This window comes from Symphodus melops (assembly GCF_947650265.1).
Source record: "Symphodus melops genome assembly, chromosome: 7".
Classification (NCBI taxonomy): Eukaryota; Metazoa; Chordata; class Actinopteri; order Labriformes; family Labridae; genus Symphodus; species Symphodus melops.
The window spans coordinates 8,812,354-8,884,442 of record NC_136697.1 but is presented as its reverse complement, the minus strand read 5'-3'; the positions used below and the strand labels follow the sequence as shown (position 1 = coordinate 8,884,442).

The window sequence follows — 72,089 nt, the reverse complement described above, 5'->3', positions numbered from 1 at the left end:
TCTGTTTCCTCAATCAATTAATCATCTTTTTTTATATATGCTAACTGCTATTGACAAGCAGAATAGTGGGGCAGAACCAGAATCACTGGTTCAATGAAGAATACTCTTCGTCATAGGTTTAAATATTTGTTGCACTTGTTGTTTGTACCGTTGTATTCTGCGATATTGGTTCTGCACTTAAGCTTTAATTCCCCCCATGGAGACATGCAAAACAGAACCTGAATCTACAGTAGTGATACGGACATCTCAAGGAAACAATTCATGCTAGAATATAAAATGCACTGACTGTAGATGGTGGAGTTTGGGTTGGTTGGAGGGAGAATTGCACAGCAGTGTGTGGCAGCACAGCGGATATGATGCAGGAGGTGTGAGAGGCAGAATGGTTTAAATACAGCCTTGTTGTCAGAGTGTGATAATGATTGGTTGGCATTAGGGCAGTTCTGAGATCAGCTGATGGCAGCTTGCGGGCAGGATACCTTATTCATAAGTAATATCAAGCCAAGAAGGGGAGCTCTTTTCTCAGTCTTCTGTTTCTTGTTGTCAAATTATTGAACAACTGTTAACAAGCATCTTGTATGTCTGCTCCTATTAGAGCCTCGTCCTCACCATGCCTGCCATAGTCAACCTCCTCTTCAACGTCGTTTCCACCAACACCACCATCTCCTTCAAAGTGATGCTGCCCATGTTCAGCCTGATCTCTCTCCTGGTGGGTGTCAGCGGTCACCTCTTGCTGTGGTTGGTGCTGGTGAGAAACCCTCGCAGTCGCACGAAGCCAAGTTCTGTCCTGCTTCTGAACCTCAGCCTGGCAGACCTCGGTGCCCTGCTCACCCTGCCCTGCGTCCTCCTCAGTGCGAGTTTTCAGGACTGGCAGCTGGGTGGAGGAACCTGCGTGCTCTTGGGGTTCATGACATCAGTGACAGTCGGGGTGGAGATCTTCAGCTTGGCGGCTTTATCGGTGGTCAGGTATCGCATAGTTGCACCACGGACGAGGCCACCTTTTAGCCTGGCACACGTGTAAGTAGAACCAGAAAGATAAGCAAGAATGAATCCTATTGACCACGTAGTAAGATAGTCCACAGATGCACAAAATGTGTATTAATCCACTACGTTACCTACACTGTACGTGTGGAGTCCATGCAGGCTGATAAGTCTTGCAAAGCTTTGTATATAACTCAACATGCAGCCCATTCAGGCCCCAGCTCCACATGTGCTTAAATAGTTTTTTGAATGTAAAAAAAAGCAACTCTTCACTCCATGCCAAGTCATGATGCCAACTTCATAAACTAACAATATGTAAATGTTGTGTTGAAGCTTATCATGCTGCCTTCAAGTGGCTCTAAAAATCATTGAATTCATATTGAAATGTTTAAATGTTTCATGCAAGCATTCTTTTTCCCCTCCCATCAAAAAAACGTCTTTCTCTGACAGTTGCTTTAGTGATTCTCTTATCTAACCAGACATCAGCATGCATGTAAAAAATGCCAAAGTCAATCTCAGCAGACAGACAACAGGAAATCCTGAGAAGCGTTCGCAGCCTACAAGGTCAATGCAGACATTACGCTAATCCTATCAAACCAAATTGTCAGTGTTCCTCCCATCAGACCAAGCTTTATGTGTTGTTGCAGTATATATTGACCTATACTTTAAGTACAGATGTGATCCTCGTGCATCACATATGACCCTCTCTGCCCCTCTCTTCTCGGTAGGCTTTGCTCTGTTGTGGTCATTTGGCTGGTCTCAGTAACCATGGCATTACCCAAGGTCACCTACATCCACTTCAACGTGGGCTGCACGTGGGCGGTGGGCAGAGACGAGTGGCTGTCCTTCCTGGTTCCTGCGTTCCTGGTTTACTACATGGCTCCCCTGCTCTGTATCGCCGTCAACTGCGGCCTCATCATCTCTCAGCTGCACGGCTGCAGGAGAACTCTAGCAGCCGACAGACGCAACAAGAAAGCCACCGCTTTGCTGATCGCTTCCACGCTTGTGTTTGCACTCAGCTGGTTGCCGTATTACGCGCTTGAGTTTGTTAATGTCATGTCACCTTATGTCAGCTCTGTTGCATCTCCTGTTAGTAGATTAGGGCGTAAGTTGTCTTCAACTTTGTCTCCGTCATATTTATCTGCCACCTCTCCTGAGCCGACTGAGGAGACGGAGACAAGTGTGTCATTGCTGTGGGAGTTAGCGTCCCTGTCGGCTATTCTGTTAGTATGTCTGGCTCCCTGTTGGAACCCTCCACTCTACTTCCTGTTGTCACGTCCGGCAGTTCGTCAGCTCCGAGCTCTCCTGCCATCTTTCTTTCAAAAGCACTTCAGAAAAAAACCTGTGCAGCGCTGGCGTATCGCTCCTGCTCCTCCCACCTGCTTGCCACACCCTCAGCCGTCTGCGCACTCACTCGCTCACCATCCTCTCACACACAGTCTGACTCAGTGAAGTTAGAACAACACGCAAATGTGCTCACTACACGAGTCACAAAACAAATCACTATCGCTTCAGCTCGAGAAAGTTGATGACAAACACAATATTTTTCACATTATTACAAGATCATTTTAATTATTATGGAATACTCATCTATGATTTTAGTTCCTTTTTATGACACTTTTGTATCTATTGCGAAAAATCATGTTGTCAAACATTTATATTTAATTAACATTTCACAAGAGTTTGACAATATGATAAATAATTGTATCATTAATATAACTCTTTTTGTGTAACAATATGAAAACATCTTGCTGTAACAAAGTATCTTGGACCATAAAACATTTAAATATTGAAATGTATTGTATTAAACATGAAGATATCTTGTTACATGAAATGATATATTACAATATTTAAACAATGGACGAATATGTGACCATAGCAACTCAAAATCCAAAGAAATGTAGACATATTATATTCTAAAGCTAACAGGTGTTGTTGTTACTAGAGAATGTGCTGTAATTAAATAAACACATTGTTGTTCTATGTCTAAATAGTGAAGCAGACAGGGAACATTTCTTGTTATTAATTGAAAATGTCTTGGCATGACATGAAGAGCTCTTGTTAAAATGTGTTAATATCCTGTTAGAATAGAATAGTTATGAAATGGAAATGATTTTGTATTAGGGAGAAAAGATCTGGCAGATCATGTAAATAGTTCAAGGATGTTAGCATTAACCAGTTGTTTTTTTATATGCGATTTAGCCCACCTTTGATAGACAACGTTGTCTTTTTGAGCTGTCTGACTTAAGTTTTTGATGCACAATGAGCAGGGCTGAAAGACACAATATCATCACAATACTTTGGTCACCATAAGTTATTACTTCGATTTTAAAAATGTTGCAATGTTACGTTGAGAATTGTGATACAATATATTGGAATTTAACTTTTGCATCTGCATATTATGTTGACAAATGTAAACTACTTACATTTATAACTTTATATAACTTTTTTTTTAAATCATAAAAAAAATCTGTTTATCTCACTTCTCACGTCTTTTTATTTCTATACAATGAAAGTCAAACCCATACTGACCAACACTGTGATCAAGTCAAACCCTGTGAAAGGCTGCATGCACCTCATCATCTGAACTGTTAGTGTTTCAGGCTGATCGAACTGAGCTACGGACAACTGAACAGCTACAGTCATTTTTAACAACACAATATCACCATGCAAAACATCACAATACTATGCTGTTTTGATTTTTCCCTCCACCTCTAGCAATGAGTTAATTTTTCCTTCGATCTATCAGAAGATCCTTACTTTATTTCAAAATGTTTTTTTTTTAAAGCAGTAGGTGAAGTTCTCTCAGTTAATGACAACAAAAATTCTAAATAAAAGTCAAACAATAGTTGTTTTAATTTGAAGATTATTCATGATGAAACAGTTCCATCATTGGACAGCCCTAGCTAAAACATGTAAATAATTTGTGATAAAATGAATATTTTTTGTTTTAAGATGAAAATATGTTATTGAACAAATAGCCATACACAGATGATATCTTACATGTCACGTGTTAAGGTGACAGTGGTCTGTGGGCTGTCATATGATATACACATGTTTGTTTAGATGCTTATCATGAGCACATCCTTTTTGCCCAGTCTAACCATGATATATAAAAAAAGGCTCCAGGCAACAGTGTATGAGCTCCTTACTGGTTGACATAGTGTATCATAAACAGAAAGCTTTATGTGCCATAAAAACTGAAGGATACCAGACTGAGAGAGTGAAATGCTCTGGCAGAGTGACGCAAGAAGAACATTCATTAAAAACTGTTAAAGAGGAAAAACAGCTAAACCAGGCAGTGTATTTAGTCTTTTATCTTCATATCAAAGTGCACATCGCCGTCTACAAATCCAGGTCACTGAACTTAAAGAGACGTGTTTACAGCTCTCACGTGGGACTGCACAAATCTTAACAGCGTTTTTTTTTTTTTCCTCTCAGCGAGTTAAGGACGTATGCTGAACTCACGCTGACTTACACGCACCATCCAAGCAAACATGAATCAGACTCCCTATGGAGCTTTTAAACATTCATGTTAGACTACAATAAGAAAGAGCATCTGATAATAATGACATACTGCAGCATGTGCACAGTAGCACAAGAGCTTTCCGCACAACCTTGTAACCATATTACTAAGCCGTGTGACGCTGGGGGGCACTGCCTGCCTCCCAGTAAAGCTCCTCAGTGTCAGTTTAATGACCTTGGGAAGAGGCCTCCTTGACGTGTGTGAAACGTTTATCAAAGCTGAATTGTTTTTATTCAGGCCTTGAATGAATTGATTATAAAAATCTGCATGGTTTAATGCCACAGTGTAAAGGTTGTGTCATGTAGTTGGAGTGGTCGGCCTGATGTTTGACAAATTGGCTCAGTATAGGTACTTGGACTTTTTGCAGGCTATTCATACTGAGAGAATTATTACAGTGATTTAAGTTTGTTAAGAAGAATTCATCAGCATGTAATATGTCAGTGGTTTGTTTGGAAGCTACAATGGACAATTATTATTTTATTCAAACCCCACAAAAGAACGTATGGTTCATTTGAGCGCCACTTCTTCATTTTATAATTTTATGTTGTTTCATTATATGTTGTGTCCATCCATTCATTATCTTCTTCATGCTGGAAGAAGGCCATGTAGATCAGCTCCAACTTCCCTCTTCAACGTTTCCTAGCTCCTCCTGGGGAAGGTGTTCCCATGCCAGATGAAATGTATAATCTCTGTACCTGGAAAACCTCCTCAGGGAGACGTCCAGGAGGCATCCCAATCAAAAACTCAAACAACCTCCACTGGCTCCTTTCAATGCAAGGAGTAGCAACTCTTGTATTCGCGATCTTAAATACTTTCGGTCATTACCCATAACTCATGACCATGAGGGTTGGAACGAAGATCATCTGGTAAATCGAGAGCTTCGCCTTCAGGCTCAGGTCTCTCTTCACCACAATGGTTCATTACAACGCCCACATACTCACATTACTGACGATGCTGAGCCAATCGGCCGGTCCTGCTCACGGACCATCCCTCGCTCACTCATGAACGAGTCCCTGAGGTACATAAAACTCCTACACTTGGGGTACATACTCACTCCCCACCCAGAGGGAGCAGTCCACCATTTATCTGGCTGTATATTTGATGTCTTTATATCTTATATAGCCTTTACCATTTTTTAAATCCAGTCATTCCGCCAAAGCATTTCCCATGATTGTACTTGTATAACCAAATTGAATAAACATCGATTTAAATCTTTTGTTTCAACATTTAGCTGAAGCCATCTGCTGGCTCTCGCTTATATTAGCATAAAGACAGACCCTGCATCTCAGTTCTCTTCAATGCTGTCTGCTTGATCCTTGATCCTCGGCCGAACCTGAAGTAGTAGATGTGTAGATGACATTTGCAATTAAAGGAATTGAGACCCAAGACGAGACAGAAAGAAATGCTTCACCAGGCTCTGTTCTGCTCATGTTGTCTGCCTAACAGCAGTGATTATTGAAAAAGTTTACATTTTAAACTGATGCCTCTACATGGTGCACAAGACCAAAAGGTGATCAAAAGTTAGTGTCTGACTATAAAAAGAACTGAAGATCATACAAAACTCACAAACTGAAGAGGACTGAGCTGTTGAACCACCTATGAAGCTGTGACAAACTGCAAGCTTGTAGGAAACACAAGTGAGCTGATGATCCTAATTGGGTCAGATGTGCTGCAGCTGTGCCAGCAGGGAGTCTCAGACCACGTCTCCAGCCTCCGCTCAAGAATGGAAAAAAAAAAAGCCCCAAACTAAACAAGGCAAAACTAAACTTTAAACAACAACTAAAGTAAAAAAAATAAAGGCAGAAAGTCCAAACCCTGACAAAAACAGAGTGTTAACCAGAAGACTGACTATATATCATCTATTGTTATTGTCTGACACAGCTGTTACTTGGTCAGAATTTGATGAAGCTGTTTACAGCATCTAGACAGGAAAGGCTTTTTTTCCGTAGTATGTGGAAAAGAGGAAAAAAGATGGGAAATCATGAGCAAAAAGGAGGTAATCTGTAAGCACATATCTAAGAGCAAAACCAGCAAAGACACAAGACATGAGCGGATGCTTCAACACACTATAGCTCATGAGTTTAATCCACAAAACTAGGTTATGATTGAGACCAAACACAAAGAAAGACAAGATGTATTTACATCGATGTCTGATTTTAAATGGGCTATGTACAAAGAAAATTTACAGTTGTTGTAAATTTTAAAGAGAATTGTTGCCACAGCTGTGTGATTTGTGACTGTATTGAAAAGATGAAAAGCAAACATTTCTATTTTTTGCGTTACCCTTTTTTCAGATCTATTAATCTGTGTGAAGGCGCTATATGTCACCCGAGAGCCTGATGTTCTTGTTTGAAATATGAATCAACATTCAGTTGTGGCTGTTCTTTCAAAAAACAAGTTGCTGATATATTATTTAAAATGCCCTTGTCTTCAGCAGTTCTCTGTGTGAGAAAGTATAAAGTGATGTGATTTTTGCATGGCGTCGTCTTTACTGAATAGACTGTGACTGTTATACATTACAGAGGGAAGATTAGAAAGGGGTTATACAAGTTCAGAACATGTTCCATTTATATACGGCAAAGAATAATTCACTTAGAGCTGTGTTATTATCATGATGTGTTCACGACAGGCACGTGGTCATCGCTGACCTTTTAGCTGTCATCTTACTGGCAGCCATAAATCCTACCTTTGTTACCTCTTGACCTCCTGACATCTCCCAGAATGCACTGCTGCACATTGTAATGACAGAGGGGAGTGTTTCCACAAGCGGGGGAGCTGGCAGTATTCTTCGACGCCGTCTTGGTGTCAAATGAGAGCACTTATCTCTGTCATCTGTCTGTGCTGTGATCCGCTCACACAGTTCGTGGCTCTCATGTCCTGATGAGACTTAATTAAGTCTGCAGATTAGTGAAAGCTCCAAATATAAGTCATGCTCTGCAGGCCCACTGAGAGGATCTTTCCCGCGTTCTTTTCAGTATGTTTATTGAGGACTGACGTGACTTGAAGGCCTGATGTAGTTTTTGAAAACACTGAGCGCTGCAAACAGAGGAGATTATCTTTCTGATCCATGAAGTGTTGTTGTTTTTGGGGTTTTTTTTAAAACTGAAGGGACTCCTCTGTGTCTGAATAGCAATTTTGGAGACGTATTGATTGCTTGAGTGTGACAGAGAGAATGAACACTTACCTCTTAATGGCCTTAAATGGATGCCAATTCATTCACTGCCATTGAACACTGTTTAAATCCCAAAGGGAGGATCTGTTTAACACAAAGAGCTCTTGATGGTTTGATGTGTTTGATGTGACTTACCCCTTCCTACCCACTTAATAAGGAGTTCAATTTAAGGGACTAGTGAGGTCACTGACAAACAGACTTGAAGGTCTGTTCATTTTCTCTGAGCCATTGATAACGTCATTGCTGTTGTTTTTAAAGATAGATAGATAGATAGATAGATAGATAGATAGATAGATAGATAGATAGATAGATAGATAGATAGATAGATAGATAGAAAGATAGAAAGATAGATAGATAGATAGATAGATAGATAGATAGATAGATAGATAGATAGATAGATAGATACTTTATTGATCCCGAGGGAAATTCAAGGCATCCAGTAGCAGTAGACAGACAGGCAGGACACAAGACATTAGTTACAATACACACCCGCTGTCCCCCCTCCCCTCTGTATACAATAATCCCCCAAACAACATTTAGGAGCCCCTATGTGACTAAGAGTAAACATAATTACAGGTTAAGCCTGTGCAGTTAGCATTAGCATTAGACTTAAACTTATATAGCATAATGTACATAACCTGTGAAGGAGAGAAAAACAGTATATTATATTATAACAGTATAAATCAGTATATTGCACAATGTCGTCAGTATCCGTCACTTGTACACATCTTGTATTTTTAATTCTTCACATTACGTCTACAGTACAGTAGTAGTTCTCAATAAATATTTGAACAGCCCAAATGCATATAATGTACCTGGTAGATAGTCTGTCAGCCTTCTTTCAACATTGTTTCCAAATCATACTGGTCATCTTTTTCCCTCAATGTGATGATGAATATGACAGCAAGCCTAAGACCAATTTCTTTTTTCGAATTGAGCCAGGTTGATGCAACTTGAGCAGGCGTTTTTTCAATATGATGAGTGTGTGCGGCAGTGTGTGTGTGTGTGTCTGTATGTGAGTGTATCTGTAACAGTTCATCAGGGGGCTTTAAGCCGGCCTCAGCTCCAGCTCTCAGTCGGTCGTTAGGTTGACCAAAAGTTCAGCTGAGACTGGATTTCCAACATGGTGGCGGCTGCCAATGATCCTCCGCAGCCCCCTACTGTAACTGACATCACACAGGCTTCGTCCATTAAAATTTACAATCTCGTGCGTTAACAGTGAGCCATTTTGATTGCAGCTTTAAACTGTTTTCAGTGTAACACTGAACTACGTGTCAGAGGTTACTGCAGGTTTATGTATGGTCAGTCGAACTTCATTCAGAGTACTTTTAAAACTGTTACAAAAAGTTTCACAAACACAGAAATGACAACACACACAAAGACTTCAATAACAGGAATGCCCACACAAAGAAGTCACAACATCAAACAGAGAACGACATGAAGGCTTGTCTGTACAGAAACATTTTTAGATGCTTCTTGAAACCGTCCAAAGATTCAGCAGCCTTGACAGATTGTTGGAGCTGATTCAAGAGGGTGGGTGCTGATACAGCGGAGTCACAATCACCTTTAGTTTTGCAGTTTGAGCGTGGGATAGCCGAGAAGCAGAGAGGAGACGATTAACTGAGTGGATGAGGGGTGTTGTATACTTTTTAATACTTTTTTATGCCTTTTTTCGATAGTAAAATTGATAGAGTGGGAAACTGTTGAGAGACAGAGAGTAGGGAATGACATGTGGGAAAGGAGCCACAGGCCGGACATGAACATGGGCTGCCAGTTTGGAGGTCCAAGGCCTCCGTAAATGGGGTGCAACCTAACCACTAGTCCATGTGCACCCCAACGGAAATGTAACTTGAAGTTAAAACCATGCAGTGCTTTGTTTGTCACTCTAATGAATTCAGAATTTGACAGTAACTAATAAAGGGTTGCAAGACAGAAGAGATGCCGGATGTACTGCTGGTCCTTTTAAATAATCTGGCTGCTACATTATGAATGAATTCTAGACGGTTACAAGACGATTGGCTACAGAGAATATAATAAAACAAACGTATGAATTAAAAGCGCATTATCTATAAAGGAGAGAAATGGTCAGAGTTTTACCAAAAACCTTTAACTGGTCTATACAAGTGTCGTGATATTTTTGTCAAAGGTCATATGATGGTCAAAAATTATTCTGAGACTCTCAGAGGTAAGTTTGATATACATTATTGCATATTGTTTAAAGGGCAAATAAGCTGATTCACCATGTGACCTTAAAAACAGCTTTTGTCAATACATTTTGATTTCCTAAGTAGAAAAGTAAAAGACGAGGTACAAAGGGCGACCATAAGTAGCTGTAAATAAATCACTTGATTGATTTAATTGAGTTGGTTACTTCATTGGCTTGATAATGACCTCATGTATGCACACTGTGACTCGTAAAGTAATCATGAATTAAATCGGCCTGGGGCGGAGAAATAGACCCAATAGCATTATTGGTTATTCACTTCTCCCTGCCTCTGGCGTGGAAAATTCGACTCACTGACAAATCTGTTTGTAACTGTCAGAAAGGGTATGAGGGAGTATACCTGTGAAATTCAATTGATATCACAGATTGAAAATATGAACATTCTAGTGCAAACGTCAATCAGGTCAGCTTCCAGGTGGAGCTCGTATTGCGCACCAATGTCGATCACATACTCATCTATGATCTGAAAGGTAATCTGTAATAACAAGTTTTGCAATGTCCATGCAAAGGACAGTACGTTTGGAGAAGTGTTATGCAATGAAACTAGCAATAAGACAAAAAGCACAAGAGCACTCAGTACAAATATGTGACTCTTAATAGCATTCCTGATGTGACCTTGTTTTAGAAAGTAACAGCATTTGCAATGTTCCCCCAACAACAAGGTCATACATTAATACTTAAAAGAAGGAGCTGTAATGTTTTGTGATAAAGGAAAGCTTTTATATGCCCAGGAAACTTCTGTATGTGTACAAATCCATCTACAACAAACAGTTAAACCTAAAAGGATAGAGCGAAAGATCATTTATTTCTAATTCAGGACAACATTCAGTGCCACCACGGGGAGCAGGGTTACCAAAGAAGGTCTAAAGTATGGGACAGAATGTGAGGGGAATATTTGCTGTGTTGTGGGAGGCAGATTTGATCTCCCACATTTTTGACAGATATGATCTGGAGCTGAGATGTTGTCAGTTTGAAACGGCGTGTCATAAATAAATTGGAGCAATGAATTTTCCACTCAGCATGCCAGTTAGCTAATGCACAGTCAAAGATGGGTGTTATTTGTGCTGCGCTAGAGATGGACTTGATAACAGAGCAGTACTAAAACATCAGCAGAAACATCACTCACTGCAAAAAAAACCCTTCATCATTCTGTTTCCACCCATTTTGCCATCAAAAAACGAGGCAAAGGAGACACTATGGCCATTCTCAAATGTGGTTCGCACTTTCTGTCCCCAATATGGAAGATGAAAATAAAAAAAACAAAGTGATTCACATTTAAGCTTCTACATTGTTTATCAACGCTTCTGAAGTAAAATCAAGAATTTCCAAGCTCTAGTTTCCTTTCATTTGAGTCGAACTAATTAGTGTGATTCTAAAGTAATTGATCCACTTCATTAAAGTACTCTTTATCCTTAATTGACCTTATTCAAGCTGATTTGTTATCTTGACACCTGCAAGTGTTATTGTGACTCAGAAGACAATGCAGGAAAGACATCATGTACATGTTTGCAGATTTATATTTCCAATGCAGATTTCTTATGGTTTTGATATTACTTCAAACCAAGTGGGTAATTCTTTAAAAATATGATCAATTGAACAATTATAGAGGCTCTCCAGTATTTGACACTGCCCTGTTTACGTTTTGGGAACTCACAGATCAGACTTTATCTGAACAGCAGGAGCTGAGATATCATACATCTTTTTTTTTAAATTTACTACAGTTTACATAATGCAACTCAATTGTGTCTTGCCTCTAAAACATGAAGTCAACGGGGAAGTGCAAATAACGGCAGTTCCTCGAGTGTTCACTTGAGGTGGGCTCCAAAATGAAGCATAGTTAGGGTAAACTAACAGGTGGGTGTGTTGTAGCTGAAAGCCAGGAGGCTTCAGACCTTCCTTCACTAACTCTCTTTTTGTTTCCTCTGTTGACACAAAGTTAGGTGAAGGTAGCATTTCCAAATTTGGTGACCGCCATTGTTCAGCCTCAGTGGGTGCTGGTATTGACTGTACAGTACGTCCATGTTTTACACAATGTTTTGTCCCAAGTTTCTATTAAAAATCATTACTTTAAAGCACTTTGACATCATCAGACATATTTCTTTCAGACTCATGAAAGCTATTCAGCTATTGCTTTTAGCTTTATTATTTTTGTTGGGATTGATTATTTATTTCAAATGTTAAAAACTTAAAATAACTATTGCATAGCTTTTATGTTATACATTATGTATCAGAGCAGTTTTAGCTTTTAGCTCAGCCACATTGTATCCATTCAAGGGTTTTGAACTGTTGGGCTGTTTTCCTGTATGATTGTTCTTTAATATATTATGGTTTACAACACTAAGGAGCTATTCTTAAGCGTGACTGCTCAGGTTAAACACAACTGTTCTAAGCTTACTAACAACAAAGTATTGGCAGTAAACTGAACTCTGAGAAAAAAAAGTGTGAGTGTGTTTGGGGGGAAAAAAATCCCACTCTGTTATTCTGGGTAGCATTAGCACCCTCCTTCCCCCCGACGGCTCTTTCCGAGAGGCATTTCTCTGGCTCCCTCTGGCGGTGACGTCACCTCACAGCAGCAAAAAACCCGATTGTCTTTGAAAAATCACACCCGGAAAAACCCAGAGCTGTTTGACAAAGGAAAACTGCACATCTGAGCTGATATTTACTCATTAGGAAGAAGGCGACGGTCTCTCCTCTACCTTCAAAATCCCTTCCTCCACCTCCATATATCACGACAGTGACTCAAGGACGCGCCCCCAACATACACCCAGAGAGAGAGCGAGAGAGCGAGAGAGAGAGAGAGAGAGAGAGAGAGAGAGAGAGAGAGAGAGAGGTGAAGGTACCAATTGGAGGTGGGGAGGGAAGCGCAGACGCTGCTGGCCGCTGGGACACCAAAAGAAAAGGAGGGGATGTGTTGTGCTGATGGCTTTCCTCATTCTTTCTCCTTTAAGAGCTCGGCTCCTCTTGCAAACGGAGACACAGGTGTAGCGTCTCTATCTACCCTCCATCCTACTTCTACTACCACTACCACTAGCACCTTTGCCAATTTTCCATGCGCCCTGCCACTCCTTTCCTGTCACCAGAGGAGGATTTTACGCGCCCGGCTTGTTGAGATAAACATCATGTTAGATGAAATGTGGTGCGTCTCTTGTGCGCCGTCCGTTACCGCCGTTATGAGTGTGATGCCGGCACGCGGTCTGCAGTAGCAACCAGCACACATGACTTGAACCGGGCAGTGGAGGCAGTTGCAACTACAACAGCACTTGATCCTGAAAGAGAAGACTTGATTGATAACCATGGCAGACCAGGTAAGGCAACTCCTCCATCAAAGCCACCGTGCGCTCTGCACAATAGACCACACACGCGCGTGTCAGGTAACCCAGACTACGCTCACCTTTTTGAAGCGGGAGATGTAATGTGTTTTTATGCAACATACTTTGGATTCTCTTCGCCGCACTCTCTCTGTGGAGATATTTAGGTCAGAATCTGGAGCGTTTCTCGTTTTATTCCCCCCAAAACATTATTTTTTCAGCGTGTCTTGCCTGTGCTCAACGGTGACTTCATAGTAACCTTCAATGATATAATTGTAAGCTGGGTCAATAAATCTGTAATGTGTTGACCAGGGTTACAGCTATTAAAGGTGGTCGATCCATCGAACTGTGTCTTTCTATAGGTGGACCCTCTCAGCCTTCAAGGATTTCATAGATCCTCTATAATGAATCCTAACGCGTAGCCTACAACTGTAAACACGTTTCTGGAGAATTAAAAGTGCTTAATACAGAAGTAGGCTGCAGCAGGACGCTGAGCGACAGTCAGTGTGATCGAGGTGCAACGAGAGGGGAATAAAAACACTGCCTGTAGTATTAATTTTGTATTGTGCACTGTTGTTTGCCCTAGTTTTATTTGTCGACAGCCTGGCGAGAGAGGAAGATTAACCCCTGACACGCCGGCTCAGCCCGCGGTCACAGTTTCCTGTCTCTGCATGTACAGCTCCCCAGAGTGCTGCTAACTATAAAGGCCATGCTTAATTGATTAGTTCGTTCAATTAACCCAATTGAGCTACCTCAGTGAGTCTGTGTGAATGATGTATGGTAGTGTGTAAGGATGCGTGAAAGCATCGAACTGTGTCACAAGCAGCCACACCTCAACTGCATGTGTAAAAAAAAAAAAAAAATCATACTATGAAGTCACCACATGATTCTATAGGGTACTTCACTAAACATGCTGCAAATAAACTATGTTAAAGGCTGCTATATGTTGTTTTTCACCACACTGTGCCATGCTACACTTACTTATAACAGGCTATACACCACAATGTACGTTTCCATACCACACAGTGTCATTTTTCTAAGTACACTCTGCTACTCTATTCTTCACTAATCTATACTTCACTACTTTATACTCTACTATGCCATAATAACATATACAGTGATAGTGAACTACATTTATATTACACAATAATATATGATTGGATATTATATATAGACTGCAAGAAAAAAAACATGGATTGTCTCAGTGACGTTACCCAGACATTTGTTGTACTAAGCTGTGAAAACATTCAACTTTTAAGTATGGGTGTGTCAGACCTGTCAGTGGACAACTGACTAGATAACTAGATAGTGTACAACTTAATACTAACTTACTATATTGTAGTTTACTATAAAGGTGTATACCATAGGACTCAATACATGACTTGATACTATTCTCTGCCATACCATAGGCTACTATACTATATTTTGCTATGCTAACATGCTTTTAGAACACATACTAGAACATACACATCATACATGTATAGCCAAACTGTACAACCTTACACTATTAATTATAATATTATTATAATAGTCTTAATAAACCATTCTGTACTTTATAAGAAATATTACACAACAGTCAGTGCATGATTAAACTGCAATGTATTAATCCTGCATTAGATAACCATACACCTTTACCATTTATCAAACCAATTGACACTTTACTCTTGCGTACTGTTCTATAAACCTGTGCGATTTATCCATATGTTACCGTCTTTGAAGTATGTACAATAAGTAATACTTAAACAAGTCCAAAATAGTAATCATGCATTTTAAGGACGTTTTAAATAATAGCTCAAATGATGTATCTCTGCTCCAGCAGACTTACACCATCATTAGCTACACCTATATAAAGCAGCAATACAACCCAATATAGTACAACTGCCCTGAGATACACCCTGACATTGTGAAGTTTAAAATCTCCAGTGTTTGCTGACTCTGTGCCATAGAGCTGCTGATTCAGCTCTTTGTTAGCTATGAGACTCTCTTCTCTGAGGAAGCTAAATTGGACTACATTATATTCTAATGTGTTTTTGTTTTTTGTCTCCCTCCCATTTAATTAAGCATCAGTACTCTACTTCGCTTTGCCACATGCAGAGACTCGGCCATAGACACCCAAGGGTGCAGCTGGAGCTGGATTAATTGCAGCATTAATATTGATGAGGGCCTTCTTTGGCTGACCTGCTCCGGCTGCATGCCCACACATTATGCAAATGGCCACACAAAAACAAACTACTATTAACCATTGTTCTGGAGAAAACTGCTGACTACTACCTCATATTTAAATCTCTGGGGATAGAGATCAAGACTTCATGTTTTTGACCTATTTTCATGTGAATTCATGCATTTTGAACACACCGTATTTTACAGTTTAGCTTCACCTGACCACACTTATGACCTTATTATGCACCCTTCTGCAGCATAAACACGTTTCCTTTTGACTTGCTGTGGGTCTTCATCAGCATCTTTATCACACTACCACATATCTGTGTCACCTCTCCTGATATCACCTCCCTCCTCCCATACATACGCACACAGAGTGGTAAATACCCCTCCCCCATTCCTTAGTGAAAACACTGAATAGACAGTGTTACAGGTAGATCTGCAATCTCTGTGGATTCTACAATTGCCTGCTTTAAAGGATAACCACATCTTATTTTATTTTTGTTTTGTTCATTGGGCCATTTTACACCCAAACTTGTTTGTGTTTTCCAGTACAGTATGTTTCTCACCACGGCGCCCCCCCTCCGGCGTGGAAGCACACCCCTACCTGTCAAACACCAGTTACGGAGGGAAGAGGCTGTTTCCGACGACTGCGATTGGATCCCGGGTTTGGATGAACCTGCCATGTTGCCGATCAGTGACACAGGGGTCCCTCGGGATGAGTCCTTCAGCCAATTAGCAGCTGCCCAGTCGTCTTACCATAGCCATGGTGGGGCATTGAGGATAGTGTTAATGGGACAGACCGGTGTGGGGAAGTCATCACTCGCCTTATCTCTGGCCGGGCAGTCGGACAGATCGCTCTCTATAGACTCTGAGACACAAGCATGCGGTAAAGACCTGGATGGGGAAGGGAATTGTGATTTCCTTGTTAATGGCCACCTGTCATATACAATCCTTTTAATCAGAACACAATTGTTCTGAAAGCGTCATTAAAATACTTTCTAAATCCCTGCCAAAAGTTAGATGAACACATTTACAGTACTCTTATGTGTGTATGCTAATTGTGTGACCTGAGCTTGCCAGTTTGCTTAAGCTCTGGCCAATACAATTTGCCTCTAAACTAAAAAAAACAAACAAATAAACAGTATTTTACACATTCTTTGTCTTATATGTAAACAATAAAAAGTCTTAAAAATTGTAATTGTTAGCTAGGCAATTTTATCCAGCTTCTAGCTGTAGCCACATGTTTAGCTAACAGATGTAAGATTGGTTTTGTTCTTCTCATCTCTGGTCAAGCAGAGGCGCTGCTTGTCAACAGACAAGTCAGGCAACTGCTTGGGGCCCCAGGCCAGTAGGGGGCCCCTCAACAGCTGACAAACATTAAACCACAACATTGCCTCAAAATGTACATATTTTGCATTGACAGTAGGAAATTATCCTAATGGGGCCCCATTTGACGGCACTTTCTCTCAATGCCCTGCTAAGCGTCACATGCATTATTGCTGTGAAAATAATAATGGATGCTGGTTGGAGGGGCTCCAAATGAACGTTACCTCGGGCCCGAACAGACCCTAGAAGCGCCCCTGTGGTAAAGAAAAGGGAATAACTAAACAGTAAAGTATAAACGAATAAAGCTGTGAAAAGCTTTGAATGCTTTGCTTTGGAACGGCCAACTATGATTGAGTGCAATTACCATTAGGTCATTTCTGTCTGCCTCTATGCAGCTTATTTATCAAGTATTCACTCGAAAAAAGAGAAAAAATAAGTAAATGCAGTTTTAGATAGAAAAATGGAACAAAAAAAAAACGGAAAATGTGTAAAAATCCAACGTAGGTGTATACTTAATCAATGGACTATTTGTTCTCCAATTTAGCTTGTTCCATTTCAAAGCTGTGAAAAACAGCTTTAATCACATTTTCCCAGTATAGGTTTCCTGTCAAAAATCTCATTGCAGCACAAAGGGTAATCAGTTCTGGACCTCAACCTTCCCACCAAATCCATAAGTCCATGTCACTGAGAGATTTGAGGACTCCCCCCCCCCCCCCCCATGCACAAAGCTGATGTGCACCTGACTCACACCATACAGTATTAATCACTGCTCATGTACTGACACTCAGATTCATGCATCATAGATGTACAAAAGAAGCCCTTTCATCCAAGAAGCTAGTACACATTTCCAAGATTGTGCTCTCATCCTCATCGTGAATTTTATCAACGTGCTAAATTATTCCACGCGCTACACATCAAATTTACAAAGTGTCAAAAAACACAATCAACACCTATTTAATTAACACTTTGATGATAGTTTTGAACAGATGCTGCAGCACCACCTTTGCTCTGTGAGCGGAGTACCACCTGATTAATCAATAGGTGTGTTTACCAAGTCATTATCAGTAAATGACAGTGCTCATTAACACCAGGGGATTTGCATGTATCTTAATATAGACATCATTCACCAGGGTAGATTTTTCAAATCTTTTTTAAGGCATTCGGTGTCATTTGAAGCTGAACCTCTGGACATGATTTGCTCGGGCTGTACTGATGCAGTAAGCTCACCGTAAAATCAACATTTTTAGTTTTGACCCTTTTTACAGTACCATACATAATTATGAAAGTGGAGATTCCTTAATTAATTTTTGATTTCTGATTTTTTTTATGCTTGTTGACAGATCTCATGAAAAGCCATATATGATTCCTATGTAAACTAGAACTTCTCAGTTGCCTTAAAAACTGTGGGAAACCTATATCTCAATTTCACACTGTTGCATGGTCAGATATTTTCCTTTATTGCAATGATCATCTTGACTCTTAAGTCAAACTGAGAAGTAACATCCTGCGCCGGGGCATGACCAGAGGGTGCTAGGTGCCATCCCAAATCCTTGACTATTCCTTATTGACTATTCACCTTCCTAAATGTGGGATCCACTGTTCAGGTTGTAATAGGAAGCTCATAGTTTTCAGTTTACAGATTTTCTTTGTTATTTTGATGTTTTTATTTTGATTCTGTTACACAAAAGTTGATGTGATTAGTACAGACAGAAGGGGTATATAAACGCTCTGTATTCATGGGTGTGCACACAAACTTCAGGCCACCCGTGCACAAGTCAGTGCCCCAGTTGGGCCTCCCCTGTCCAAAAAGTCTGGCCTCGCCCCTGGACCTGTGGCGATACTGTAACAGCAGCAACATTGATCTGTGAGAAATAGTCCAAAAAAAATGCAAAATTTATTCCAGAATGAGACACTTTTGCTTGAAACACACTGCCCATCTGTTTATAAGTCTTTTTGAATTATAAAAATATCTGTGCTCATTTCTTTCAAGGCTTACATCTGTAGTACCAGTAGGAAACCAGCTTTGAGCTTGATGTTTGAGCCCATTAAAAACAATGGCCAGGAACAGTTTTAGTCATGAGATTTGATGATAAAATGTTAATAAAGAATACAGCTCAGTTTAGCCTTCAAGTTAGGGTAAGTGGGTCCTCATAAAAATAAGGATCATATGTTGCAGGTTGCAGCAACTTTTCAAACTCAACAGGTGGCCACACAACCCAATATAAACTCCTTGAGGAAACTGAATGGAGGTTTCTAGAGTAGGTCAAGATCATTTTTTAAAACCTAGATATACTTGTCAACTTTGCGAGGCAGCAGTTAAACCACTGACATTTAGTCAATACTGCAATTTTCTGAGACTCAATGCTGCACACTTCCATATGTTCATATTGCAACCAGCACCGTGTGAGCTGGTTGTTTTTCACCACTGTGTGCTTATGTGTTTGACGCCTGTCTCTGCCGGCAGGTGAAGGCTACGAATGCAACGTGACGGTCGACGAGGAGGACAGCAAAGTCATAATTTACGACAATTGGAAACAGGTTAGTAACACATTGTCAGCTTTAGTTTTTACTCACTCTGTCTTGTTTCTGTCTGTGCAAATCTTGGCCTGCACTATCTGAATGGAAAAAGCCATTTGTTCAATTTCAGTGATGGGCAAATTATTTGTGTTCATTCGAGTGTACGGTCTATCCTTCAGGAGCAGCTGCACTCATAGCGCGTGATCTTTTTGGAGTTCTGTCATCCAGAAAAGTGGAAATCAGTCTCATCTTAACCCCGATTCAACTCAAATCAGCATGGAAAGTTTGGTCTAGGCCTTAAATTGCTGTGGCTATTCATTATGAACTTTTTGGGATGAACACTATCGACAAGTTCAAAGGACCCTGTGATGACGATTTTTTTTTGCAGAGAGAAATAGCAGCTTGTCAAAAAAGACCACATGACATTGACAACAGTATGCAAAAATCAAAAAGCATGCAGTCATTAATGCCCAATAATAATCTTATGGAGCAAGAGAGCCCTCTAATTAGTGTGAGGGACGGATCATCCCTGATACGTCTTATACCAGATGTTCACTCGGCCCTCTGGGGCTCTCCCGTAAGGTTAAATTATTCACACGCAGCTACATTTAGCTCTGGGGAACTCCACTGAGAGCCGGCTTATTTCTTCACCTCCTCATCTATTTCCTGTTTGCCCTCTCCTCACTTTCTTAGCCCCAATAGTCCCTGCAACTGTCTTCAACTGCAAATCTCTTATGTCCATCCTTTATGGCTCACTCGCCCCTCTCCACTGGCCCTTTTCTCTTATGTTTAAAATCTGGCTGCAAGTTAATTACATTTGTTATTCTGTGCGTGTTAATACTAGGCAGGGCATTAAGGCTGCAGCAACAGACGCAGGCCAGCGGGAAGCTTGGAATGACTCCAGGGCCGTCAGCAGTGGGGGGAGGCAGAGAGGACTGGACAGCGTCCCAAATTATTCGCCAAATTATGCTCATGTTTTCCTGCTTTTTTTTTTTTGCTCTAATTCTCATAGATAGAAGACACACGCAGCTACAAACTTTCACACTCACAGTCAGATGAGCACACAGATGTTGTCCAGCTGTTGTCCAATGTGTTGTGGACTTGAACCGACACAGCAATAAGCGTGGGTCTCAGGAGACACTTGGCCTCGTTGCAAGCTGAAAGTGTTCTCCATGGGACACCCCAACCTACTCCCAAGGTTACCATAGCAACGTAAAAGGCACATACGCTCTCACATACCCACATACAAGGCCGAGTTAATCACTCACTCACGCTTAAGATCATGCTAGAACAGTCAGCATCCGACGCTGTTGGCTGTTGGGATTCATGCGTTCTCTGGCCGGCTCGCTCAGCGCCTCGTCATCCCCCTGCAACACAAACTGCCAAAAAGGATGAAAAACTGTTAGAGTCACATTCAGCGATTGTTCCTTCAAGTGCTTTCTTGGCTTGACTCACAGCTGATTGACACACGTAGGTTTGGCTGAAGCTGTAATTTTCAAAAGGGAAGTAAGTGCAGAGAGCGATGCAAAATAAAACAGCATTTCAAGGTTGCTGTAAGTGCAGAAACATGTATATGTGTATTTATATTTACTGTGCAGTAAGTACGTTTGTGTGTGTGTGTGTGTGTGTGTGTGTGTGTGTGTGTGTGTGTGTGTGTGCATGTGTTTTTGTGCACGCTGCATCAGCACAAGCACAGAGTCTGCTCAGCCAGACGCTGGGACGTTGTGAGTGTTGTTGATGTCACGAGGGCTGGACGGTTTAAATAAGTCATCGGTGTGCCTTAAAATAGAAACACTGGCACACTTGGCCTTGACCTGGCATGCCTGTTCTGTCCTTTGCCTGTAGACTGACTTTGGTTGTGTAACGTAACTCTCAAACAGCCAAATCGGCTCTGTATGTAGTGAAGAAAGTAAGATTAAGGTCAGTGAGGACCACGGGGCCCTTTCACCCTTATCTCTTATTGTTTGTCTGTGTGTCTGTCTGTGCACACAAACTCTAAATCACAGAGTCTGTACTGGGTCAATGTGTGTTCATTCTCAATCAGTAAGATGTACTTTCTGCTGCCCTGCAGGATAAGATCGGTTCTCACGTGAAAGCAAATTATAGAAGAAAATACAGGATGTAATTTGGAAGATGATAATCACTGCTTGACCACATTCTTTAGCTCACACAGTAGGGAAGAAAAACGAGGTATCACCCTCAGTTTCTCAGATTTTGGTGTTGTGCACAGGGAGTTCCTTCCCTTGACGTTTCTCTCTTTCCTGTTTTTACAGCGTTATGAGAGTCACTCTGGACTATTCACAGTTTCTCTTTTCTGGCTCTGATTCATAGAAGCTATTATGCTTTAACAGTTTGTTTGTTTTCTCTCAGCTGGAAGCCTTTTCTCAAATCATTTTTGCAACGGGAGACGAAATCTTGTCGTGCTAAAAAGCTACCTTTAAACAACATCTTTAGCTGTTCATTGTTTTGAATTAAAATTGTAATGAGTAGAATGTCTAGAATAACTGCTGATGGTAAAAGGCCATCTTTAAACATGAAAAACACTCAATAACTGTTAGAAGAGTCAGAGTGAATGTTTTTAAACTGTCTGAGGTGTGTATTTTAAAAAAAACCCATTGTATCTACTAACAGTAAGTTTAAATTAAAAGTGTTTCTGTGCTATTTTTACTTGCGACTTCTTCCCACTGGCTGACTATCTCATAGGCCAATGCTGAGTGATTTCATCTCATTTGAAATCACCAAAAATGAACAGCAAACATGCGCACAATGTTTAAATTGTTTGGGGTTTTTTTAAATACATTGACAGTGATACATTTCAAAGAAATTGTTTTAACGGTTTTATACTCTTGGAAGATACAGATCATAAAAAACTGAGATTGTGTCAACGTGGAACACATGGTATCAAAATGTAACCAAGGATTGGACATGTGATGGCCCAATATGTGACCAATGTAGAGAAATTATGGAAGATTAACAAAGTCCTTGATTTCAGCTTTTGCTCATTTCTCTCCTAAGAGCGGACATGCAGTACCCAGCCCATGTGTTTTGTTCACTCTCTTTTTAGTTAAATTGGCTCTTCTTCCTGAAGCGGATAATAGCTTACAGTACATACAAAGGTTTGGATCGGATCTTCTCAGGAGAGATGCACACCTTTGCTTTTCTTTTCACTAATGATTTCTTAGAGGGATATTCTCATTCATCAACAGAACGGCGTCCCTGGAGGCAGCAGGGATTCAGGAATTTTATATTGGAGACTTCAGCAGTGCAGAGACCACATGCTGACATATTAAAGCCGGAGTCTGGGTCGTGGAGGGACACTCCCTCTGTGTGAGGTGGCTGGTGTCCATGGCGTGCAATAGTCTGAATGTTTTACTATAACAGTGCTATGATGTCAGCTGCATGGAGTTATGATGTGGTCATTCATGGTCACCATTGCTCTACTTTTGCATTGCTGACGTACTTGCGTTTATCTCTCTGTGTGTGTGTGTGCGTGTGTGTGTCCTGCTTAGCCAGATGGTCTCAGTAATACTATTCTGTAGGGCGCTCGTTGTCTCAGTGCAGCACAGTGAGATGTAAGTGAGAGAAAAAGAGCAAACCCACCAACTCAGCATTCACACTAAGCTTCATCATCCAATTATCAGATTCTGACTTAGCTTCCAGACAAGATGCTTCTCCTATTCTTTCTTTAGCGCCTCTCTTCTCTCCTTCGGTTTTTTCTATTCTCTTGTTCCTTCATTCATCACCCTCACTCCTTTATCGATATGTCTGCCCTTTTATTCTGCTCCTGGAGACAAGATAGACGAAGAACATGTGTGGCAGGTTATCAAATGTGTACTTATACTTTGATACTGTTTGATGCCACATGTTTAAAAAAACAACACGACCTATGCTATTTTTTTTTCATCAAATACTAATCAAAGCTACAGAAGTTTTACAAAGCTACATGTCTTCAGTCATATTTTTGAACCAAAAGCTACCATCAGCAAAAGAGAGAGCACAGTATCTAAATTTCATAAATACTTTGGCAAAAGTTTGATACTGATACCATGACTATCTGCAACTATCAATTTAACACAAATTTAATTCAGACTAATAAACTATTGTCTATAGATTAATAACTGTCATAAAACGGTCAATATTAAACACAATTTATTTATTAAATTCCTGTACATGGTCAAACGATGCCAAATCAATTTGCGGTGTGTCGCTAACATTAGCAGCGCTAGCATTTCCAGCCTTTGGCCTCCTTGCAGGTTAACATATATATGCTTGGGCTGGTTAAGTATTGCTCTAGTCGAATGGTTAGATGCCACTTTAAAACCATATTCTAGATTAAACACTGCCAAACCAGTCCGTGCTACAAGATGCTATCTGGCCACTGTCCTTGTTTATATCGAGGTAGTAGAGCAAAATAGGAGAAGGCATTTAGCTGATCCAACGCCACAGCTGGTGGCCTGTGGCTGCATTAAAGCTTAGAATCACTCAAAGTCAAAAAGTGTCAATTATTACTTCAAGAGTCATTTCAAAAGAACAGTAAAGGTGACAACTTTGAACTATTTTGTTAGCTTATTCCGTGCATCTCTATGGTTGGGTTTTTACAAAGCGGCGTGTGACTGCTTGAGGATTGCTCCAAAAGCCCTGTGAGTCACATACTTGCCACAGCTAAAAAGCATTTTTAAGATTAAGATTAACTTTATTGTCCCATTGGGAAATTTGCCTTGGATTTTACAGTGCTCTGGTGTAGTTTTAAAAATGAACATGTTTATAGCCTGGTATGAAATGACCTAGGTCTGATGCACAGGTGTGCGTGATGTAACGATATGTCAAGAGACTTAAAACCCTCCTCAGCCTGTCGTTAGGTTGACTGAAAGTCAGGGGACATCACACAGGCTTCGGCCATTCATATTGTTATCGTCTATGGTCCAAAAGTATTGAATGAATTGTAGTATCGTGACAACCCCAGTGTGTTTTTATCCTTCTCATTGTGTCAGGCTGTGTATGTGGCAGGTGGAGGGCTGTCTAAACTTTTGTTTCCATGTAAAGGCCGTAAGCTGCTTTACTCATGTATCTTGTTCTGCAAAGCAAATGAGTCTGGAGGAAAGAATTAAATAGTTTGGGTATTATGTTACAGGGCGCGCGTGCGCACACACACACACACACACACACACACACACACACACACACACACACTCACACACACTTACCTACACACACACACACACACACACTCTCTCTTTCTCTCTCTCTCTCTCTGTCTCTCTCTCTCTCTCTCTCTCTCTCTCTCTCTCTCTCTCTCTCTCTCTCTCTCTCTCTCTCTCCTAATCTACAGCCAAAAGCTTTTTTTGCCAATTTTTCTGAAAACTGGAAGGAACAATAGTTTGAGTCCTCACACAGCCACAGCATGTTATGCCAATACAGTCTGATAAGTGAGTGGCCTCACTCTCTGGTTTCTGATGACTAGCAGGCTAGTGTGTGTGTGTGTGTGTGTGTGTGCTTTTCACTGCTTATTAGAGTATTTCTGTTTGATGAATGTTCCTTTAAGAATAAAAGGCTTAAGAAATATGTGTACATTTATTTTGGGGCCGTTCCAGTTTAACGATTTGTCAAAGACTGATTTTTAACCACAACTCCACTGATGGCTCTGAGAAGTTTAGCTTCATCCTCTTACTGGATCAAACAGAATACATCTCCTTAACAAGAGAAACATCTGAGCTGTATGCTGCACTGATTAAAACAGGTCTGGAAACCTTGAGTCCTGTCAGGCTTTATTGGATGTGAATTTCTTATCTGCAGCAGAAACAGGAAGTTTGTGTTAAAATGAACTTTCAAAAAGTAGCTTTTTTTATTCTGCCTTTTTATTGGTAGAACAGATACGTCTCTCTGACTCTACTTTGAGCGCACTTTTATAAAAAAAAAAATTATAATACTTTATTTTTACTTTCAAAAATATATGTATGTATGTATGTATGTATGTATGTATGTATGTATGTATGTATGTATGTATGTATGTATGTATGTATGTATGTGTGTATAACATGAGTTGGAACATATTAAACTTCTTAGCATAGGGTTATTAAGAGCATAGGCAGAATACTCAGACAGAGCACTCTTGTGTCATAAAATAGAGACAGACAGGTGATTCAGTCATTACAAATATGGTGGCCTATTTAACAAGTGTTATTGCTGGGATGAAAATAGACTATAGTTCATGAAAAAATAATTGAAATAACTATGCAAAGGTGCCAAGACGGCTGCTCCCTCAGTTCTAATGTGTTTCTTGGCTTTATGTGCTGCAGACAGTGTTTAGAGTATTTTATGCTCTGCACCTGGAGAGAGCTCCGCTGGACAAACTGTACTATAGTGCTGTGCCTAAATAACCCTAAGCAATGATTCTGCATTAGTTGTTCTGCAAAAAGTTATCAAGCCATCACATATTGGAAAAAAATATTTGCAGATAGATAACATATCTATGGCTTGCTTATATCCATCTGATGTAATTGGGTAAGTGATTTACTGGTTGGGTTTCATTATGAATCACAGCTGTAAGAATTCTACGTAGAAAATTCTGATTGGTTAAACTTTCTTAAAACAAAAAAAAACAACCTACAGTGCAATATGGTCGGAGTTGGGCATAGCAGAGGTTCGCTCTGTCGCCACAGTGAGGAGTTAGTTTGCATGTTCTCCCTATAGATAGATTGAAAGATCTTTATTGTCATTGCATGTGTACAACAAAACTTGGTTGCAACATATAAAATATGAAATACAAAATATATGCTGGGTTTACTGACCTTTACTGCCTTTAAGCGGTCAAGTAGTTTTTAATCCAGTTTTTTATTTCAGTTTTGCCATATTGAGCAACATGTATTTATTTTTTGTTGTTACTGTGCGTTTACTTAATATTCAGTTGTGACCATAAATGGTGGCACTGCTGGGATTGCCCAACAGTTTTACTCTCCACCACATCCCCGTTGATGCACATACCATCGTGGTGTGTTATTTTGTTTTTCCTGAAGTCGTTTATGATTTATTTTGTTTTCTTGGAGGAGGTCGTTGCTCTCACACCAGGTGGTCAGTGTCTGGACCTCCTGCCTATAGGCAATTTCATTATTGTTAGTTATAAATGAGTCCCCCTATGGTTTTTGTCGTCTACAAATTTGACGAGGATGAGTTGTGGGAGGGAGTGCAGTCATGCATGCGTAGGTGCTCTTTGCGTATGCTGCTTCCTCTCTCTGTCTAAAGACATGTTCGTTAGGTTAATTGGTGACTTTAAATTGCCTGCAGGTGTGAATGTGAGTGTGGCTGATTGTCTGTCTCTATATGTCAGCTCTGTGATTGACTGGCGAACAATCCAGGGTGTACCCCGCCTGTCGCCCAATGACAGCTGGGATTGGCTCCAGCCCCCTGCGACCCCAAACGGGAAAGCAGTACAGAAGATGGATGATGGATGGATTAATGGATGGTCAGAATTCATTGTCTGCTGTCCACCTTATTGTCGGATATAGCGTTCATATTTGGAGAGAATGGGCTCTGTCAGCCAGATGAGTTCTTTGTTTTCCTGAAGTTATTTTAAAATGTTCCTGAATACATTGTGATCTGGGCATATTTATGTGTGATGTGGATATTTTTGCGGATTATTGTTTGTGTGCTTGGCTTTTGTGTTCCTGTATTAGGCCAAGTATGTGTGTGTGTGTGTGTGTGTGTGTGTGTGTGTGTGTGTGTGTGTGTGTGTGTGGGGTGGGGGTATTGACAGATGGCCTGCTTTCTGAGGACACAGAGGAGCTGCTTAATCTAGAAAAGAGGAGGGGGGAGAGAGTTGGCTCTGTCCGGAGATGCTCAGCCTCCTTTTGATGGATGGATACTTACCTGCTCACAGTTTTTCTCCTGAAACGCTTCATCACAGTGTCAATCGATAGCCACTCTGTGTTTGGACCCTTTTACTTTCAGAGCTTAGTCTCTCTCTCTCTCTCTCTCTCTCTCTCTCTCTCTCTCTCTCTCTCTCTCTCTCTCTCTCTCTGTGTGTGTGTGTCTGTCTCTGTCTCTGTCTCTCTCCCTCTCTCTCTCTCTCTCTCTCTCTCTCTCTCTGTGTGTGTGTGTCTGTCTCTGTCTCTCTCTCTCTGCCTTGTTGTTTCTATTCCTCCTCCTCATCCCTGAATCAGACAGTGACAGGTGGCCAGCTTTCATGCCAATGCTTTCCCCGTTCGCTGTCTGTTCCTGCGCTCCATCAAACACACACAGTGCCAAGGGGCTCCCCGTGAATTTCCTGCTCCAGGGTCTGATCCGATACTACTTGGCCACAGAGCGACTGTGTGAATTTTTCAGGCGTCTGAATCTCTCTGGAGGGCAGGAAGTTACCTCCGGGGCTGTGGATGTAGGGCAAGGGCATCCACGTACCCACAAAAACACACAAACTCACAAAAAATGCACAACAAATGTGGTCCAGATCTGGCAGCAGATTAGTTTATCTGAAGGGAATAACACGTTTTCATATTGATTTAGTCACCAATGTTTACAGCTTCAGAGGGCTATTTTCAGTTCTAAAACAATTGATTGTTTTTACTTCCAATAAATCATCAGACATTTGCAGTTTTTAGAAATAACACAAATGAAAAATATAGACCTAAGCCTTAACCAATCCTCAAATATAATTTTGCTATTTCCCCCGAGGACATGTTGACAGTTAAGTGAAGTGAAAAGCCTGCGTGCTCAACACTGTTGCATCAACAGAAATATTCTGTTGACTTTGTGGTAATAGCTCAGATTTTATTTGAAGACACATTCTGTGCTTCTCTACGAGAAACCCAGCTGGATATAAAACAATTTCTCTTGTTGTATTGACACAGACACAAACACTGTTCGTCTGGCCTCATGTTTCTGTCTTTTCGTGAAAAAATGGTTTGTATTGATTGTGCTCCTTTTAAAGTTGACCTCCTGAGCATTTTTTAAACAGTACAGTACAGTGGAGATGCCAACACTGCAGGAATATTAAAATGATCATGGTAAATGAAGGTTAGACAAATCCTCATATAAACTTAAAAAGATTGATGATGTCAGCAAGAGTGGAAACGTGCCTTTGCATTGCAGCCATTGTTTTGGCAAACAGTTTCCTTTTACATATTCAACAATAAGAATTTCATAAAATGTGTATACTTAAATATGCAAATTAACTGAATGAAACTCGTCATTTGAGTTTTTAGCTGGCTTGTTGCGGTGGGGGGAATTAAACACAAGATAAGTACAAAAAAGCAACTGAGCATAGAGTGTGTATTTACACAAGTAGCATATATACTACACAAAATAAATCACACAATTAACAATAATAACTTGTATACTGTAAAAAGCAGTAAGTAAGGCGTTTATTTTAAAAATCTTATTACAACTGACTGGTCTCCCTCCGTCTTTTGTCTCTATTCTCATTGTGTGTCTGTGTGTGTGTGTGTGTGTGTGTGTGTGTGTGTGTGTGTTGGTGTGTGTGGGTGTTTGTGTGTATATGTGTGAGCCTCTGTCGCTGTGGTAGGATGAGGTTTTGATTTGATTTTGAATCCATATGAACACACTACATGTATCTGGTATGAACTCCTGTTTTTCATATCTCAATAAAAAAAATACTTCTCAATATAATTTTTGTCCAAAAATATGCAGCTATAGTTCTCGGCATGTGATAATAATAAAAAAAAAAAAAAAAAGAAAAACCTATTTTTTAAACCTATTTTTCCCCTGATAGCTCTGCCAACCACAAACAGGATTGATGATGGCAATCAAACTGCAGTTGGGTATTTTTACCCAACAGTAATATGAGCTGAGGGGGCCTGTAAAGCTGAGTGATAAATCGTAGTGGGTTTGTTTGTCATGTGTGACTCTACACATCATACCTAATGTTCTTACAACAGTGAACGCCATGTGGTCAAAGTTTGAATTTCCTTATCTGTTGAAACAAAGCAGAGGCACTAAATGGTACATGATACTTCACCCACATAACCAGAGCCTTTAGGATTAAACTGAAATATCTGCAGGTCACATCCTCAGATGCCAAAATCCTTGTATATGACTTCACTCAGCAGCTCATACAATAATAAGAAGATATCTTCATTTAGTGAACTGTGATAAATTACACGGTCATGGGTTTAGTCATGAATGCACTGATTTCAGCCTGGGGAGCATTGCCCTGAGAGGATTTTAATCTTCCCCCACCGTCAGTTGTATGTAAATGTGGCCAACAGAATCATGAAGCGACGAGAAGGGAGGACAAAGATGGTCGTCTGCAGTTTGAAGCTGCTGTTTTTTTTTTGTTTTTTTTATGAAAACCACTCAAGCTAATTGAGTGTCTGTGACAGAAAGCCCCAACGGGATGTTGTTGGTCACTGCTAAAAGGGTCAGGAGATTCAAAGTGAAGCGTGACGTGCATGCAGGCAAGCTGTGCAAAGACCCGTCCATGTCCTCTCGTGGGACCAGGGTAAAAACTTGAGTGGTGCCTGCCTGGTATTGGTGCTGTCCTTAGGATGCTATAAGCTTTGGAACAAGAAAATAGGGACTTAAGGTGAAAATCTGGGTGAAAAAAGTTGTTTATTTGTACTGCTTTTAAAGACTCTGCTGTAATCTATCAGATTTTACTGACATTTAACGCTAATCCAGCTGCCATTGGATCTTTCCTGTCTTTGTTTAGCAGTAATCCGTGGCTCTGAGGTGTTGTTTTATTAATGTGCGTGTGTGTGTTTGTGTCACCAGGATCTGTCCACTCTGCAGTGCGACGTGTGTATCCTCGTCTTCTCTGTGACGGACAGGCGAAGTTTCCACCGCACCGCCCAGCTCCGCCTCCTCCTCAGGGAGGCCCAGCCGCAAACACCAATCATCCTGGTGGGCAACAAGAGCGACCTCGTCCGCTCTCGAGAAATCAGCGCAGAGGGTAGGTGAATAGAGGGCTGGGGCTTTGATGGAAAACGCTCACTTGAGCCTGCAGTGTATTGTCAAATAAGCTTGTGACTGTTCAGTTGCAGTTTGGAAAGCTTAACTTGACATGACAGGTCTGTCAAGCAATTCATGTATCTGCTTTCTGAAGCAGCAAGCATCAAGAAATGATAAAAGAGACACCTGGTATTAAGGGGATTTCATAAAGGGTACCTTTTTATCCTCCAAGTAAAACACAAACAAATGAATGAAAAAGGTCTCAGGTTGTCTCCAAAACCAGACACTGCTCACTATACCATGAGTAGAGGTGGGACAAGGTAGAGAGCAGGATTATGTCAGACAGCTGTGTAAAAAAGGTAAGAGATAAGGCACTACTATACTATGCTATAATTTAGTATTAGTTTAGTTTAGTTTATTTGTTTCGCACAAATTCCAAAAAAGAAATCAAAATGGAAGCCCAACGGACTTGTACAAGAGTTCATGGTTCAAAATCAATTCACGTTTGAGTTATAAATCTGATCATTTTTAAGGTCAGTCCAAAAAAAAAAGGTAATTTAACTTTTCTACTCCTCAGCACTTAAAAAAGAAAAAGTTTTAACACAGTTCTGCCTGAAAGTATTCTTTCATTTGGCAATATTGGTTTGACAACGTTTCTCTTTCTCAGCTTTTAAACACAGATCAATAATAATAACAATACAGAAGAACACACAATATCTTTCACTTTTAATTCATGGTTCCACATATACAAGTCTTTTAATCTCTTTCTAATTACTGGTTGGACTGAGTGGCAGCAGCTAATGTTTTGAAGAGAAGAGACCTATTAGCTGCCAGCACTTGTGAAAAAAGGTGTTGACAGATCTCACAAGAAAAGATATACTCGTGTTGCCAGATCTGGTCTTAAAAAAGCAGACTGTGTTTGGAGGATATGTGTGTTGTAAAAAATGGTCATAATGTGTCATAATGTATTGGTCATAATGTGTGCTCACTCACTGCTCCCGTTTGAGTGAATGGACTCAGTACCTGCCGCTCAGCACCACATGGGCACAACACAGTCACGGGAAATGACTTTTTGAACCACCTCTGACCTAAGCCAACCTTACTCTCATGGGGAAGAGTGACTTCATTTTGTGAAGTTGCAAGCTGTGTGGGAAGAAAGATCCTTGTTCACTTCGAGCACGTACACTGATAGATTTTCCCTGCTGTGTGGAGGCTCATCGCTCAGCTGCTCTTTGTTGGATTTGGGCAAATTTACACTTAAGCAACTCCAGACAAAATCATTATCTTGGGAACTTGGTTGTTCAGCAGACACTTAGTCCATTCTTTTAAAGTTAGGCAGGAAAACTGGCATCAAGTACAAGACGTCCTATTAAAACTGTAACTTTCATAGTTTTAACAACGTCAAACAATGATTGCGATAGTGGGGACAGAAGAATCTAGGACATCATTACTTGATTTTTACTGCCAATCCATGCTCTCTGTATAAGTTGTGTTTTCCAATTTTTTGGGTTGTAATCTCTGCTGTCTGAAGATTTGAGTCAGAAGAGAATTAGGCCCAGTCCGTCCTGCTGTTATCGTGTCCATGTTTCCCTCTGTTGTCAAGCTGCAAATTCGACTTTTGAAGAGAGATTATGCAAAATGTGTTCTTATACTTGCATGAAAAAAAAAAAGAAAAAAGAAAATGCATTGGCTATTAAATTGTATTTTTTTTTTTTTCTAATGAAGGAAAATCCAAGATTATGATTTCTCTACTTCTTAGAACATAAAACCTTAAAGCAAGTGGCATCATGCTTAATTTATGTACTCCTGACAGCATGCTTGACATTTTCCGGAGACGCCCTTTCTGATATTTCCCGCTGTGGAAGTCAGAGTGTAATGTTAACATGCCCAAGACTGCAGATAGAGCAACAGAGTCATACGCTATAATCACAGTCTTTGACTTTGTATCAGTGCTATGTGTTTTCAGATATACTCATGGCAAAGACAAAAAACTGGAGAAGAACTTACTGGGGAAAATTAAAGAGTAGCTACATCTCCTGCACAGTGCCCAATTCCTGAATATTACTTGGTGCATTCACACGTTGGCTCACAAGACTTTTGGTGGAGTTTTTGTTAGATGGCTGGTCATAAAAATGTTCTGCGGTAAAATATACGTCCGTTCACATTTACACAAACGGCTGTGTGAATAAGTTTCATGAATGCAATTCTTTGTGGCCTTCCATATAAACAAAGATTGTATGATGTAATTTTCTAAAGTTCTGTGTCTTCAAAGATTTAAGGGGGGCTTTAAATAAAAACCTCAATAAATCCGCCCTTTGAAGTTCTGTAATCTCTCACTTTAAAGTGTTAAGATAAATGTCACTTATCTCTCCATGCGTCTTCTTAATGCCTTAAATCTATAGATACTGTTCACCATGGAGCATTGATAGAAAATCATAAGGCCTGAACTCATCTTTGTACTTTAGGGTCTAAATGATTGGCTTGTCATTATTTATAAGGCAATACTCAACTTGCTGCTTGTGTAACTTTATTTTGAAATCTTGGAAGCTCACAAAACTATTATTATTATTCTTGTTATCTGTTTTCAAAATGTGTCAGGGCCTTGGGAAAAGGAGTTTCAGGTATGTTGCTCCTTTGGCAGGAAGATTTGGGTCTGGTGTAGCTGGTCTCTTTTTAAAAGTCAATTAAAGACGATTTGAGGACGATGCATCTGGTTGACGGTGCTTTGACTCGTGACTGTTTGCTCTTTGCTGGAGCAGCAAAGAGCATCACTCCCATGATGAATGAAAGTTCAAGTCTTTGTTGATCATACTATTCATTTATTTCTGTCATTTATGTCCACATTTTGACACCAAAAAAACACCTGACTTTAACCATTGCACACCACTGCTTCGCGGTAACCGGTAACAAGGGATCCTTCCTTATATAGCCAACGGTGACTCACCCTGTGAGATGCTATACACAAACAGCACATATTCTATGAATAACCTGCTCTTACAAACACTAAATTCTACCATGTGTAAATTACAAAAAACCAAAACTTTGTTTTGCGTCACTTAAATATTCAAAGTGTTTTAAATTAATGACATTAAGAGTCTGACTCCATGGTGTCATTTAATTGGGTGAATGCAGATTAAAAGCTGCAGGTGAAAGCAACCTGCCAACCAGGTAATAGCTGTATTTCAAACAGGATGCATTCAAAGCAGCATGAAAACAGATGAGACTGAGCTCACATCACGTCACAGTGTCTGCTGCTGCCAGTAAAAACTCACTTGGAGTAAAGTAACCTACTTTACAAACTCCCCTGACAGATCCATGATCACCACCAGCAGCATAGCAAACCTTTAAGGGATAACCATTAGGTGAACAGTTCCCCAGATTTTATGTTTTTAACTTATTTCACTTAATGTTCAGTCATTTAGAAAAATGAAATCTACAGATCATTTTAGTGACACTCTGTTGAACTTTGACTGAAAGCAGTGTCTATCAGTGTGTTGTGTGCGTTGCACCCGTAGATACAAGAGAGGAGGGTTGAGCTTAGCACACGGCTGTAAGTGTCAGACAAAGGATAAAACACATACAAGCCATGACGGGCTGCTAAATGATGCAACAAGATAAACCTTCCAGAAAGATTTGAAATGCTCTCAAGTTGAACACTTCCTTCAAAAATCCTTCCAATCAAGTCTCCAATAGAAAAATCTGTCATGAGAAATGCCATGTAGCTACGAAGGCCTGAACATTATTGATGCCCAACAATGTAAATGCAGTTGAAAGGCATCCACAAACCTCTTGAAAACAACAGTGATCTTTACTCATCTATTCCTACTCTAAACCCTATTTTCAAGACTTCCTTTGTCTCGGCTCTCTGCCTGGGTATTACGCCATAAATCTTCTTCCAAGCATGAAGGTCTCCTTTATAAGAATGCTTCAGAAGGGAAAAACTCTTGCGGGATCCATCTTTGATCAGCCAAATCAATCTCTGACTGTTTGCAGTATCCAGGGATAAATGCTTTGTTTGCAAACTCATTATGTGGGAATAAAGTTCGATCATCCATTATGGCTGTAAAGGGCCAGGAAATACATATTATTCTTTTTTATCTTTATTGTTCTATAATAAAAGTTCCCCTGGGTGTACTTTGGCTTTTTTTCACACTGCACAGAGAGGGTAAACAATTCAAGAGAAGAAAACAGATCTACGAATTGATCAAAGTTGGTCATAAATCCTGAACACAACTAATTGATTACTTTTACCTCCCTGTGCAGACATTGACAGCTAAAGCGCGAGCTTAATAAGAAAAAAAAATGTGTGTTCAATTCATTTCATTGTGATTTCTTGTGGACTGATTTGCTGTGATCATCTGAAAATGGAACGAAACAGGAGGGCATATTAGAGTCTGCCGGGACGGTATATCCATCGGTCTTTCAATTTAAATCAGTTTGGTTCAGACTAAGATATCTCATTGAACAGCATTAAGGACGAATCCCTTCAAAGAGGATTTGGGCGACCCAAAATTGTTTTGAATTTAAACCTCCTTTAAGAACAACACTGTGATAACAATGGTGACCCCTGTGGACAGACGTGGTACCTCTTCTCTTTTTGCTGTTCATGTACAAGTCGTGTTTTTTAACAAACATCTCATTCTGTTACCAATCAAACATGTCGCTCATTGTGGAAAATGTGTACGTAGCTGTTTGAACCAGGTTTTGTGCGTACAATTACCCATTAATCATAACAATACATAAATGACTCATCTTGTTGTTACATGAGCAGGTAATATAGAGGCTTTAGTATTAGTATTAGTCTGTTTTTTAAAAAAACAGTGAAAATGAGCTTGAAATTAAGTAGTCTGACATTTTTTAGTTCTGATTCTAAAAGATAGAGTCATTGTGAAATATGAATTGAAATACCAAGAAAACAAGAAAAGGACAACTTTGTTGAAATAGACTTTATTTATTTTTCTTTAGATTTGGTTTTACCTTTTAAGTGACTTCTAATTGTTTTGTTTTTATTTGGATACCCGTGTGTTTTTGATGCCTGATGTCAAGTGTTTGCATACAGCCCAATATATGTGTGGTCATACGCAAATGATATAATAATTTAAATGCAAATTAATCATGTGGATCCAAGCGCTCACTTCACTCTTTTTATTTTTTGGCGGCAAGCAACATTGGACGCAGGCCGAGGCGAAACAAAACCACTGAAGAAGAAACAAACTGCACTAAATCAATTTAGCAATGCTTGAAATCCACAGAACAGACCACAGGCGGGTTATAATGTTCAGGACTTTATGAGGAAATATTTTATGCATCACTGGCAGGCTGTCCTTTTGTGTGAACTTCATTAGTTTCAGAGTGACTGTGGGTGCAGAGTGGCTGCTGCTAGAAGCGAGGTAACACTGACAGTCTGCATAGTTTGACCTTGATTTGAACTTGTGTGCACAGTATATGGTATTTAAGTTCAAAGCTTCACCGTCATCCCTGCAATTTTTTCGTCAAAGCACGCACGTTGTTTTTTTTATGTCCTGTCACATATATCAAATATACAGACTCACATTGTGCTGCTGCTGCAAACATCACCTCTTTTTTCTGTTTTATTCTCTAGAGGGGCTCCATCTCTCCGTCCCTCTGCTCCTGTTTTCTTTTTCTCTCCAAATGGGACTTCTCTGTCTAGATTATCTCACTCTTACAGGCCACTGCTGCTTCTGCTATCTTTATGCATGTTTGTATTCCCCATACATGGACACACACACACACACACACACACACACACACACACACCTACACTCACACACACACACACACACACACACACACACACACACACACACACACACACACACACACACACACACACACACACACACACACACACACACACAGACGCATAGAGCATTCAAACAAGACACACACACAGCCGCATCTCTCTCCATCTTCTGTACCGGATGTTTCAAAGCAAGGACTGTGATAAGAGGAGCGTGGGGAGGACGAGTGACAGAGGAAAGGACGAATGTATGACAATAGTGTGTGAATGAAAAGGAATGGAGTTTCAGTATGAAGAGATGTGTGGAGGCATTGTGTGTGCTTTGGGTGAGTAAGGCTTGTTTTGTTGTCCTTGAAAGATCCACTTTGAGTTTCTAGACCTTCATTCTGAGGATATTTTACAAAGAAGAGGCAGTTTCAACCTCTCCATATCTTCCCTCTTTTTCTCAAAAGAAGTTATTCTTTTGCCTTTTAATGAGAGACAATCTTTCTTCTCATTTTGTCAATTTCTGCCCTTTAATGGAAAGTCAGAAATGACCTGCGTACACCTCTGGAGAGGCTTTAAAGTGAAATAGTCTCATCTGTATGGAAATTGTCAGTGACCAGAGGTGAATTTAACTTTCAGGTATAATGAAAGTCGATGTACCGACTCCTTACAAGAATCTGTCAAAGTAATGTGAGCTTTCATTAAAAAAAGATAAAAATCTTCAGTTGTAAAGTATTCACAGTAGAGTCAAGTGACTTCTCAAGTTCATGTGAAATAAGAACCCAAATACATCTCTGCTGCTCGACTCTACTTTTATTTTTTTATAGACAGCCTGTATGAGATAGATCCACTGCTCTCACTAAATCCCCATATGGCAAAGAAGCTCGGCTAGAGTCAAAAGAAGTGAGGGTTTGCAAGTCGTCGAGAAATAGGAACGTAACAAATAAATGGAGAAAAAATAGAATTACATGGACACATTTGTCATGTCTCTCTAAATCATTATGATGCTAGCTTATAATAACAACAGTCATACCAGACCTTGTGCAATAACATGTCGACCCTTATATGCACTGCGTGCATGATAGTGTTCATACTTAAATCTTCTAGTAACAACTTCCACCCTGTTACTGGCTCTATTTATGAACTATTTTTGATGCATATTTTTGTTTACATTTTTATATTTTTATCTAATTTAATTTTGCACTTTGATGTTTCTTCTGCTCTCCTGCTTTGCTGCTGTAACACTGCAAATTTCTCCATTTATGAGATGAATAAAGGATTATCTCATCCTAAATTTGATGTGTCGATATGAGCGTAAATCAAGCAATGAGTTGTTTGGCAAATATTGTTAATACCTACAACAAAAGTTGTTCTTTTGTGAGGAGGCTTACTCCTTCCTTCATAATGTAATCAGACAGCCCAATGAAATGTTGATGGGGTCACTGTTTTAAATGTTTTAGGTCTAAAATCCCCCCCCCTCCCCCCATTATAATGAAAACAGCTATAGTGCATGCATTAGTGCATGTTTGTCAGTTTGCATTAATGTGCAGCACACTTTAGGAGGTTAGATATTAAATATGTAAACCCTTTTTGAAGAGCCTGTGATATTTTTTTATCAAGAGTTCGTCTAAGGTTGGAGGGAAAAAGAGCAAAAATGTAGGGATCGACACATGCTACAGATGTGACAGTGCTTCAGAAAGCCAGGCATACAGTGTGGCTAGAGAGGCAGTTTTAGACCTGGTTTTAGAGTCCAGGTCAGTCCGCTGTCATTTGATGAGGAGTTTATAGAGTTTCAGCTGCTCTCGACCAATCGGATGAATGTGTGGCTTGTTATAAGACTGTACACACTCACACAGTGAGAGCAGAGCCACGAGCTGATTACCCCACTTTGTGTTTGTGCACACTGTGAGGCAGCGTCAGTAAGCACTGCATCAACAGCAGACAAACGTGTTTGATGTCTTCCCCTCCGATCACTGGATCTAATCAAGAGGAAAGTTGGCAGGAAAAACCTCCATCAGAAATTGATTTTTTTTTAGGAAGTTTACCTTGTTAGCTTGTGTTTGTTGGTGATGAGCGTGTGTGTGTGTGTGTGTGTGTGTGTGTGATAGAACGAGAGCCTTTTTGACTGTATTTGTATTTAAGCCATACATAAAAGATGACTGAACTACACATTACACTGTGGCAGTTTTCAAACAAAACTTTATTGACACTTGTCAATGCTCTGTCCCTTGGTCACTCAGGTTGTCGTGCTTGACGATTGGCTCATGCAATGTGAGCACTTAATACATGTCCATTCACTTGTAGAGTGTAGCTGACGTTTCCTCATGACATTTATACAGTAGCCTGAACCTTGGCTGTCAAACCTCAGCTCTCTGAGTGCCTCGAGCCCTGACGGTTCCCCTCTGCATTTATACAATCGTACAGTCTGTACACTGCCTTAATCCTCTAACTTGTTCATAAATCTGCTGAGATGAAAGACATATAATCTTACTAAGTTAGTGGTGGACAGACAAAGCTTTTTTCACACCTCTAAAACATGTTTTCATAAGCTCAAGGGACACCACACTGAAGAAAGACAAGTCAAGTCACAACAAAAATCCTCGTCATGACATTTAACATCAGAGCAGGTATAGGCCTAAAGGGCGAGACGCGAAAATTCCTAACCCTAAACCCATGAGCAACAAATCTTTCTGTGCAACAAGTAAAATAACGTACAAAACATATTGTATGCAGCTTTGAGGATATTTGTGTTTACCTCTATTTTTAGGGCTTTTAGTAGACAATAGAACTCCATTTAATCAATCCGCCTTAAAACTCAATCTGCAGTTACTTGGTTGGATGATAACATATGATATAAAACCTTTTTAAAGACAAAGTGGTGATGCACTTTGAAAAATCATTTAGAAAATACATGTAAAAATAATTAAAGAACCAAAAAAAATCTGCCGTCCTTCCTCAAATAACAGTCTGCCATAGTCTGTGATTTTGTGGCCTAATCCTAAAAGGAATCATTTTATTCTGAGAAGAAACGTGATTACATTCACCATGTTGTGATTACATTGAGACTGAGAGAAATAATCCGGTCAGTGAAGGACTTCTCAAAAACAAAAGGAGATTAGAAAAGTTTGAGTGTCTGCATTTATTGTGTTGAAGCTCAGAATTCCAAATTAGGGGGGTCAAAACATGTTTTATTTGTTTGTTTTTGTGAGTTAAACCGACGCAGCAAGTGTGAAATGTGTACACATTGGTGCCTGCACACGCTGTCGACTCGGGTTCACTCACAGCTCTGGTTTAAACTTAATAACACGAGTGGAAAAGGACAAGAGAGAGAGGGGAGAGAGAGGGGTGAGGACTGAATAATGAGAGATGCCTATACTCAGCACATTCTCCCTTCATAAAATAAATAAGTAAATAAACAACACGGGGCAGAGATGTGGTCAGCGATATGGAAATGCCCCTTTCTGGTCCTGAGGCTACTGACAAGGCTGTTGGTGTGTTCTTTCTGAAAAGACCACATGTTTTCCTGCTGACATGTCAGTCTGATAGAAAGAGAAATGCACAGAGGGAGAGACACTGGCTCGAGAACCCGAGGCCTGCTAAGTCTATTTACGGCATGTACAGTGACACTTTTATTCTGCTATCTCTCACCTTCCCCCCCTTTTACATCTCTCTCTATCCTTAACACACATGCGGTCACACACACTGAGGGGCTATTGATCTATTGCTCAATAAGGCCATAGTGTGGGTCTTTTAATATGCACTCAGCTAAGTTTGCTTAGTGGACATTTTATCCTGCAGTCCGTCCATCTGTCTCTTCCTCTCCTCCTTGTTCATTTCATCAGCCATCCGGCCTGTCATCCCCTCTCAGCATCACCTTCCTCACTCTTAGTGACTCACATGTTTTTGCCCCTTCATCAAACTGCCTCTCTCACTTATGTCCCTTGTTCTCCTTCCTCCATGTCAGCACACAGGTAGGGACCCTTGGGAGGCCCCTGCTTGTTTCTATTCCTCTCATCTTTTCTTCTCTCATCTCGTCTGTTCCTCTTTTGCGTTTCCTCATCTCATTCTTTTCCCCTTGTGATCTACTCCTCTCGCCTCCCACCCCTACTTTCTCGAAAGATTTTTTTTAAGTGAAAGTGACGAAATGGAAACATTATTTTATTCACCAGCACGTTCCTTCAAACAAATCTACAAACGAGCTGATGGATACAAAGAGGGATACTATTGACACAACGTGATTCTGTATTTAAGACCATCACTGTCTACCCTGTACTGTGCATTGTGACAAAGACATTGTGTTCTTTTGGTACGCTCACCTGACTAAAAGTGAACATTAATGTTAATGTTGATGGCAAAGGCAAAGAGTTAATCTGATTTCACTGACAGGTGGGTTTGTTGTATCTGTTAGCCAGGAGGCTAGTCCTTACTTGAGCCATTTCTGATCTTAAACTGTTGACTTCGAACTTGATGGTTGTATTTTATCAACCATTATATTCATTCGGCTTGTCCCCCCTTCCCCATCATTGCGTGCTTTAAAGTAGCCAGAAGTTAGTTTGCGTTGGCATTTCTAAAAAGGTGACTCCCATTGTTGGGCTTCTTGCCTCTTTGGAAACCAGAGGGTGATGTCACTGAGACCATGTCCATGTTATATATAATGCTTACTTGTTTATTTGAGCTTCCCAGCCTCAATGTGATGTCACAGGAACATGGTCCCCCCCTCTCTTTTTATTTATTTTCTCCCCTTCTGATTAATTATCTTGTCTTCTTGGTACATTATCTCCTCTTTTGCCTTTTTCTTGATTCCACTCTCTTTTGTTGTTATTTAAACTTCCATACAATCAATTTTGAGTCAGGTTTTTCTTTGGGCAGGGAGTTGGTGTTTTCCCAGCCAATGACAGAGCACTTGCGAGTTAGAAGTAGAAACAATTCAGTGATTAAACGCAAAAAGGGGGAGCTTTTTCCTTTCTTCTCCTCTGTTCTTGTTTCTTTCTTCCCAACCTCTCCTCCATCTCCGTGTTTCATGTTGTCTTCTAGTTTCTCTCCTTTTGATATCTCCTTCTTCACCCTGTCCTTCATGCTTCGCTTTCAACTCTCTGGTTTTATCTCCTTTTATACTTTCTGTATTCTGATTGTTCTCTCTTCTCTGCATCCTCTCAAAGTCACCTTTTTATACATCTCCTTGTCTCCTTCGCTCTTTTTTTTCTTTTCTCAATTGCTTTGTTCTGTCTTTTCTTAGTTTCATCTTCTGTTCTCTCCTGGTCTCTTCTCCAGCCTGGTTCCCTTATATCTTTTTTTCCTTTGGCTTCCACTGATCTGATGTAACCTTGCCTTGTTTCCTTCCCACTTGTCTCCAGTAGTCTTGTTTTGTCTCCTCTCCAATTCAATTTCTCAACTGCTCTTCTAAGAGGTTAAAACATGCAGTTCAATTCAATCAGCACTGGTAGGTATTAGGATAAGCCATGCTGATCTTATTTGGGATTTGTCTTTTTTCCTCCTCTCTTACCTCAGCGACTATGAGGTGACAGCGGTTTGGGTCGACAGCTGCTGTGCAGTCGGATTATTTCATCCAAACCAAATCTAGTTCTCTGTTTTGTGTTACTTCTGACACTGCTCTCACTTTATGTTCCTGCTGGGTAAATGCAACAGCACTAAATAACACTATGATAGGTTATAATGTAATTACAACTGTACAGAAAATTAACAGTTGACATAATGAGACACAAGTATTTTGTAGATTCTCTTCAGGTGTATTAAAGCCACTGCTGGAACTTTTGACTTTTACCTTTATTGCATGGTCTCCATCAGCAGATAGATTGTCTCATGTGAACATTGATCTTCTTTCAAATGAGCAAACTTTGTCCATTAATAAAGCCCTGCAGTTTAAAAATGATTGAGATTGAAAGGTCAATAAATTGTTTGTTAGTGTGAGTTACTATCGGCACACAGTATCTGACCTATACGAGAAATGTTATTGTACATTGTGTGTTGTTATACTGAAAAGAAATTCAGACCAGTTTGGATACAGAGGATTTCAGATATAAGTAAACACATGGGAAAGGAGGAGAAAGGTTACCTTTAATGCGGTTTAAAGTGGATCATATCTGTATGCATATCATGTATATAAACTGTTTGGAAGTGATGAACTAAGAGAACATTTATTTAATTGAAGTCGTTGATCTTTGTGTATTACTTCTTGTGAAGGGGACCTTGTTGGTCGTATCTGGAGTGTTTAAATTGGAGGGATGGTTTGTTACTGGTGTTGTTTGGACGTTGGCTAAACGACACCCCGGGACATTTGATTGATTTTCAGCTACCGTGTCTGAATTATTCCATGTGGGATGAGACAAGACACAAAGACCAGACACAATAAGAATAATTATACATTCAGTTCTGAAGGATCTGACATTTGGAGACGTATACCTCACATGCTTTCGTTTTAAAGTTTGATTTTAATAAGTTGAATACATTTATCATTAGTTTAATTTGTAAAGGGTTAACAAAATACAACATTGTTTTACAACAATCAGACAGAATTTGCTATTTATGTTGTGTCGCCCCTTTGCGTGTTTGGCACGTGGCCGCATACACTCACAGCTGCAGGAAGAAAAGAGCATCGTCGTGGCTTGGCTCACAAAGGCTTTTTCTTAACCTGATATTCTTTACTAATCAAAGACATCTGTTTGTAGGGGTCAGTTTGTGCAAAAACAAGAAATTTCGTATTTAAAAAAAGGCACTTTCTCTATATAGAGGACAAAACGAAAGGGGCTCAAGCCCCATTTTTGTCTTTGTGTACACGTACCTGCTCTTTAATATCGTTAATAGGGTGTGTTTTATATCAGGCCATGCAGACTCTTAGGAGCCTCAAAGGTTTTTAGCAGATCTGTTATCTGGAGGAAAAAATGGACAAGAAAATCCCCCAACTATTAATAGCATCATCCTTTGCACTGCTCAATCATCTAATGCAGTCTCTGGAAAAGGTCGAACACTTTACATTTGACATTTAAGGTAATGGTTCTAATGTTTGGTATAGCCTTTGAGACCGCTGCAGCCATTGTTAGTTTTGCCATTTAAATTTGGACAACAAAATAAGAATAGCTGTTGATCGGTCATGGCACAAACACTTTGTCTCTTCAGGTGTTTTGGGGGAGATTTAAAGTATATTCACAAAGCTTTTTCTGAACTCAGCTGCTGAAGAGCTCTTAAGATACCATCCCTGAACAGAGAAGTAGCAATAAAGATAACAAGTGAGGTTCAGTCAGGAGAAGGAAAAGCTCAGCACGAACTGGTTTGCAGCAGAATGATTTGTATCTGTCAGTCTTCCTTATCGCACCAGCCTGTTGACCAGGAATCAGCGGGGGCTTTAGCTGAGATACTGAGCCCTGCCAAAATCACATATAGACACCTGTATACATCCAGGAGAGTCACACTGAGATAGAAACCATTTTCCTTTCTGAGATTTGAGCTCACACAGTTCAGCTGGTAGCAGCATTAACCCCCTCCTGCCAGCACTATGTCTCTCTGCCTCTTCAAGCTTCATTGTAACCGTTGATAAGATAAACAGAATGTGAAGAACCACGATTTCAGATATATCTCAATACAGCAAGGACCTGTGTCTCATGATGGCTGGTTTTTTGTGCTGACAGTGCCACTTTTCAATACCAAACCAAAGCATTGCAGCTTTTTCAGTGCTTAGCATCCTTGGTGCAAAAACACCGTCAACGTCAGCTGTTTTTTGCCCGACGCTCACAGCTTCTCAGTTGAAAACAATCGGAACGCCAACTTGCTCGTCAATGTCACTTCACCCTCACCGACCAATTAGAATCTGAAAGACCACTTGCTTCTTTTATTCAGTTGTGTGGGGTACTTCATGTTCATAGTGTGGTATTTGGCATGGAAACACTTTAAACATGCTAACGAGTATTAGATGTCATCGCCCAGAGCTCCACAGATCACAGAAGCAAGGTATAAGATATGTGCATATAGTGTAGGACAGCTTCAAGTGTGATTAAAAGTAGAGACACTAATACCAACCGATGATATTAGCTAATTTTATCATAGACATGAGCAGATATTACTGGATTTATTTACCACTTAAATTCTTTTATTATTGTATTACACGAGCAGTTCTCTGTCACCAGCGGTGTGTTATATGAATTACAACAAGCATTATCACTCTGCAGAGTGTCAAGAATGTAAAATAGCTGTAACAGGTAAAGTGCAGGATATATATATATTTATTCACTGCAGGTTTGTGTCAGTTTCCCCACCCGATCATGCTTCATTAACTTTGTATAACCACAATATTAAATTCCCTGTCATTTTCTTCTTTAGAAAAATAACTTCTGTTCACGTCACTCTTATTTACTGTATGACATAAGCGTGTCACTGTGAGGGGTCATGAAGTGGTGATATGATCAGTCAACTTGCTTGTGAAATCTGTTTACAGCACCTTATTTGTTTAAAATGGAATTACTGATATTTGGCACCAGCAGTTTTGTATCAAAGGATTCAGTACGGCATTATATCGATGTTTAGTCTCAGCCCTGATAGAAATCTGTGTTTTCTGATCTGAGGATCAACATTCACAGCCAAATTATTTTGTCCTTGCTGAAAGAGCTTGGTTTCTTCTTCTCTTTACTTTGAATGAATAATTTCTGAGCTCGGCTCTTTGCTAGAAGAAATGCAGTGATTTTAATGAATGGTGAAACCGGGACAGAAATTTTAAAACCAACCAAAAACTGAATACTTTAATGTGTGTAAATCATTTCATCAATTTGATAATGGTGACCAAAGCTGCCGTGTCAAGTGAAAGTGAACCTGTCCATCATGTCACATTTATTCATGAATAATGACGCCTTTGGGAGCAATTCAGGGTTCTGTTTCTCACCCACGGATCATTACCATGAATAGCAGGGGCCAGGGATGAGCCAATACAGCTCCACTTCTACAAAGATTCCTCTGTGCAGTTAAGTTCAAGAATATTACCTTAAGCTCAGAAACCTCTCTAGAGGACGACAGGGTTTGTTTGTTGCGTGAGAATGGTGAAATGAGATTCATTGTGTGCCTCACTGTCCCATCTATGATGATATATGAGATGCACTTTTTAGAAAAATGGCATCTATTAATGTGGATTTCTTTGTTAGATGATTATGAATAACTTGTTGTGTTTGAGAAGAGGAGCCTTTTTGGCAGCAGATTTTATCTACAAAGCCGTGGAGAAAAGACAGAATACACTATTTAAGACTGAGCTGTGAAAGAAACGGGCAACTTTGTAATATTTGAAATAAACTGCGGTTGAATTTCTGGCGTTATATAAACCCATGAGGGTTGGGCACTTTGTGTGCATTACGACAAAATACAATCAATCTAGCAATACTGGACTGTTTCCATCAGCAGACTGACTTTTCTTGGTATTGTGGAGATTGATACAGTATGTTGAAATGCAAGTTCACAGTTACTGTTATTACTTTCTCTGATGCTCTTCACATAACCCCATAAAACAATTTTCACAAAACAATCCCATCTCAAGTTATATATACTAACTTGGTTTTTTTGTGTTCTTTTCAACAAAGACCCACAGTCAAACTCTTTACTGGATGCTATGTCCCCTGTAAACAAGTATAGCTTTGGGACAACTGATGAACTCAGTCTGATAAGAAAAACCTGTTAGGGTATGAAGATGCAGAAAAAAAACCCTAAATGGTTTAATTTGTTGTGATAATTATTACAATGGTCAACAAATAATGTAAATCGTTTAGTTTCAGGCTAGGCCTAGTGTGTATCCATATCCTTTGTGATAAAATGAACTATTCATCCCATTGTGTATATTCTTCTGTATATACCTCCTATTGATATTTCATCTTACATATTCTGTTTTTGATTTCTGCCTACTTCTCTGTCTTGCTGCTGCAACGGCCAAATAAAGTAATAGCCTACCTTATCTTATATTTCTTTTCTCACTTCCATGACTATCACCAAGATCACAAAGGGGCTCTGGCAGAGCAGTCTTTGTGTCCCACTAATTGAGAAGTTTCAATTGATGCCATTCGTCCCCATTTGGTTCAGAAGAGGAGAGAAACTAACATTCAGGAGACATTGAGTCTTTCAAACAGCTGTGTGTGAGCTGTGGATGCTGAAGTCTGATGTTGTGAAGATGCACATTACACAGCTGCTTGGTCATAAACAGACTGCAGATGGTTGCTCTGATCTTATATTTAAATTTCAGACTGCTTACTTTAAGGGCTATTTACATCATCCAAGCTTTTTTTTAAAACACTTTCCTCCTCTTTCCATCAGAGGCCCAATCCAGCGCCATGATGTTCGACTGCATCTACTTGGAGCTTTCCGCATCTCTGGACCACGGCACCAACGAGCTGTTAGAGGCCGCTGTTAGGACCGCAAGAGGCGAGTGTGTGGGCCCCGGCTGGACAGATGGGGACCCTGGTGCAGCCCGCAGGGAGAGCCTTACCAGTCGTGCGAAAAGGTTCTTGGCAGGGCTTGTACCTCGCTCTTATGGTAGAGACCGGGACAGAGATCGTGGCCGCTATCGAGAAATGAGCCGACATCGGGGCAGCAAGATCCTCCGCCAGAAGTCCCGCTCCTGCCATGACCTCAGTGCAATGTGACACACATGAACACATGGGCAGAGGGGAAAACTCCCACACATGTATACACATAATGGGGTGAAGGATGTTGGGGAGGGGGAGGTGTAAAATGTGGAAGAGCAGGAGAAGTAAAAATGGAAGCCAGCATGGGACAAGAGGAAAATGAGGGAGAAATTTAGCAATGTCAGATAAAGGTCAAGTTGGAAGAGAAAGGAAAAGACAGTGGCAGAAAAAGCAAGAATCACCCTAAACCACAGCAATGAGCCTTATCGTCCTCCTAACAGTAAAACCAATTTAAGAGAGATTAAATGCCAGGTTTGAGAGAAAACAGAGAAATAGATAAGGACTTGAGCCGCTTGGGTTAAACCACAAGGACTGATTACTTGATGAGAGCAGCAGAAAGAAAATCAATTATTTTCACATAGTAGCTCATTTTCATGACGACAAACTCATGTGGGAAGCTAAAATATGGTTATCAAATGAAAAATGTTGTATCAGTGTATTCCAATTTGCAAATCTTAAAAAAACGTGATATCCGGGATATGGTAGCAGATGCTGCTTCTAAGTTGAAAAACAATGTGTCAATGAGTAGGTAAAACCCAGTGGAACCTCATGTCAATAATATTAGAGAAAACAGTATAGTTAATAACCAATTACTGTAGCTATGGTTGACAATGGCTAATGTTAGCATTAAGCTATTTCAGTAGTGTTCGAACATAACATAGAATATCAATTTATGAAGCATATATTTCCTAACGGTAATTTCAATTAAAACATTTAAGAAAGCATAGCTATCCAACATTCTTTTTGTTTAGGTAGACTGTAGGTTGACCCTACTTGGCCTAATGGAGTAAAGTAGGCCTATATTTTGTTTACCCATGAGACATGGCCTATATTGCCATCTGGAAGTAGATTTAGTTTATTATCAGTTGACACAATACAGAAACATTGAAATATATTTCCCAGCTAAATAATCATTTTAGCTCTGAAATATCTGGATGCTATTCTAGCTTTTTCTAATTGTTCCCACTATGATATGAATGTTTTACTTTGCCTTTATTTTATTCATAATATTGAAAGATAACATTACTGTTCTAGTTGAACAGCAACGTTAGCTAGGGAAGTGCCACAAAGCTGACACTAGTTGCTGTTGAATGGCTCTTAGTTATTCAATGTCTTATTTTACCTCAACGTATGGTCCAACGTCCCTTTGGGTTTTGACCAAATCTATTATACATTTTTTGACACATTGAATTTTCCAGCTCAACAGAAATGTTAGCCTGAAGGTTGTTAAAGTTAACTGCTTTCAAACATATTAACGGGTCGTGAAAAATGTTGCTGCGTTGACTTTCGTGTTATCTCTCCCAGTTGATACAGAATTCAGAAATATAAAGGCATACATGCCTAGCTTTATGGTAGGGAGTGATACAATGCTAATATTAGCTGTCGTTTTACAAGATCAGGCAGAATATAAAATAGTTTTACCTTGACATATGGCCTAATAAGCTGGTGGTCTGTTATCATAATATTTTCCAGTGGGTGCAGGATTCAGATCTATCAAGGCATGAATTCCTAGCAAAAACGTCATAGGTGTTTTTGGTCTTAAGATTGCCTAATTTCTTAAAATACCTGAGGGTTTCATCCATAAAAAAATGTCTGCCTTGTGTGTATGGTGACTAAGGCCACATTTACACGAAAAAGACCCTCTTGAACTGGTCATTTTCATTGTTAATCTATCCACGTTCAGACAACGATAACAACCGCCTTGCAAACAGCCCCTAAAAAAAAATCACTGAAGTATAGTAAATAAACTGGGAGTGACCAGTACAAGCAGAACTCTGTCATTGTTGAAGCTATCCATCTATAGTGCATGGCTTCTGTGTGGAACTGTAAGTATTTTTAAAACTTTGCACATTTGGACCTGTTTTCAAAACCTTCTGTTTTCTGGCACCCAAAAACCCCTTTGTCATATAGACCATTAGCCAAAACGCAAATAAATGTTGCTGTTTTTTGGTGAAATAGTTGTTGTGTAAAAAGGGCCTCAGTGACAGAAGAATCAGATTTAGATGCTAGGAGGGGGAAGGGGCTCACAGACAAAGAAGCACCCAAGTAGCACGCACTGATTATGTAGAGACTGATAGCAATCTAATGTACACCTATTGTAAACCCTGTTTTATAGCATGCAGAGTAGACATGATCCTGTAGGTTTTACAGTAGGCTACTGACACTGGACTGACTGTACTCCAGTGGCTAATAGCTAATGCACAATCTAGCTAGTATCTCTAGCGATGCCATCTCTAAGGCAAACCCCTTTATTTATTAACTCCTTCTCTTTGCCTTTTCTAAGAGACATTCTTTACACCTCATACACCTTTTGTGTCCTGTACTGATCTGAAGACGTGTTTGGTGACACCCATGGTATTCAGTCATGTGTGATTTTTATACAAGATTTTAAAAAAAATCAGCGCCCAAGCCATATTTCCACTGAATGCACCCTGCGTGAACAGCACAATGAACCCTTTACTGAGGATGAGGAGTGTGAAGAAAGAGGTCAAAATGGCTCCAAGGAAGAAGACGTCAGTAAGGATGACAGAACTTTTCTTCAATAGAAGCTGAGTCACTGAACCTTGGATGTTCTTAAAGCGCAGGAGGAAAAACAAGACAAAACCTAATCTACCTGTGGCTGATTGATGTCTTCATTCATCTCCTTTTACCTACTGGTGTTATTGCGTGTGCTGAGACTGAATTCTGTGGGGGCTGCCCACACAGGTGACCCAAAAGAGAATGTTCTGGAAACATTGCTTGGGTTGCTTTGAGCATTGTAGCGTCTCAGACACATGCTCACTCGTTTGTCACCGTCTACTAAGCACTATCATCTTTCCACTGAGAATAAATTAAGTTTTGTTTTGACATCCTGAATGAGTCTTGTGTCCTTTTTTTATGACCGTGATATAAAAAGAATGTCTCATTACAGCAGTGTCTTGGTGGAGGGGTAGTAAATGAGGTCATGAGATGACTCACAGGACAGACTGAGACAGTCTCCGAGGGGAGTTGGTCCATTTAGGCTATAAGCAGCTCAAAAAAGGGGCACTGTCCACTATCTGCGGCTGAAGCAAAATCTCAGGTCGGAAATAGATTGTTAAAGAGTTAGGGGTGTAAGGAAATATCAGTATGCTTGAGTATCACAATATTATGTTAGGTGAAACTGCAGTAATTATTTAAACCGCCACACTTCATGAATAGAAGCTTACATGCAAATAATGCATTTTACAATGAAACATAAAAAGTAGCCTGAAAACTACCCTTCAAACTGTTCTCATTATTATGTCATTTTAAGACATATTCTGGGTAAGTTTGGATTTTCTTGATACTGTGATATTGAAATACATATCCTTGTTTGATATATTGTTGTACAATATATTCTACATGACAAAGACAGAAATGTCTACATTTCAGGATAAGAGCAAATCAGAAGCAATTTGGGAAATCTCTCCAATTACCCGCTCAATCACGAGAATGTCAAAACCAATATGTATCATTTGTGATGATGGTTCACAGCACCAATTGCTACTCTGTTTATATAGTGGAAGTCCTACTAGGGCGTTTGAGTATTTACGGGATATACTCTGTTGTTGTTTTTGTTTTTAAATGTTATTTCAAAAGTAGTTTCTAGAAATTCATTAAATGCTCTATTTAAAGTGCCAAAGAATACAAGTTATATAAGCAAAATGTTATGTCTCTATTTTCAACACAGGATTTAACTAGTTTAAACTGTCATGTGTCACATCAATTTCATCATGTTGTGGTTTTAGGCTGTTACTGTTTTCGTTTATTTCAAGGCCATTGATGGCAACAAATCTGAAAAATAGAAGCCGCCTGAAAAATATACAGTAGTATCCTCAGGAATGACTGGCTGTATATAAATATGGACAACACTCCTCTTGAGCTAATGTGACGCCAAAAGCAGCCATTCAATGGGCACTGATACATTGTGCTGGGGATGTAATTTGGAGCTAAAAAAGACGCTGATTGGAGCTGCCCTGTTGAACTGTTGAATTAGCGCCACACAACTTCCCCTAAATTGAAGCGCATTAAGCTTGCTGATAAAACCCCAAAGAGCGGATTCTTGTGTCGGTTTGAAGAAGACACTCAAGTTTATAGACTGTTCATTAACTGTTCTGTTAGTTTCTGTAACATTTTTTCAGCTTTTTCTCCTTCCATCTGCTTATCCAGTAACTGCATGAGAGCAGTATGCGTCTACAGCAGTAGTTCTCAAGTGGTGGGTCGGGACCCAAAAGTGGGTAATGCAGTCGTTGTCCGTGGGTCGGGTATGTGTGCCTGGAAAATACATTGTGTGAAAATGTGTATAAATCACTGTGTTTGTTCAATCCCTTTGATCTATACATCTTTCGTAGTGCCTGAGATTCAAAATACACATTTGTTCATTAAATAATGAGATTTTGCACTAAGGAGTAGTAATGACCCATGTCCCATCTGTTAACATGGAGAAGCTCGGTTTATGGCCCACACTGCAGCCAGTCAGCAGGGGGAGCTGTAAATAGTTTGGCTTCATTTTCATGCAACTGTTTCTCAGTCCATCTGAATATATAGTCTATGGGAGGGATATTTAATACATGTTTAATACATATGTTTATAATTTGAGTCTGAGCCAACAGTTGTTTTAGCAGTAGGTCTCATGAAGTGCTTTTCAGATAAGGTTGATATTTAGTAAACCTGACACTGATGTGTAGTGCTGTTTTTAGATCTTTCTATAGGTTTCCTTTTTCTACTAACATATTTTAGTTGCTGATGTGGTACTTGACAAAAATGTTAAATGAAAGCAGGAACAATAATTGGGAAGTTTTTGGTTGTTTGTGAATTAGCTCATTGCTTTAATGCTGATAACTTTTGTTAAGGGGACGCGCTAAAATGCACATTTATGGCTCAGGTTCATCTTTTTAAATTCACTTCAGACTGATGCAGGGAATGGAGAGAAAGAATGTTTGTAATACGAAAACACATGTTTGGGAAGTTCAGGTCATTCTGTCTGACAGTAAGAGATAGAGAGAGAGGGTCAGTAGGCGTGGAACCAGAATGAGGTTTGAGTGATGTCTAAGAGGTCAATGGTCAGTCAGCAGGGTCTTGTATGAAGAACCCTGAAGAAGGATGTGTAATAAACTCTCAAGGTTTCCACACAGAAAGGAAAATCTTCGAGTGCTTTGTCAAAAAAGAAACAATGAATACTGAACATTTTCAGCTTCCAAAAACAAGCCAACACTCTGAAATACAGACATGCATGTACACATTTGTTAGCAAGTTAAAAAATGGGAAGTACTGTATTTATTAAAAATGTATAACTCCAAGATTATCAATAATGCATCATATTCAATGTTTTGATGTTTCACACTGTTGTATGATGAGCCTAGTCTTGAGGTACTTGAGCAGTTTACCATTTCCTTTTACCTTCCTCACCATTTAAACTGTTTTTTTTTCAGCTAAGTTATGTCATACTTCCATTGAATACATTGAGCTGATCAACAGCTTAATGAGCTGAAATATTGAATCTTGTTCACAACCTGTTTCTGCTGCTTTCAATATCCAACATGGCAGTTTTAAGCCACTGCACCATTTAGCTGTTAGCCTATTATATATAATGACAGTTAGACCATTTCTGATTCTCTCCTTAAACGTTTACCATTAGCTAACTATATTATTTCAATCATTTACTATTTTAGGCTCTCCATTTGAACAGCAGTCCTTTAAAAAAAACCATTATTAAACATTTTTTTATCTGGGGAAGCAGTATGCACTGGCTGAGAGTTGCTGCAGAGTTAAATAAACCTTTTTAATTACATTTTCACAGATAATCAGAAGCAAGTGTTTAAAATGAATGACTGATGATGGTTAATGTTTATATGTGCATGTGCAGGTAAAACTAAAAGAGCCATGAGGGCTCTGATAATGCAAAGATTTAGGACTCATGTTGCAGGCTTATTCAGAAAACATCTGGAATCTAAAGTAGAAAATAGCTGGACTTTTTTTTCAGGCAAGGAAAGAGAGATGATACTTTTTGAAGCTCTCGTTCATAAACTAAAACTCAGCATTGCTCCTTTTGCTACATGTGTCCCCAGTATTGCTTACAGCTCAGGCTGCCATGAATAAATGTATTATAGAGCCTTTTTTTGTGAGTTATAACAAAAGGAGCTTAGAAATTATCAACTGAGCATGCTGTGAAAATGTTACAGGGGCTATGTCTTCAGTAGAAAACATCTTCTGTGAAATAAATGTTTCATGATTCTCAGTAACAAGGACTTAATGTTGTTTTAAAAATATGATGCTGCCTTTAAATCTTTTAAACATGTTGTGCGCTGCAGGCAGAGCAACACATGCAGTGAGTGGAAGAAGTGCTGAAACTACCAGGCTTTCTGATGGAAAAGTAAAGCACAGAGAATATTGTCAATATCACATAGGCTACATGCTTATTTTATCAAAATAAGCTGAATTGCATTTTTTCAATTGACCCCATCTGAAGCGATGTATAACACATAAACTATAAATAATTGTGGACAAAGCCTGAGAGATGGCACCCATTGATTGGGGGAGCCGGTAAGGCTGACTCAACCTAAGTTTTAGTCAACCCAATGTCAGACGAAGAGCCGGAGCTGAGGCTGGATTTAAGCCTCCCGATAAACTGCTACTCCACGCCCGCCTGTCAATCAGATCATACACGTCCAACTGGTTTCCATCATAACATTAAAACGGATGATTTATAAACACCTTCTGTGCAGAAATGTGCTGATGAAGACAATAACTAATTAGACCAAAATCATTTTTTGAACTAGGCTGTAAACATGTTTATTTAGACAAATGAGCATATCTGAATGGGGTGTGTATGCAACTCATGGTTCTTTTGGAGCAGCCTCAAGTGGACACTCGAGGAACTGCAGTTTATTGCATTTCCACATTGGCTTCATTTTAACAGCAGAGGTAGCTGCTTGGTTGTGCCTAGCTCTCGTGCTGAAACTCTGACCTATTTCTCCTTAAAAGGTCACACTGAGGCATATACTTACATACTGATTGGCATATTCAAATATACTGGCCAGTAATAGGTAAACCTCATACTGTACAAGCCCACTCTAAAAATACCAAATTATCCCTTTAAAGCTATATCTGTCTGGCAGCTGTGGAAAAAAAACATAATAGAAAATTGGCATCAATTCTAAAACTAAATACAAGAGACTCTATAGTGTAAAATATGTGGAGCTGTGACTCATGATGTCTTTGAACACTGGATTTGTTTGGTAGTCTGTTCCTAAAATGAGACCCTGTTTGGATGCTTCATGGAAAGGTTCAGAGTGGGAAGTGAAAGTGCTGTTTTAAAAACATTATAATAACATTGTCCTGCTTTGTAAAGCAAACAGAATAAACACGCATTTGTTGTTTCTTCATCTTTGTCCTATTGTACGGTGAAACTTTTATTAGACAATCATTTCATAGGGAAGTGATAGAAAATCAGTTGCTGATCAATCTGGAAGTAGTGAATCAGAGCGATTTGTCAGATTGCAGTGTTAACATTTCCAAATCTCAAACACAGAGTTCATTCATTACTACGGCATGTAAACTTCCCACCATGAGCATGATGACCGAGGTAATTGGCTGCCGTTTGATTATTGTGACTAAAAAACCTCCTGATAACAATGAAGGAAAATAGAGTTAGCATTGATTATCAAACACTTTAAGCGTGATTTATAGATTTATAGATAGGTTGAAGTTCACGCTCTTTGGATTAAAGTGATTTAGATGTAATGAAAATCTGGTTTTGGATACTATGTTATACAATATGTAAGCATTGACAGCTAATGATACAATCGTGGATTGATTTCTTATCACTAAACAGGTCAGTTACACATTTCTTAAAGCAAGTACCGAAGAATCTCTTAGTTCTCTGGATGGTGATTTGCAAATATAATGGTGAAAAACATCTGTCAGTTTTCCCTCTATTTCCTCTTCCCCAATTTTGGCTGGTGTAGAGAAGTGCCTCGGGCTAAAAAAGCGAGAGCACTGTTCCCTGCAGCCAATCACATTGGATCACATCAAAAGGCTGCGGTGTTCAGCTCCTGATGCTGCTACAGAAACTATCTGAAGTGGATAAATGGGTGGACTCTTGAAAGGGAGGCAAACTGGCGAAGAAACAGGGGGGTAGAGGAGAGGGACGGAGGGAGACGGGGTTGGAGAGATGCTTTGAGGAGTAGTGGTTGCTTGGAGACTGTTGTCAAGGAGACCATGAGTCCTAGAGTCCTTTGGCATCTCAAATGTCTCCTATTGATGTCGATTTTCAGGAAAAGGGAGGTTTTACATTTGCTTTTTTTGTCCCCAGTAGGAGAAAGAGACAAATGGTGATGTCAGACAGATGGAAGGTGAACTCTTCAAACAGAGAAAGGCCTGGTTTTGTACAATGTGTGTTTCTGAACAGAGAATGACACATAAAAGGGTTTTTTTATCACATATAAAGGATTTTATCACACTTAAACAGGTCTGATAACTCAGATAATAGCATGCCGTTTGACAGCTGCACAGAAGCCTGCAGAAAACCGAGAGGGAAACAAGGACAATATGATACCATTTCTTTTTTGTGACACCCTATCATTCGTTCAAATCAGGACAGAAATCCTCCCTCTCTGTTTCTTTCTGCCACTGACTCATTCAGTCTGCATTTACAGTGATTTTCAGGCGGAAGAATGCTTCTGCAGAGCGGGGAAGACAGAAAGACGGAGCTTAAAAGACAGAAAACCCACCTACGGTGTGCCAGTGAAAGCCTGCCGAACTTATCTGCACTTTGCACCAAAGAAAGACTATTTCCAAACAACTGTGGATCTCTAATGAGGGACATAGTTTTCCCCCTGAAGTGTGGGTGTAAGATGGAATGTACATCTGGAATTGGTGTGTGTATGGTTGGGGACCAGGTCATGTAGAGGCTGCAGTGACGGCCACATTCCTCCTATGACCAGTGGCCCTGGTCGAAGCATGCTGCAGAATCCCCGGGGGAATCCGTTTGATTTGCTTTCCAGGAGCAACGACTCATTGTACCCAAAAGGTCATTACAGTATTCCTCGTCTTTGTCTCTCGAGTGCAGAGCTGATTACACATTTACGGAGCTATAATAACCAAACAACAGTAGGATCGAGAACAGGCCAGACCGGTCTCGCTGGAATATCTCGCTCTGAAACGACGCATGTGTAATTAAAACTGGTCAACGCTAGAAACCCACACTGAAACATCAGGCTGAGCGATTGTAATAGTGGGTTGAATAAGGCACAAATCAACCTCGTTACGGGCTGAACGCATCTCGCAATGCTCCCTGAGATCAAAGTAATGTGGTTTAATAGCAAGTCAAGAGGTGAGAGAAAACCACATGTTCTGTAAGATGTGGAAAACTTTCAAGAGATGCTGTCATGAGAATAGCATTGATCTCGACGTTAGCTCAGAGGGACAAAATGACTTATTCATCAAGTAAATTAAGTGTCATTAAGTCTGAACCATAGAGTGTAGATTATAATGGGTGAAGCCTGAGTAACGTCACCCCTCCGTTACTGCAGGGGGCTTTGAACGCCATGCCATGTGGGAAATGCATTCTCTAACAAACTTTCTGTCAACCTAAGGACAGGCTAAAAGCTTGAGCTGAAGCAGGTTTTAACTGACAATATCTACATAGTCTGTGCGCTGCAGTTACACTACTGTGCCGTGCACTGTCATTCGAATCAGTGTTACTGTTTCCACAGCGCACACTGCAGAGTGTGCCAGCAGCACTGCTCTACTCCCTATCAAATATGCACCAAGTCTACTTCGGACAGTGCCTGTTCCAATCACAGGTCAAGCTAAACAAAATATAGCAACCCTAACAGGAAGTATCATTAAAAAACAACAACAACAACAAAAAACTACACACAATATACAAGCTTCTGATTGTAGGTTCATACATTTTGTTAAAACGGGCACCAAATAAACAAGCAAATAAATAAGCAAATCATCCACTAAGACAAAGCAACATGTTTGCATGTATTTCTCTGTACTCCTGAGTGATCTTGTTGTTCTCCTGTGATACTGTGAACCAGTATGTACGGCTGCTCATGGCAGCGCGCCGCTGCACTCACTTTTTAGAATCGGACCCAGTGGGGCAGGACATGCGCTGTCAGACGGGGCAAAACCGTGGCGCTGAAATCGGAAGTTAGCCTCAGGACAAACAAACGGCTACGTTACATCAGCCAAGCATCTAACTATATGTAACCCATATCTTTTATATAATCAAAAGAGATGAGTTCATTAAATGAAAACTCAAACTCATACAGTTTGTGCCTGTGAGGACAGTAACTCATCAGACCAAACGTCTTACATGGTCAATTATACTTTACAAACAAAAACATTTTGTGAACGTGATTTCCGGGTCACTTTGAGCCAGCCTCAAGCGGACACTGGAGGAATTGTAGGTTTTGCATTGGCTTCATTTATCAACACCGGAGGTTGCCGATAGGTCTGAACCCCTGCAAAGACATTCCTGCACCTTGTAAACACTGGAGCAGTTTAATGTGAGAGGATATATCATGGGATAGTGCTGCTACATGCCAAACGTGAGGCTGCCAACAAGCCCTATTGATAAAAGTATGTAAAGGAACTAAAGCATTCTTGCCTCTATTAATCTCGATGAACGTGAATACACTGCTTCAAATTTAAAGTTGTGTTGATTACGAACTATTAAATATCTGGTTACACTTCACAACGAGAGAACGAGTCCCATTGTTCAGTAATGAGCCACTTGCTCTGAGTTCATATGAACAGTTTAAGCTTAATGAGTTTTTATTATTGAATTTAATTCACAGTTACTTTGTACATTCATTTATATGCCACCAAATTAAAAACAGTGAGCAGTTGGCAGCTGACAACTCAAACACAAACTGAGGTGGATGCAGCCTCAGGAACACGCCAACAGGTTTTTATCAACAGATTGAAAGATGAGATAAAAGTGCCTTCTTTCTAACTATGTTATTTGATGGTATAAACAGTCAGAGTGAGCAGATAACAGATTCAGAAGTTAATATAGCAGCCTGGATTGAACCATGATGAAAAGTTACACCAAACATCCTGTTCTACTGTCTTTGACTCAAGAAACGGGAGGGGACACTTTGATGTTAAGTTTAATTTATCTTTTACCCACTATCGTCTGTGCAAACCTAATTCCATGGAGCTCAAAAGTTTGGGGTGTGTAAAGACACTTCAAAGTCGTTTAATACTACGGTGGAAAGGAAGGATTCTTTCCACTGCTTTAAGTAAACTAATCTTTTAAGTATTCTTCAATGATACATGTGGTTTCAAATGGCTCTCCAGAGTCTGTCTAGCCTTCGTTGTGTGCATACATATCCCTGTGCAGATAGGAACATCTCTATGATGTAACCCAGCGCAATGGAAAACCTGCATCAGAGAACTATCTTATTTTACTTTTGCAGGGTTTTTTTTTTAAGTGTTTTTGTTTCTGACTTTAAACTGCTTTAAACGCAGTAGCTCAGTCTGTAGGGACTGCGGTTCAAATTACAGTGCAGACCAAAATATGAACGTCGGTCTGGTAGCTGGAGAGGGGCCAGGTCCCTTCTGCGTTCTGCCAAAGTGCCCTTCAGCAAGGCACTGAACCCCCAAAACTTTTGCAGGTTTTTTTTACACATTCACTTCTTTAAGTGTCAGGACAGCCTGCCCCTGGAGCCTTCCTTAGTAGTTTACTTATATTTGTCCCTCAGAGCTTTAAGTTGAGGGGAGGAGTCTCAGGAGGTTAGGTGTAAAGTAAATAGGATGTGTAGGATGAAGAACAGAGGAGGTAATTGAGCTGTTTAGTTACACAGAGACCGTAGCGGTCTTCGACATACAATTTATGCACCGTGCAGCAGTCACAGGATATAAACTTTACTTACACACTCCGGATAATATCCTGCAGCATTCTCACTCCAACTCACTTGGACTTACACTCTGGGGGGCTGGCAGGAAAAAGCTCTGCGTGAAGTCTGACTAAAAAATGTGTTGGTTTGCTTTTACACCTGCAGCTCCTCCTGCTAATACGATATCAATAGGAGCTTTCCAAGAGTTTACTGCAAGTGCAAATGCTCTTTCAATCAACACCTGCTCCCACTCAGACTTTGACGAATTTTACCCGCTCCGTTCAAACACAGTCTCAACTCGACTTCAAGTGGAAATATTTCGTGGGTGGGTGGCAGGAAAAAGTCCAAGTAATGTCACGCTGTGAAATGTTGTCGAGTTCATCCCGAACACAGAATTTTCAGGCATTTCAACAAAAGGCTACTATAAAATGGGACAAGCCTTAAGGTTGTTTACACTGACTTTGGTCCAGTCTGTTTTTAAAACTAACAAAATGGAACAAAATAGAAATCCTTACAATCTAAATATTCTGCCAGACTTACTTTTTGCTGTCAAACTTAAGAATCAGAGCCATGTAGGTTCCTTAAAATTGAGTCTGTATTTACACTGTGTCCAGCATGGAACAGTTGATGTCTGTGTGTCCGACATCATCTACAGACACTCTGACAGAGTGCCTTTACAGTCAGCCCCTCGATAACCCGTGCGGTTCTGCAGCGTGGCTTCCTGTGGCTCATTCCTCTTAGCGACTGCGATGCATCTTTCAAGAGCAGAGTCTTCCTTCCATCTAATCAATATGTGATCAATGTTCTCCTCTGTGACTAAGCTGATGTTTCCCCAACACGCCTGCGACAAAACAAACTCAATGCGGAGGCACAGTTGCTGGTGTCTGCATTTAATGTACGACATTCAGGGGAACAGATACATTTTTATCTGTGAATGTAATTCAACCACTTTACATATTTCAGATAGATCAGTATGCACACATTTATTCCTGAACTGAATTTTATGAAGCAATATATGACAAAGAAACTTTAAAGGCCTTTGGTTTGGTTTTTTTAGTCTCATTATGTGACTTAGTGAGATATTTGAGCTTCTGTTTCCCCAAATGGCTTGATAAACTGCACCACTGAGCGAACATATCTCAGAACACAAGTGGTCCACCAGCACCCTCTAGTGGTGATGCTGGTCCAAACATCAGAGAGTAAAAATGTGAAAACTACATTTTCAGGGGGGGTTTTTTATTAGAAAAAATTGGCCCAAAATAAAGGAATTAGTTACCGAACATTTTCTTCTTTTATTACGTCTACAAAAACAGACGTACAAAAACATTAACAGTTTATATAAATACATTTTTTGTTGTTTTTTTATTCAATAATATCACTGAAAAGCTTCCTCTTCTTGGACTCGCCGGTCTGGATTTCCTGCCAGTGAGCTCTTCTATGGATGAAGTGGGAGAGGGCAAATTTGGCCCAGACATGGCGGGCGAACTGGTTTGACCTCAGCTGGCTTTCACTCGGCACTAGAAAGGAACATTTTGACGGAGGAGAGGTTGAAGCATGAGCAGCCGTCCCTTAGAGTCAGGGTGCTTGGAAAGTTGTGTGGTGGATTACCTAGCTCCTGTGCGATGTTGTGCCTGTGACTGACCGAGGCGCTGTTCCATATGGCCTCCAGCACCCGACTGCCCAACCTGGAGCATGCCATCTGAACGTACTGACCCTGAGGAGAAAGAAACCTGTACGTGATTATAGGAGCAGTGATCAGTAATAGTTAAGTGATTTGTGGCGCTTCGTGCTCTTTTCTTGTTGGTGCGTCTGTCTGTCTTTGTGCCGCGCTGCAGGCACCCTCCCTTGATCGGGGACAGGCGGGCTGTGCTGCGGCTGCTGATTGGATGGAAGGTGGTGCAGCGTGCCTGCGCATGATTGGAGGAAAGTTGAGGACAACCAGTTTTTTAAGGGCGCTGCAGAAGCTGGAAAATGGCCCGACTTCTCCCTCGCCTCACAGCAGAAACGTTTAGTGAGAGAGAGAAATGTGTGTTCCGTTTATTGAGAATATATTTGAATTTGGTGGTGCGGTCCTGGTTTCGGTTTTCACAGAGAGTAGCCTTTTCTTTTGAATCATCCTTGTCTCCTGTGTTTGATCAAGATGATTATGTTTCTCATTTTGTCGGCCTGTGCTCTCATGTGACGTTCAGTGTTCGTACATTCATTGAAGATGCGTTTGGTCGTGGCTCCTCATTGGGAGAGTTTTTTTTTTTAAAGGTTTATTTTTGGCCTTTATGCCTTTATTGATAGGACAGTGGATAGAGTCGGAAACAGGGAGAGAGTGGGGAGAAACATGCGGGAAAGTGGCCACAGGCCGGACGAGAACCCGGGCCGCCCGCGCGAGGAGCAAAGCCTCGCAACATGGTGCGCGCGCTGCCGCTGCGCTATCGGCGCCACCGGGAGAGTCACTTTTAGGCTTTGCCTGGTTTCAAAAACTCAACCTAACGAGGATATGATAACGGAGAAGCATCACGGTTACAGTTAAGGTAAAGTTTGTTGTTGACGGATGTCATTCATTTGACAAAATCAAATAATGACATTTCAGGATACCTGAGAACTTTTCCTCATGAATGATAAATCATCTGACCTCGTCCATCTCCCTCCAACTGTTCAGGGTTTTCATTGTTTACGTTTTTTAATTATTTTATTATGAGCATCTGTGGAGAGATGACAGAGTGGGGCTGCTACACGGGGAGCTGTTTTGGGGGTTCAGGGCCTTGCTGAAGGGCACTCTGGCAGAACGCGGAAGGGACCTGGCCCCTCTCCAGCTACCAGACTGACGCTCATATTTTGGTCTGCACTGTAATTTGAACCGCAGTCCCTACAGACTGAGCTACTGCGTTTAAAGCAGTTTAAACTCAGAAACAAAAACACTTTAAAGTAGACAAACGGATCATAATAAAATAAAATCGAGAATATTCACTTTGTTCTCATTGACGGGTTGTTTAGCTTTTTGTTTTTTGTTTTTTTAAAATCACCCTGGAAGTTTGTTCAATCATTTGGAAATGAAAGACCGAAGACAGACAGTGAAGAGAGGCTGAAAAGATCCTGTTGAGAAGACTTCCTTTCCTCCGTGTTCGTTTATACGTCACTGTGATTCTGGACCCGTTTCCTTCTCTTCGAGTGCAAAGACAGAAGTTCCCGTGTGCCCTCAGCTCTCTAATATAATCAGACGTTTGATTTCATCATCTCCTCCAGGCGCTCATGTCTACAGAGACACTGGAAACTTATTAAGAAGAGGTCCTGCAGCAGCGTTTGAAGCGAAGCTGCAGTCTGTGTGCTGCCTGCAGTCTTTACTGTGAGGTGTAATCCCTCCAACACAAGAGACAGCATGACCTAACACTAGTTAGACTTTCATTTTTAAGGATGTTTGCTTTTATTAGAGAGAGTGGGGACGATACATGCCAAATGGTTGATCAGGTAAAACCAGCAGCCATTGCAACAATCGACTGTAGCCTCTGCGGCTGGCGGGCCTCTTCTGCAAACTCAGCTACAACACACCATTATTGTAGTTTTTCCCCCCAAATAAATCCATTCAAAGCCAAAGCTAACAATGTGCTGGTTTTTTTTTTTTTTTGTCAATACTTTCCATCTTCTCCAGGCTGTCTGTGGCTCTCAGCACCGTCTGATTAGTTCGCACTAACCACAGTCCACACGTTGATTTACATTTAAAAACTAGACGGACTGCCTTGTGCCTGTACGCCCGCAGCAACAAGTCTGCTTTAGATGGATCTGTGTTTGCTCCAGAATTAGAAAGAAACTCTGGCTGGGCAAAGTGATTTACTAACAGTGGATACAAACGGCTACCGAAGAAGTAGACAGACCTTACTACAAACAGCAGCATTAAAAGTTCTATATGAAATCGGAGATGTTGCACCCAAACTGCTGCAATTTTTGCATCAAGCGCAAAAAAAAAAGCAGTTCCTTGAATGTAACTAGAGATAAAAGCAACAAATCCCCCTTTGAAGGCACACGCTGCACAGTAAGGGAAGATGTTCTGCACCTCATCCATTTAAGGAAGTCTACGAGTGGTTCATTCATTTGCAGAAATGTGGTTGTGACTCAGTTGACTGACAGGTGGACACATCGCCTCAGCGCCACCTCTTCAACTTCATGAAGGACAGGCATACATGCCGCAGAATATGAAAACAGATACGTAGATGCACTCTTACTAAATAAACCAATGTTAAAAACATTTTCTCCAAGCATTCCTGAGATTGAAAGAAACATTTCAGGAGAGCGGCAGGCAGGATGTAAGGTCACAATGACCTTGACCTATGACCTTAATAAGCTAATCACTTCCTGAACGGGTCCGAGGCGACATCTGTGCCAAACTTTTAAACATCCCTTCTGGGCCTTCCTGAGCTAATGCACTCACAAGGAAGGGACAGAACGACAGCCTGGAACCTATTTTTATAGAATTATAGACTTCACAGTCAATTTACATTCACTTCACTTCATCATTGTTTATCCTATTAGCCTTTTCTGTGAAAGTGTGTCACATTAAGCTCGTGAGTTCTTGAGTTTCAGCCCTTATAATGTTTTTTTTTTTGACCTTTAAAAAAATATAATTCGAATTAGTTCATGCTCAAGTCCAAGCCGACATTTGAGCCAAACACGAAGGCAGTCCCTCCAGGTCTTCCTGAGACATTGTGTTCACATAAGTGGGACAGACAGACAGACGACCCGTAAACATCTGGCCCTTGGACACGCACGACGCCGGCACGGAGAAATACCAAGAGATATTCCCTGACACAGATGGTCTTTGTAGTTTTTCTAACATGGTGACCAACGTTCTGGTTAAGGATTATTTTAAGTTGTTTATTCCGTGAAAAAAAAAATGATGCAGGATGTGAAACTGTTTTAACTCTGAATGAACTACAATACCCACGTTCAATAAGGGAGCTGACAAATACATATTCACATCCTGTTCTGTACATTTCTATTGGGAGAAGTAACCTTTTAGAATCAGATACATTAATGGTACCAGATAAACCAAGCACACCCGTCGACACAGCTCAGGCTCTTCAGCTGGGTCAGATGGGACATCTTCCTTTTTTCCCCCCTCTTTTATGGGCCCTAAGAGGCTGCTGGGATCAGTCTGCTGAGTCTGCAATAACATGACTATTACTGAACTTATGAAGCCGGGCCGCCAACCAAACGTATTATTACATCCCTCTTTCATTCCCACAAAGCCCCCGGGTGCTCGTACCTCCAGTCTCTTGAGGATCTTCCCTCTTCCCTTGTCGCTGGATGTGGTGATGAGGGCCTGCAGCACGTGGCTGCCTGAGGGGTCGGAGGCCATGGTCAGGAGGTCGGCCGGGGTCAGGGTGCGCAGGCTGCTGAGGAGGAGCGAGCGCTCTTTAAACTTGGCGAGGGCCTGGACGAGGAGGGAGCCGTGGAAACAGATGGAGGACAGTGGGACCTGGAGACCGTCAAAACAGGACGGAGGTGTAAGTCATACATTTATCATACACACTCCATTAAGAAGCAGGCTGCGGTCAGTTTTGTATCATTTTGGTGTTTGCAATGAACTAAAATGTCAACACCACAGTTCAAATCGTGAATCAAATGCTCTGATTCGACTCCTCTGAGGTGGTTACCTCTGCCTGGGTGCTGCCCTCTGCTGTCTCAGAGTGGTAGTACACATCATAGGTGAGCAGGGACATGAAGAGAGGGAGGCAGCTGACGTGTCGAGAGCCCGGCTCAGCACAGTGAAACGCCTGTGAGGAAACACATCAGACGAGTTTCAATAAGTCACCCATCAACTGGAATTATCTTCATTTCGCTCAAACAAACTTCAAATCGTCGCCATGGAGAAGGAGGATAAAAAGAAACCAGGGTATAGTTCTATCAAGGATTTATGAGCCAGCTGGGCCGCCAATAATCAACGGGACACTTACACGGAGGAGGCTCTGCATCATGTCCTCCTGTTTCTCTTCACTCTCTGCGCAGCTTCGCGCCAGCTGCACGATCACACCCATGTGACCTGAAGCCAAGATGGCTTCCACACCTTGGATCAGCTCATCGAACAAGTTCAGGAACTACGGAGGAAGCGAAACAGAGAACGTGCACTCGTGTGTGAACGCCATGAAATGCCGCCTTTGATCACGTGACGCGCAGGCGTGATTACTAACCAGTTTGTGCTCGGCCGAGGCCGCGGTCAGCCTCTGCACGGGGAAGTTGGCGATGGGATGGAGGGCCAAGTCGACCAGGTGACCCTTCAGATGGTTCTTATAGAGATCTCGGAGAAGGGACTTGTGGGAAAGCCGTATGATGGTTTCAATGAGACGACTGGAGGCCTGGTCCTTAAGAAAGACCAGGAGCGGACTGAAAGTAAAAACATCACAGGAATTTAGGTCACGTGGCATTCCTTTACGAAATAATCATAGACAACGCCATCGCTGGTCTCTGACCTGACTCCCGGGGCGGCACTGCGACTCGTCAGGTACTCCGTGATGCGTTTGAGGAGCTGTTTGCAGAGTTTGGGTCGTTTTCTGTGACAAACAGTCAACATGGTCTGAAACACGGCGCTGGCAGCAGCATCCGTCACACTAACTAGAGAGGAAACAGAGAGAGAGAGAGAGAGAGAGGAAAATGTAACTTTTCTGCTATTTTAAGGAAACCCTGCAGCCAAATAAACGTTCGATTTACTGCCAGTGTTCCTCAGCAAAAGCAGTGCGTTTCCCAGAGGTCTTAAAATGTTGAAACAAGTTTGTTTTTTCTCTCAGAGCCTGGCCAAGAAACCTGTCTGACTTCATATCTGCATCAAGGTTATTTCACACATAAAGAGGTAACTCCATAGACGCGTGTATTTTTTTGAGCCTCTGAGTTTGTATCGAGGACATTATTTAAAAAAATGAACTAAGACATGACGTAAAAAGAAACCAGCGCACGGAGTGGATCAAGCAACAGAGTCTGCTATAGGAGGCTATGATGACAATATTTGCCTTGGTAGTAATTCTCCGTGTGGTCAGGTGAAATTGTATTATCAACCAAAGAGGAGAGAACGCAGACAGTCTATGCAGCGTGCAGCAGTAACAGCAGAGAAACAGCTCGCCCCCTCCTGTTGGCTCGGGGTGAATTCTGCGGAGAACATCCTGCTGACTTGCTGCAGACAAAATACTAAGGATCCTGGCAGCAGAAAGTCTGGGTGAAGTCGGAGTGAAAGATGTGGCTGTCTGCGTCTCACACACACACACACACACACACACACACACACACACACAGTTTTTATTTTAAGTGTGGAGATCGTCTCGGCAGGGGGTGAGTCAATAAAATCAGACATGTCTTCAGTTAGTTAGAGACTCAGGTTGTCACAGCGCCGCTTATTTTCTTGACAATGCTGCTTTGATCCAACCAAACAGTCAGTTAAACACACGTTGAGTGTCTAATGGGAGGAGGGGTTCGATCTTCAGGGGCTCAACAGTAGCAGCACACGTGTGGAGACGTCACACGGGACAGGGATCTGACAGCTATTCATCGAGACGCTGTCCCCCTGCTGGCTCGCTGCAGACACTACGCTCCAGGTACCCACTACTGTCAGACATTGAAAGCAGCATCACTTCTCCTAGCATAGGAGCTGTTGTAATATCATTAGCATAAAACCTTTTGCGAGTCCGACCCTGAGCCAGAGAAGCACAACAGGTATGCTCTGCCTTATTCTGCTCTTTGTGAATCTTCCCCTCAAGCTTCTGTCGTGTCTGTGAAATAATGAGTTTCCTGTCGTCCCTGTGCGGAGCTCCGTTAAAAGCCACTTATGCATGCTCGTATCCTCAGGTTATGTCCTGACTATATCATTTATTTTGATATAAAACTACAAGGTCGGATTTATCGTATAAATAATAACCACAATCTAGATGACATTTGATTAAAGGAAAAAAAATACCAATCTGCCCTTGAGCACTTCCTCTGAGACTCTGGTCAGAGTCCTCACATGCATTTAGCATGCTTACATGGTCTGCTGATTTCCGGGAGCAATGTGAGAGCCGTCAGCAGAGTAAAGAAGAAAAATCCAAAGAGAGCATGGCCTGCAGCTCTTCTTCAGAAGGAACTTTATCTCCACACAAAGAACACTTATAAACTGGACATTAAACTAAACCCTGTCGCACAGCGTCTCAGGTGTAAAGACACTTCTGTGGTCACAATGTGTTCTGCACTTGTGTTAAAAAGAGATTAGTGATAAACTAAATCATAGCCAGATGACAAGTTTCAAGGTTCAAGGTCTGCGTTGCCCTTTTTGCTCTCCCAACAGACTGTTTACGAAAACTCTCAAATTTGATTCAACAAAAAGTACTGTAACTAAAAAACCTCCTGCTGTTGTTATTAACTTGCAGCTGTGTGGATATATAGAAGAGATTAGAAACACAGTATTACCGTGAAGTCGGGCTGGGAATCTTTGGGTGATTTTGATTCTTGGGGTCGCGATTCAATTGAGAATCTATTTTTAATTCAGAACAATTTTGGATTCTCGATTGAAAGTCGATTTTTGAACTCGTCCATACTTTAGCATCTACTTCAGTCATCTGAGAGACTGGCTGAATTTCTTGATATCTCATTTGATATTCTACTGAGTGAAAGAGCTAGCATTAGCACTTAGCAGGGAGTGTCTGTTTAGTCGTAAAACACTTTTTATTAGAAGTTGTGAATCTATTTAAAATCTCAGAAAATAAACAAAATCAATCATTTTTTTCCCACCTCTACTGTGAACTTTTAGGCCATTTTCAGGGGTGCTAGTTGACGGGACAGAAACCTTTCAAAACTCTTCATTTTATTTTTTATATTTCATTTTCAATAATTAGTCATAATAATCAATACTGTGTAAATCAAACATAACAAATAGGGCTGCAAAGGGTTAGAACGGTAAATTTCCATGGAAAGTTTAACTGGGGATGGTGGAAATATTCCAAAGTGAAAACTTTCCATGGGAATGAACTGGAAATTGAGGGTAATTAATTGGAACTGTATTATATACAAGCACAAATATAAGCTACAATTAAAAACATTCCTTTTTGAAATATTTTACCCCATAATACCACTTTATTTAGTCCTGTGCTCTGGATCCAGGGTTCTAGTAACGATCTGTGCATGTGAAGGAGGAGTGCACAGTGCATGGAGGGGGCGTGGCCTCAAGGATCCTACACTCATATTTTATATCAGTTATCATCGCTCTGACATTTCTGCTCTACAGTCCCTGCTGTAACTTGTGTCACTCTGTCAGCCCGCCCTCTTTAAAATGTGAGTGCAGCTCTATTAAAGTAAAGGGCATGAGCATCTGCGAGATGATGAGAGGTGAACGCGAGAGAAAGGTTAGCAGTGAGGTTGTCAAGTGTGGCAGTCGGCTAACATTTAACTAGATATTAAAGGCCCGCCCCCAACCTCCCATTGTTAGTGCGGTCCATGTACAGAGGTTATAGTCCTCCAAGCGGGAGGCCCAGGTAGGAATCCGACCTGAGGCTCCCTTCCCACTCTCTCTGTCTGGTCTCCAACTCTACACATTTTACTATCCCTCAAATAAAAGCAACAACCCTGTGTGTGTTTACCTCCATCTCACCTTTTTCTACACATTATCAAGACCCAAATGTTCCTTCAGATACTTAATATTAAAACAAATAAGACAACACCCAGAAATAATTGATGGGTACAGATATTTTTCCTGAGTTGGAAGAGGAAGTCAAAGACAGTTTTGAATTATCCCACAGTGATAAAGATCAGGACTGTTTGGATCTAAGAAAAGATCACTCACGGTTCACATTTTGCATCAGGCTCTCCGTGAGGTTTTTCAGCTCGTACCAAAACGACGTGGGAATCTCAAAGTCTGTCAGCTGAGGAGCGACGTTCCGTTCTTTTCCACCTGGAAGAGAAGAGGGAGCGAGACGTGAAGATGCTGAGTGAGCTGGAAGAAGAGTGATTTCTGTCTCTACTGACGTGGTACTGACTTTTATGTTTAAGCACATTCTGACATGGCCTCTGATGTTCATCATGACTCAGCATCTATCCAGCATGTGATTATAAAAAGACCTGCTAAGTATACAGAGTGTGCTGCTTCACTTTAAATATAAACACTTGACTGTGAATCCTCAAAAACTTCTGCATCATTCTCTGATCTTTAGTCACTCTTTTGTCCTCTTTTTTTTATGTTTATTTCTGCATCTGGCACAAGATCAGGTCAGGAAGTTAATTCATGGTAATGTATTTATAAACCATGTGACGGTTTAAGCACAATGACGCCTTTAAGCATTTATTTGTAGTTTTTTACTCAAGTACCAAAATCATTTTAATTTTATTTTTGCAAAAAATAAAAGTCAACTGGAGCCTTTTTGCTGGAATTTCAGAGCACCATCCCCGTAACCATAGCAACCCCATAGACTGCATAAGACAAGAGTCGAACAAATGATACAAATATCCAAAGGGAATGTTTGTATCTGTATTAATGTTTTTTAAGTTGCACTCCCTCTACATAAAAAAAGTAATGTTTAAGTTAAATCTGTATTATTACAGAGGCATACAATTATACAATTATTTGTATTCTTCGTTTTTAAATTTTGTACATTTTTAGTGCTTTTCTACTTTGACATGTTATATTGTTTTGTCTGTTTGATGTTCTGCTGCTGTCACGCTGCTGCTGGTTCAGCTGTTTAACTCTGAGCGTAGTGCTCACAGTGTCAGATGGAGAAGTAAAAAACAATCACAGCGTTAGGGGAAGCCAGGAATCATTGGTGTGTGCGTACCAGGACGAGACTCGCTTCGTGGTGGTCCGAGGCAGCCGGCCAGCACGTGTAAAAGTGTGCGCACCACGTGTGAGCCGTGAACGTGTTTGATGAACTCGGGGCAGTTTTCTCTCACCACCTGGCTGAAAGACAACACCTGAGCCTCCAACACAGCAGAACCCTCCTCTTCCTCTTCTTCTTCTGTGGTGGCAGACGGCTCCTTCTGTGACGACTCTGAAAATAAATCAATACAAATTGGACAAACACAGCTGAGCTTCCACATTCATTTTAAATTGTTATTTTGATCAAACATGTGACCTTACCCGTCCACTTGGACATCTGTCTGACCGCACTCTCCACTATGTGGCCGCCACACTTGTCGCAAGACACCTCTTTGAACTCACACCCGGATTCTCCACCCAGTTCAGCCAGCAGCTCCCCCACCTGGTCAGGAGTGCAGAGCGGGAGCAGCCGCTGCAGCGTCACGCTTCCTGTCTGGTCCATCGCCACCAGGGTCGCTTTACCTTTAACTTCGGCGAGGACGTTCTCCACAAAAATATCTTTGAAAGAATAAGAAGAGACGCAGCAAGAGATCCCGCTGTTACAGAGTGTTTGATAGGGAGACAGAGACAACGTCACGACTCAACAGAAGCACGATGATCCGCTGGTTATACTTCAGCTCGAACGAATCAGCAGGTTGATGAGTCAATGTTGGGAGTCTTCGTTTCACAGACGAAAACTCAGTGATGAAACGAAGGAAACTTGTTGTATTGAGAGTCTTGCTGGTAATGTATTAAAAACAGCAGAAGAGAAATTAGTCAACAGAATAAAGAGAGCTGATGGATCAGCGCTGGGCTCAACCTGTTACAAAGCCACACGTTATATCGACTACTATTTACAGAAACAAAGCAGCATCATTTGAGTAACCTGTTACAGTTACTGAGAATAAAAAGTACTCGTCACTCGTTAGTTTATGTGAAACAGGCGACGCTAACGTCAGCACAGTAACATCCTGGGGAAAAGAACCAACCTCACGAGAAGTGAGCAAACACAGGCAGATGATCATTCAGCACTCAGCTTTCTGTCTCAGAAATACACACTTTATTTTTCCCTGCTGGAGTCAAACGGGAAGAATAACAGGGCGAGTTGGAGTCTACGTGCAGGAAGCACGGGACAAAACTTCTGTCCCAGGTTTGAAGCACCGAGACGAAGAAGACGCTTTCACTAAACTCGCTGTCAGAGAGTCCCGTGCTGCCGATCGCGTTAGCTCTGCAGACCCAGGAGGAGAAACTCCATCCATTGATCTAAAACATCACCTGCTGCATTTCACTGAAAAAAACAGTTAGATAGATGGATAGATAGATAGATACTTTATTGATCCCGAGGGAAATTCAGGTAGCCCTCCAAAATCTCCAAAGTCTTTTAACACAGCCTAAAATATTTGAGTGGACAGTTAATATGTAAAGATGATCGTTACTAATTTGTAAAAAAGGGAAATATTCCAGCCTGTCTCAATAATAGATTTTAGGTTTTCTATTCTTGTCTTATATCATGGACTTCTTTAAATAGGATTATATCCACAGCAGTTTAGTTTAGTTTCTTTCATTTGTAAATTAAAGGAAGAAAGGGCTGCAAACAATGGTTGTGTTATTATTCAGGATTCAAGATGATATTCTCACACATCATGTTTTCACAAAAAGGAGTCATGGAGCGCAGATCTCTGTTAATAGATGGTTTAGGTGGCGTCATGTTTATCAACTTTTTTTCCTCGGCTCTCAGATCTCCAGAGGAGTAATGCTGAATCTCACCTCTCTCCTCACTATCCTCGAAGCCTTCACTGAGTCTTTCCCCGACTCGGCGGAAATATCCCACACTCATGGCGTCCAAACGCTTCCTGCCACCGTCTCCCTGACCCTTTTCTTCTTCGTCACCTTCCCGCCGCTTCCTCTGTCCTCTTCCTTCTCCATCTTCACCGGGATGTCTCCTCTTCTTTGCTCCCCATGTCTTGGACTTTCTCTCCTCTGGTTTAGCCAGCATAGCTCAGAAGAAACCCAGCAGCAGCAGGCGGCGAGAGGATGAATGTGTTTATGATCCTGTTAGCTGAGACGCTCGGTTTGATCTTTAGGCTGAAGAAGGGAACCAAAAAAACATCAACACTATTCAATACACTGTTATTTACATTCAAGATACTTGAGCTAACATCTTATAACCTTTAGGTTATATAACAAAACAGTTTAGACGAAATGACAATCTCTGAAACTGTTTTCAATCTGTCAATCCGTTCACAGTGGGGTCAATGATAAAGTTAAATTGTCATAAGTAAATCTATCTAAACAAATAATAGTAAATTATTTGGTCGAAGTAAACAATGCCGAATTAACCCTTGTCTACAAATAAATCAGACAGTGTGTAAAACAAATGTTTACAAGTTCAGAAGGGCTGACTGTGAACGTGAACTCATTATATTGACATATTTCTGAAGGGGATCTTGTCTCTAATATTTACACATCCTTAAAACTAACTCCACCTTTGACATTAAAGAGAAGGCTCTTAAAATAATAAGGGCTTTTAAATGAAACTTTGTTTTCTTGATTCAGAAGAAGTAGGTAATGAAATAAAACAGAAATGACGGCTGTTCATAAAATGTTGTTTTACTCACGTGTGAAACGCGACGGACCAGAGGTGCATTGTGAGACGCGCGGTGATGACGCAAAACTGGCGACTTCTGGTTGCAAACCAGCTTAGAAGTGCATTACCGCCTCCAACTGGACTGGAGTGTAAAACAGGAGCTTAGGCCTGATTTATATATTTAATCATAAATCAATGTCTTTAGCCATAAGTCATGGATCTGTTTCCTCTGATCACGGACATATTTAGCTGCCATTTATCAACCCTTCCTTATCTAATCTATATCCACAGTTTAGTGACTATCCAATAGGCCTGCCTCTTACTAATAAATG

The 72,089-nt window shown here is 40.7% G+C and overlaps 3 protein-coding genes across 4 annotated transcripts; 2 read left to right on the top strand and 1 right to left on the bottom strand.

Moving 5' to 3' along the window:
• Nucleotides 1–607: 607 nt before the first annotated feature.
• On the top strand, nucleotides 608–2,430 carry LOC306827191 (putative neuropeptide Y receptor type 6; the record flags this gene model as incomplete). Its single annotated transcript, XM_079348861.1, has 2 exons — nucleotides 608–1,014; nucleotides 1,707–2,430. The coding sequence occupies 2 exons, from the start codon at nucleotides 608–610 to the stop codon at nucleotides 2,428–2,430; spliced, it is 1,131 nt and encodes a 376-aa protein (XP_079204987.1).
• Nucleotides 2,431–12,680: 10,250 nt separating this feature from the next.
• rem2 (RAS (RAD and GEM)-like GTP binding 2) lies at nucleotides 12,681–49,382 on the top strand. Its single transcript, XM_079349452.1, has 5 exons — nucleotides 12,681–13,205; nucleotides 15,921–16,257; nucleotides 19,162–19,235; nucleotides 29,937–30,114; nucleotides 46,156–49,382. The coding sequence occupies exons 1-5, from the start codon at nucleotides 13,194–13,196 to the stop codon at nucleotides 46,482–46,484; spliced, it is 930 nt and encodes a 309-aa protein (XP_079205578.1). The 5' UTR covers nucleotides 12,681–13,193; the 3' UTR covers nucleotides 46,485–49,382.
• A 9,873-nt stretch (nucleotides 49,383–59,255) lies between these two features.
• On the bottom strand, nucleotides 59,256–71,879 carry nop9 (NOP9 nucleolar protein). Of its 2 annotated transcripts, none has more exons than XM_079349304.1 (12): nucleotides 71,789–71,879; nucleotides 70,938–71,255; nucleotides 69,453–69,689; nucleotides 69,151–69,363; nucleotides 68,166–68,273; nucleotides 64,837–64,978; nucleotides 64,558–64,750; nucleotides 64,324–64,464; nucleotides 64,024–64,143; nucleotides 63,633–63,845; nucleotides 59,990–60,095; nucleotides 59,256–59,898 (listed from the first exon to the last, which is right to left on the bottom strand). In XM_079349304.1, exons 2-12 carry the CDS (start codon nucleotides 71,164–71,166, stop codon nucleotides 59,744–59,746), a joined length of 1,857 nt encoding a protein of 618 aa, XP_079205430.1. In that variant the 5' UTR covers nucleotides 71,167–71,255; nucleotides 71,789–71,879; the 3' UTR covers nucleotides 59,256–59,743. The 2 variants fall into 2 exon arrangements, with proteins under 2 accessions (XP_079205430.1, XP_079205429.1); XM_079349303.1 differs by lacking the exon at nucleotides 71,789–71,879 and adding an exon at nucleotides 71,657–71,778.
• Nucleotides 71,880–72,089: the final 210 nt, after the last annotated feature.

Bases quoted from the DNA above. Each gene is read 5' to 3' on its own strand.
- rem2 (XM_079349452.1), top strand. The intron at 16,258-19,161 runs GTAAAGACCTGG...CTCTGCCGGCAG, and splicing joins CTCTGAGACACAAGCATGCG to GTGAAGGCTACGAATGCAAC. The intron at 19,236-29,936 runs GTTAGTAACACA...TTGTGTCACCAG, and splicing joins TTTACGACAATTGGAAACAG to GATCTGTCCACTCTGCAGTG.
- nop9 (XM_079349304.1), bottom strand. From the start codon at position 71,166: ATGCTGGCTAAACCAGAGGAGAGAAAGTCCAAGACATGGGGAGCAAAG. The intron at 64,979-68,165 runs GTGAGTGATCTT...TTTCCTCTCTAG, and splicing joins CCTGATGCAAAATGTGAACC to TTAGTGTGACGGATGCTGCT. The intron at 64,465-64,557 runs GTTAGTAATCAC...CTTCCTCCGTAG, and splicing joins CCTCGGCCGAGCACAAACTG to TTCCTGAACTTGTTCGATGA.